The sequence below is a fragment of the Athene cunicularia genome, assembly GCF_003259725.1.
Source record: "Athene cunicularia isolate RWA chromosome 9 unlocalized genomic scaffold, athCun1 chr9_part1, whole genome shotgun sequence".
Taxonomy (NCBI): domain Eukaryota; kingdom Metazoa; phylum Chordata; class Aves; order Strigiformes; family Strigidae; genus Athene; species Athene cunicularia.
In genome coordinates, this window is record NW_020799110.1 from 14,246,144 (window position 1) to 14,316,795 (window position 70,652).

The 70,652-nt window shown below is 45.5% G+C and overlaps 3 protein-coding genes across 4 annotated transcripts in view; all 3 read right to left on the reverse strand.

Moving 5' to 3' along the window:
- Positions 1–3,712: 3,712 nt before the first annotated feature.
- On the reverse strand, positions 3,713–19,981 carry LOC113483451. Its single transcript, XM_026854990.1, has 7 exons — positions 19,872–19,981; positions 16,450–18,182; positions 13,736–13,789; positions 11,211–12,932; positions 10,493–10,560; positions 9,788–9,850; positions 3,713–7,329 (listed from the first exon to the last, which is right to left on the reverse strand). The coding sequence occupies exons 2-7, from the start codon at positions 18,175–18,177 to the stop codon at positions 4,704–4,706; spliced, it is 6,261 nt and encodes a 2,086-aa protein (XP_026710791.1). The 5' UTR covers positions 18,178–18,182; positions 19,872–19,981; the 3' UTR covers positions 3,713–4,703.
- An 8,980-nt stretch (positions 19,982–28,961) lies between these two features.
- GP5 (glycoprotein V platelet) lies at positions 28,962–30,908 on the reverse strand. The gene has a single exon (XM_026854827.1). It carries the CDS (start codon positions 30,891–30,893, stop codon positions 28,962–28,964), a length of 1,932 nt encoding a protein of 643 aa, XP_026710628.1. The 5' UTR covers positions 30,894–30,908.
- A 3,891-nt stretch (positions 30,909–34,799) lies between these two features.
- ATP13A3 (ATPase 13A3) overlaps positions 34,800–70,652 on the reverse strand; it is a 60,622-nt gene continuing 24,769 nt past the window's right edge. Inside the window, exons 4-33 of one of the 2 annotated variants that reach the window (XM_026854824.1) lie at positions 70,489–70,652; positions 70,105–70,175; positions 66,426–66,506; positions 64,663–64,732; positions 63,678–63,812; positions 62,810–62,882; positions 61,919–62,050; positions 60,731–60,910; positions 57,650–57,807; positions 56,802–56,990; positions 55,813–55,874; positions 55,083–55,233; positions 54,536–54,652; positions 53,569–53,586; positions 53,324–53,477; positions 53,117–53,237; positions 51,890–52,014; positions 50,790–50,968; positions 50,207–50,329; positions 50,039–50,118; positions 49,336–49,378; positions 49,129–49,238; positions 48,211–48,307; positions 47,284–47,356; positions 46,285–46,462; positions 45,443–45,630; positions 44,899–44,987; positions 44,608–44,688; positions 40,689–40,778; positions 34,800–39,164 (exon numbers count right to left, since the gene is read on the reverse strand). The exon at positions 70,489–70,652 is cut by the window's right edge and continues 7 nt beyond it. In XM_026854824.1, coding sequence (XP_026710625.1) covers positions 38,967–39,164; positions 40,689–40,778; positions 44,608–44,688; positions 44,899–44,987; positions 45,443–45,630; positions 46,285–46,462; positions 47,284–47,356; positions 48,211–48,307; positions 49,129–49,238; positions 49,336–49,378; positions 50,039–50,118; positions 50,207–50,329; positions 50,790–50,968; positions 51,890–52,014; positions 53,117–53,237; positions 53,324–53,477; positions 53,569–53,586; positions 54,536–54,652; positions 55,083–55,233; positions 55,813–55,874; positions 56,802–56,990; positions 57,650–57,807; positions 60,731–60,910; positions 61,919–62,050; positions 62,810–62,882; positions 63,678–63,812; positions 64,663–64,732; positions 66,426–66,506; positions 70,105–70,175; positions 70,489–70,652 — 3,530 coding nt within the window. In that variant the 3' untranslated portion in view covers positions 34,800–38,966. The remainder of the gene's footprint in view (positions 39,165–40,688; positions 40,779–44,607; positions 44,689–44,898; positions 44,988–45,442; positions 45,631–46,284; positions 46,463–47,283; positions 47,357–48,210; positions 48,308–49,128; positions 49,239–49,335; positions 49,379–50,038; positions 50,119–50,206; positions 50,330–50,789; positions 50,969–51,889; positions 52,015–53,116; positions 53,238–53,323; positions 53,478–53,568; positions 53,587–54,535; positions 54,653–55,082; positions 55,234–55,812; positions 55,875–56,801; positions 56,991–57,649; positions 57,808–60,730; positions 60,911–61,918; positions 62,051–62,809; positions 62,883–63,677; positions 63,813–64,662; positions 64,733–66,425; positions 66,507–70,104; positions 70,176–70,488) is intronic. The other variant, XM_026854825.1, reaches the window with a different exon arrangement.

The following is a 70,652-nucleotide window of genomic DNA, read 5'->3' on the forward strand; positions in this document are numbered from 1 at the left end:
TTCCAGCTGCCCCTCTGTGTTTTCTCACCTCCACTTCCAATAGCTTGACCTTGCCCCTGCACAAAGGGGAGACCCCATCTCCGCTCCCCCCTGCACTCGGGGGCTCTAAAGAAATACAAACAGGCAGCAGATTAACAGCACTTGTTTGCACCTTAAACAAACAGGCGACTTCCGCCCCGCTGGGCTCTCCCGCTGCCCAAGGGAGGATGCGCCCACTGGTTTTCCTTGCCCTTGCTCTCATGCCCTGCCCAAATTTCTGGATAAAAGCATGAGCAGCACAAGGCATGAAGCAGGAGGAACAAGGATGGGAACACCAGGGGTGCCAGCCCTGTACCCCCTTGAGCTCTGTCCCCCATGCCTTGGTGTCCTCTTGCTGCCCCAGCTGCCCTGGGTGGGGGGTCAGGCCCCAGCCTGGTGGCACGTGGCTGCAGCCCTGTTGCAGGAGAGCTGAGAGATGCCAAGGCCAAAGCAGATGAATGAACGTGCCAGTTCAGCTCCTGCCCTGTGCATCTCCCAGGGCTTCTCATCAAGGAGCAGCCTGACACGGCTGGATGGGTGCTGTGAGTGGGCAGGGGGAGGGATGCTGCAGGTGAAGGATGGGGAGGGAGAGACAGACTGTCCAGAGGACACATGGAGGAGTGGTGTTGGTGTTCAAAACCATCACCTGCATCGAGAGGGCACAGCAGCAACACCGAGAAATGACTTCCAGCCCACGATCATCTCTGTTGAGTGCAATAGGGAATGTATGGGTGCCGGACACACCTGTCCAGCTGGTTCTTAGGCGATCCCAGGAGCCGCAGCTGCCTTTGCCAGGGAGCTGCCCCAGCTGGGATCCTCACCCTGCAGGTCCCATGTCACCTGTCCCACCCCTCCAGGTGGCACTGCCAGCGCATCCTTGCTCCTACAGGACCTGGACCCAAACCAGCCCCTTCTCGCCCTGCCCACAGCACGCAGAGCAGCCAGCTCCCAGCCCCCCACCACACTGAGGAAGGCAGCCACAAGATATGTGTGTGGGCTCAAACCACACCAGCAACTGGTGAGATGCTGCTCCTGGCACAGCTACGGCACATGTTTGGGACCGGCACATGAGGTGGATGCCTGCGGAGGAAGCCACGGCAGCACGGCTGCGGGCTGGGGCAGGTTCCCAGCAGCAAGCCAGCAGTGGGACTTGCCCGCTGGAGGCCCAGGTTTGCTCCCCGCCTGCATTATTGCACAACCCCCCCATGCAGGTGTTCTTCCTGCCAGCCACAAGAAAGTGCTGTCACTGGCGAGCCCCCTTCCTGCCCATGGGGTGCCTCAGGGGCAGGAAGGGGACCGGAGGCAGGTGTCAGGGGCAGGCCACTGCACCCGCAGCACGGGGGGCTCCCAGCAGGGCTGACAGGCAGAGGGGTTACAGGTCGGTACTGCAGCATGAGTGACAGGGCTGCGGGGACCACGTCTCGTCTGCACAGGGCAAAAAGAGAGCCAGTGGTGGCTGTGGGACTCCCACGATGTGCTGGAGAGCCCTTGGTCCCAGCAACACTCAAGGACATGCACGCACAGTGTCTCATCTCTGCTTCTAACTGGTTGTCACCTGAGGCTAACTATGAGGACCTCAGGCAGTCGCAGCAACTTGGAAGGGGTTTACAGTATCACAAGCAGCCTGCAGATGCCACACAGAGATGCTCACCCTTTTTTTCCAAAGCAAAAACCAGGGGCATCCCATGCAAGAAGGGGTGAGTGAGGGGAGAGCAGGCAGGGGTGATGCTTCATTCAGTGCATGGCCAGTCCTGGGCACTCCTTGCCACAGGGTTACCTGTGTTCAGAGAAACCAGAGAAATTCAAAGATGAAAAAAAAATTAAGCATTACTCAGTGCAATGGCTGTCCCGCAAAGGGCTGCCCGCAGCAGAGCGGGAGGGTGTGCTGGGGGCTGTGCCACTCCCTGGGCATCTGCCCCAGCCACATCCCTCTCTGCTGGAAGGAAAGCCTCTCATTGGCATCACAGCAAGGTGCAGCTCCAAAGCGGCAAACCTGTACACTGGTCTCCCCAGTGCAGATCCTCCTGTGCTCTGCCCCATTCCCACATGCTCTCTGGCTGCTCTTGCTCAGTGATCAGGAAACCCAAGCGTTTTCCCCCCCAAGGCTGCCCAGGCACATCACCCCCAGGACAACCTGCATCTCACCAGCCTCTCAGCTCCTTCCCTTCTGGGGGACACCAGAGTGAGCAGGGGCAAACAGGAATGGCTGCTAATTCCTCCCAGCCCAGCATACCTGTAGCCCTCCAGGGACTGGCCCCACAGCGATGGAAGGAGCTGGCTCCTGCCTGCGAGCCAGCTGCACCAGCCTGGCCCCGGCAACACAGGCGGCTGTATTTTCACTGCAAATTAGAAATCAACCATAGCAGGAAATTCCCGTGCTGAGAACACCCTGGCTATTATTATTTTACAGCACTCAGAGGTGTTCCGGGCACTTAGAAAGACGTGGCCCTTTTGGGGTATTATGGGGCAAATTAGTTTTAAAGGCTGCTATAGGAATGTCGGCCATTCGGTTTCCGGAGCGGGATGGGCACAGGTGGAGGCTGCAGGGCTTTGTGCTGCTTTCGGATACACCACTGTTCTGCAGAGGGAATCAGCATGCTCCAGAGTGAACACCTCTAGCCTGACCCCAGCTTTATTAATAACAAGTAATTAATATGAGAGCGGACGTGCCTTGTGTCTCTGAAGACCTTTTAAGATGTGATTATGTTGTGCTAATCTCACCCCGAAGTACTTCCCTGTTTAGACTTCGCTGGGCCATTAAATATCTGAAAAGCCAGTGGAGACCCCCCCCTCACCACTTCGGGAAGTGCTTGGGTTCTGTTCCCCAGCAGCCAGGCCCCACTTTCAAACCCTCTAAATCAAGTATTAAGTTGAGCCCATCTGGACTGCCAGGAAAAACACTCCCTCCCCCTCATCTGTGTCTCATTACCTGCCATGCCAGCCCTGGCCCTGGAGCCGCTTGCTCCATCCCGCCCAGATGTGCTGCCTCACGCTCGCCTCCCGTATTTCACAGCCGTCAGCAGGACTTCAAGGAGCAGCCGAAGGGCCTGTAACACTGCACAGGCTCTTAGCAAAGACATATATCCAGGTCCCTAACTCATAGCTTCAGGCACATACCCTGATGTGAAGCCTCTTTCCCCTCCCTTGTTCTTGCACCAGGCAGGGACTGTTCAGGCGTCCTTGGCCAGGAGATCTGAGCCACTTCCCCATGGCTCTCTGCCCAGCACATGTCTGGACTATTGATTTTCAGGGGTTCTTCCCCCAAGACCCCCCAAAGCCAGGCGACCCTGTGCCCCACACCTGGGGAAGTGCACCCAAAGGCAGGGCAGGATGGAGCAGGTGCTGGCAGCAAAGGCGAGGAGTTGAAGAACTCCCGAAGACAGGAATTGCAACCCTGTAGTAATCTGGGAGCAGCTTGCCTGCACAGGACAAAGTCAACAGTGAGCCTAGAGCAAACTAAACTACTCAGAGACTCAAACCAAGGAACAACCCCTGTGTTCATTGGCTCAAAAATCTCCTGGGCTAAAGCTTTCTGGTGAACGTTTCAGCACTTTCTGCAATAGCAGAAATGCCACAGAAACAGCCACTTTTGTTTAAGTGTGGCACTTTCCTGGCCCTGTCAGCATCCCAGGACTGCAGAGGTGAAGGTGCACATCAACCCTTCAGTTATGAGGGGAGTTAGCCCCTTCCTCCCAAGCTTCCAAAGAGCCAGCGCCCAGCCTGCAGATGGGCTCAGCATCAGGTGATGTTATGGTATGAGAACCACATGGCTGGCCATGCTCAGACACGACTTCTGGAGAGGCCAGGGCAGGCAGCATCACAAAGAGGTTTTGGGACATGAGATTTAAGAGGGGAAAGAAAAGCATGTCTGCTGTCTCACTATGCTGCTGCACACTAGGCAGGTGTGCAACCCTGGTCCCATACCAGCCCCTGAGGGCTAGCACTGACTGGGGACCCCACACTCCAGCAAGCAACAGGAATCCCACACACCAGTCACGGTGAGAACAGCCCTAGGATGGAAATAGTCCCCTCGCCAGCCCTTCAGTGCAGAGCAGAGGTGCAGGGGAGACTTTAATATCAGTGAGGAGGAAAGGGGTCAGGGAGAGGGGAAGAGGTCAGAGTCCTGTGATGGACGTATGGGCACTGACACATCCCATAACACGACGTGCCGAAGAAGCCGGGGTGCGGGGTGGGAAGCCTTGGGATGTCATTCCCCAAGGACTCCTTGCACCCTGCAGATAGGTACCTGCCAGGGATGGGGAGGAGATGCGGGCAGGAGCCCCGGCCAGACCCTGCAAGCAAGAGCGGGCCGTGCCCGAGGTCCAGCTTGGTCCCCTGCTGGCCGGGTGCGGGGTCTCCAGCATTTTGTGCGGTGCCTCCAGGGCCACTGGCCGCCCTCGCTGCTCCCGGTGGCCCTGGCCCGGCGGTGGCAGCCACTGCCTGTGTCGGGATGCCATCTAGTGTCGCTTGGCAGAAGGGCCCGTCAGGCAGTGACACCGCGCATCGTTTCCCCAGGCTCACAACACCTCCAGGGGTCAGCTGGGAGGCACCCCAAAACAGCCTGGGTGCTGGGACACCCCCCCCGGGGGCACGGTCCGTACCCCAGGACATACGCACCCCGTGGCCAGCACAGCTTCAGACCCCGAAGGAGGACGATGGGCATTGCCCAGGTCACGCAGCGAAGCTCACAGCGGTGCCCGGGCTTGCTCGGGGGGCCCGGGGGCAGCCAGGGCTTGGAGCGTCAGCAGCCTCACCAGTGGCACAGGGGGGCCCCGGCGGCGGGTGACTCGGTGCAGGAGAAGGGCGAGCCTCCCCCACAGCAACATGCAGCCTGCCTGCAGCGCCAGCGCGGCCAGGCCCAGGGCCAGGGACACCCGGCAGTGCCACGGGCTGGACCGCAGGGCGAAGCCCCAGGCATGATGGCTGCTGCGGGCCAGGGGTGGGGGAACCGGCCAGGGGCTCGTAGGATCTGGCAGCAGGGGGACGGGAGGTGTCGGAAGCATGATGGTGCTTGCAGGGCTGGGAGCAGGCCGGGTGCCAACCGTGGACAAGCCCCATGCGGTGGCATGGTCCTGCTCCCTGTCTGGCACGGGAGCATGGTGGGACGGGGAGTGTGAGGCCAGCAGGACCATGCCCGGCACAGCAGTCCTGGGGGGTGGCCAGAGTGCCTTGGGGGGGGCTGAGACAAGGGAGATGCTGGGTATTCCCCGTGGGATGGTGGCTGGCCTCTCTGTGGGCACCAGAAGAGCAGGAGGTACTTCTCTGGTGGTGGCTGCCAGTGGGCTGGTTGGCACCAGTGTGGTGGCAGAAGCTAGAGTGGACAGTGCAGGCTCTGGACTGGTGGCCCCAGGAGGCTGTAGGCTTATGAAGGCTGGAGATGGACACAGGCTGAAGGCCTCCTGTGGCACAGCTGGCAACGGGGTGTTGATAGAAGCCTTGGGCAGCATGGTTGATGATGGGGTGGCAATGGAGGCCTTTGGCAGCACATTTGGTGGTGTGTTGATGGAAGCCTCAGGCAGCACAGTTGATGGTGGGGTTGTGATGGAGACCTTCAGCAGCACAGCTGATGATGGGGTGGTGATGGAGGCTTTTGTCATCATGGTTGATGGTGGTGTGGCTATGGAGGGCTTGGGCAGCACAGCTGGTGATGGGGTGGTCATGAAGACCTTCGGCAGCACAGCTGATGATGGGGTGGTAATGAAGGCCTTAGATGGCATGGCTGGTGATGGAGTGGTGAAGAAGGCCTCCTTTGGCATGGTTGGCAATGTGACAGAGGTGGCCACAGGTGACAGCATGGTTGGAAGTGCCATGATGGGAAAGGCTGCCAATGACAGTGTGGTTGGTGCTGCAGTGGGCAAGACTCCAGGTGACAGCAAGGTTGACATCCCTTGTGATGATGTGGAGGTAAATGGCAGAGATGGGGTAAAAGAAGCTGAAAGAGGCGGAGTATCTGGGCAAATTAAGTGGTCATCCCTCAGTGATGTCACTGCTTGTCCTGACAGGTGGGGTGGACTCTTGCATGACACTTGGGTGGACAATGTGACCTTCTCCCTGTTGCTCAGGATCCAGCTGTGCAGGTAGCACAGGTTGCAGTCACATCTCCATGGGTTCCCACTCAGATACACTGAACTGAGCTTCTTCAGGGGGTCCAGGAGCCCTCGCGGGACACTCTGCAGCTGGTTCTTCCGAAGGTTGAGGGTTTTCAGATCTGGGAGAGAAGCAAACACCTCATCATCCAGAGCAGAGAGATGATTTGCGTCCAGTTGGAGGTCCAAGAGCTTGCTGAGCCCAGTGAAGGCTCCTCTTGGCAGGGCTGCTAGCTGGTTGTGAGACAAGATGAGTTTGCCAAGAGATGTGAGGTTGGCAAAGATGCCATCTGGAAGTGTGGCCAAACTGTTCCTGCCCAGATCCAGTTCCCACAGGTGTGGCATGATGTCAAAAAGGCAGCAGGAGAGCTCCGTAATGTGGTTTGAACCCAGAGTCATCATCTTCAATTTGTTTAAACCAAAAAAGCCCTGAGGTGGGAGAAGCCTGATGAGGTTGTTGTCCAAAAGGAGTGTCTCCAGGTGAGGCAGGCTCCTCAGGAGCATGGGTGGCAGTTCCCTGAGCCTGTTCCTCTGGAGACTCAGCTCCAGCAGCCCCCACTGACTGTCTAGCAGCCCCTCTGGGAGGTCCTGCAACTCATTCTCATACAGCCGGAGGACTTGCAGCCGGTGGAGTTTGCTAAAGGCATCCCCAGGAAGAGTTGTGATCCTGTTTCTAGACAGGTCCAGAAATGTTAGATTGACAAGAGAATCAAAAATGCCTTCTGGAAGAGAAGGGATTGCATTGATGTGCAGGGAGAGCTCTCCCAAATTTTCCAGCCCATCAAACAGACCTTTGGGGATGTGTCTGAGGTGGCTGTCTCTCAGCTCCAGCCTCTGCAAGCTTGGGAGGTTTTGGAAAGTGCCCACAGCTAGTTCTTCTAACAAGGCACCAGAGATGTCCAAGTCCCTCAGCTTGTCCAAATTATCAAAGGCTCCAGGTTCAACTGTCTTGATCTTGTTGCCAATAAACAAAATCTTGACCAGGTTGGGCATGTACCTGAAGGCACCTTTCCTTATAGCAGTGATGCTGGTTTGCACAAAGATCATCTCAGAAATGAAGGGCTTTACAATCTTTGGGATCTCTTTGACATCATTTCTTGTCCCTCTGTAGACCTCCTGGTAGTATTTGGGCATTTCATACGGATCTTCACCCAGGATTTGATCTTGGCATTTATGGGGATGGAAGGAGAGGAAGAAAAGGAAAAGGAAAAGATGGTACATTGTCCTGAAAAAGAGATTTCAAAAACCAGTTATGAAGAACAAAAAAAATCTCTGTCCATAGCTCATGAACTGTGGTAGCACACTGTCGTTCACCTCTCAGGACTCTTCTATTCACATATCATGACTCATTTTATGAGAAAGAGAGAGACTGTACAAGCCCACGTACGCTGCATTTACAAGAGTTCACTGCCATTGGTACTGAGGGATGGAGACGAACGGGGAGTGAGCCAGCTCATGGCTCGGCACTGGGAGATGCTCCAGGGGGCAAAGGACTGGACAGTCTGTTCTCTGGCTCTTCTTCTCCCACATTTGGGCTGTAGGCTCGGCCTCTGTCTCGGTGAAGAAGGCAAAGTGCTGCTGCCCATTAGCACTGCCCCGGTGGGTCCAGTTACTCAGCAGGGCAACAGCCCATTCATGAAACAACAGAAGCAGTCAGCTCTGCACTTGCTAATGAGGGATCAGCAAAGGTTCCAGGAGCCAGCCAAGACCAGATGACCTTGTTTACTGAGAATTTCCACACTGTGCTGGATGAACTTACTATTTCAGTTCAGGGGAGTGATTTAAGACATTTAAAACATGGCTTCTAAGCATCTCCTTTTCAGGATTCTTGCTAATGGCATCATATTTTGGCCTTGGTTATGCACCTCTGTTAGATAGAAATGGTTAACTTGTGAACAGACACCAAGCTTTAGAGCAAGGTTCATTAAAGGACTATGACATTTCCACAGATAAACTCTTTAATACCTAACATTTAGGGCCCTGACCTGCAGTTAGAAAGTGAAGTCCCTGATGTACACCCACCAGTAGCTATGTAAAGCCCACTACTTCCATTGAGTTATTTGGAAACAGTCAGCTAACACATGAGCTGGGCTTTAACAGCTGTGAGCATTGTACTGGGACCATAGTTTCCAGCTTGTGATTCACAGCCCTGGGTGGGAGCAGGGGAAAGGGCTGTGGGTTGCTTCTTGGGTGTCCATCAAAGCTGACCGTGCAAAAAAACTTATGCTGGGAGGTTAAATTTGCTATGAAAGGTGGTTTTTTTTTTGAAAAATGTTGAGAGGTCAGCAAATACAGGAGGTTGAAAGCCACTGGGTTGAAAGAGAACCGATGGGAGGTATGTGCCAGCTGCCCTGCAGGGTTCACCAGGGCAGAAGCTGCTGCTGATCTCTGCTCATCCTCACCCAGGGAGACTCAGGTGCAGGAGCTGGGGGTGTGGGTGCAAAAGTGCCTGCTTCACTTCAGCTGCAGGGGCAGCTCAATGAGTTAAATGCACAGGTGGGAATGGCTGGGCTGAGGGCATGTGGATGAAAATAAACAGTTCTGAACTGCAAACCTCTTTTAAAAACCTCCCTCACGCTGTCTGGCTGTGGTGGACTTCAGTGTGGTCCCTTGCTTGTCCCACCCTCCAGCAGTGCAGGGACACAGAGGGACAGACCCAGCTCACGGCACTGCAGCCTCTCCTCCTCCTTACTGCAAGGAAACAATCAACAGTCCCCCAGAACCGCCCTTCCCAGCACATTTTAAATAGCAAAAAAAAGCATTTTGCATCACTTACTTGGCCGAGCACTTGGGAACGAGTCCAGCCACTGGAGTGAGCCCTGCCGTGTGAGGAGTGAGGCCACCAGACAGGGGGTTCCATCACCTGGCCAGCTCTTTATCCATGGCCCAGGCACAAGGCTTGGTTTTGCAAGGGGTCAGGGCAGAGGTCTGTGTGGGGAGATAAGGCACGCCCGGGTTGCAGGCAGCAAAGCAGTGCCCCCTGTGTGGGAGGCTGTTGCAGAAACCTCTTGGAGAGGATGCAGGCATGTACTCCCCAAGCGTTATCTGCTCATGCCACTTGACTAGTCACATCCAGGGAAACCTGAAGATCTCCAGGACAGCCTGTTTTGTAGCTGACGGTCTCTGCAATCTCATATCTCCACCAGTGTAAGCCACCAGCTTCACAGACAGCACCCCCGCCAACACAACAGAAAGGAGTTTTCCTGTTTAAAATAGCTGCTGTTTCCTTCCTCGGGAATTGGCTTATGTAGCTAAAGGTGCTGCTCTGAAGCCATTTGTTTGAGCTCATAACAGGGTTAACGTCTGTGGCCAGACACATGCTGACACCTGAGCTCTGGGTTCAGCCCCACAGCTCCACACCTCGCCGGTGGTAGGGCTGGGGCTGAGTGTTGTGCTGCCCTCCACCCTGGCACAAGCCAAAGACCCTCCCGCAATGATACTCAGGGCTCCTGGCTGGTGCAGGGCACCGTGTGGGAAGAAACACCCTGTTTGATGCAAAGACTTAAAAGTGACAAGGCATCCTTCACTTCCCAATGGATAATTGCACTAATTGCATTTACATATTTCTTCTCCAGTTTCCCCCTGCTCTTAGTAAGGCTCAGCTTGTGCTTGACAGGCTTCATTATACCTTTCTTGGCAAATTTAAAAACACTCAAACTACTGCACATTTTCAGCAGCCTTACCCCTTTCCACTGTCAATGTCGGATGCATCCAGGCCCCCGCCTGGTGCCAGGCTGCTCCAGAAGCTGGAGGGTGGCAGGAACCAGCGTGTGTGAGGGGACAGAGCTCGCAGCAGGAGTGACACCCAGGCTGTGGTGTGGGAGCTGTGATGGTGTTTGGGGAGCTGCAGCCAGCCACAGCATCCCTGCTCCAGGCTTAGAGGTGGCCATGCCAGAGTCACCTGGGAGATGGCTGCAGCACAGTGGAAGTCCCTTGTGCAGGGTGTCTGAGTGGAACTATGTCTGGGTGTGCAGCATTGCCCACTTGCCCTCCAGGAGAACGGGGCCAGCAGTCCAGAGCACGGCTGGGATCATCGCCCACTGCCGGGGCAGGTCACCACCACACTAACACCACACGGAGTATGGGCAACAGCAGGAAGGGGCTGGCAGAGATGCACAGCCCCAGGCGAGGAGCCCAGCTCCCCAGTCACTGCGGGAAGGCTGGCTCAGAGGCTGGCCAGGTGCAGGCAGGGCTCCCCCAGCATTGCCCAGCCCAGGAGATCCCAGGTCCCAGCAGCTGGGAGATGGTGTGGGAGGACCACACCACAGCTCCTGGCATCAGCAGCCTGCTGGGCGTGCACCTTGCACACACACACATATACACATACCCACAAAAACACACATGTGCATGCACACACACGTGCTCTCTTAGGGGACCACCCACCTTACCTGCCAACCCCTGAGTGGACAGTGCTGCTGGGACTTTGCGCCCCATCTCCATGGGTCCCTGAGCCTCTCTGGAGCAGATTGAGGGGCTGCAGGCCAAGCCCTGCCAGGGTGGGTTGGGGACCTGCTGGTGCGCAGCCCTGGACTGGAGCCCACCCTGCAGCCCCACAGGCCGTGCCCCTCACCGGGCAGTCGGCAGCACTCGCCCACCCTTGGACACCCCACAGCAAACCCGTGCCCTGGGGTTAGGGCCAGGCTGCAGCTGGGTTTCTGCGCTGCTGAGGGAAGCGGGGCAGGAGGTGGGGCTGGAGAGCTGCAGCAGGCAGAGCTGAGCGCCCCAGAGTGCGGCATCTTCCCACCGCCAGGCACCTGCAACCCTGCCACAGCGGCACAGCCCCAGCCCAGTCCCCACCGGACCACAGTGACCTTCACCGCTGCCCCCAGATACACGGGCAGAGGCGGGGGAACAGTTTCCCCTCTCTGCCATGGGAACTGGTTGCACAGAAATAATACAGACAGTTTAATTATCTTTGAAATACACAGGAAACGCATAGCTGGAAGGATAAATACCACCAGGCCAGCTCTTGTGGAGAGGTTGGTGTTGGCTGATGACCGTGGTACGGGTAGTGAAGTGAGACGGGGTGCTGTTTCCCAGGCAGGTCCAGAGGGTGCCAATGCAAGAGCAGCGTAGAAGCAGGTGCCTGCCCGAGCCCTAGGGCACAGCAGGGGGACCTGGTGACGTGGCCTCATCCCCGTTCTGTGCTCTGACAAGGACGCTGACCTGCAGTGTGCCACAGCGGGAGTGCAGCACCCAGGCATCCTGGTACACCAGCCCTGGCTCCGATGTCTGCCTGGGAGGAGTAGGAGGCAGGAGGCGAAGGCTGAGCTGCTGGCAGCTCGTGGCATCACAGGCCACTCTTACAGTGCCCTCAGCGTTGCTGTAGGTGCACTGCCCCGGAGCATTCTTCCCCAGCTCCCCATCCCAGCCCTCCTCTGGGGGAATACCAGGAGCTCCCGGGCACTCCAGCTGCCCCTGGGGGACCTCCATCAGGGACCGTCCCTGGAGAGCGGCCGGGCTGGCACAAGAGGCTTGTGCATGGATGAGGGGCTCAGCAAAGGTCTGGAGCCAGCCCAGGAGATAGGCGAGGCTGCAGTCACAGGCCCAGGGGTTGTTGGCCAGCAACACGTGTGCCAGCTCCTCGTTGGCATCAAAGAGCCCCGGGGGCAGGTGGGACAGGTGGTTGTGGACCAGCGCCAGGGTGGTGAGGAGGGGCAGCCCGGCCAGCAGCCCAGCCGGCAGGCTGGAGAAGTTGTTGTGGCTCAGCTGCAGTGTCACCAGCCCCGCTAGCCCCTGGAAAACCCCAGCGGGGAGGTGGCCCAGGGCGTTGTGCGAGAGCACCAGGGTCTGCAGTGCCGACAGATTGGAGAAGAGCTGCTGGGGCAGCGTCTCCAGCTGGTTGCGAGCCAGAGAGAGGTAGAGCAGGTGAGGGGTGCTGGTGAAGAGGGCAGCAGGCAGGGCGGCCAGGCGGTTACCCTCCAGGCTGAGAACTGTGAGGTTGGGAAGACTGGCAAAGATGTCAGGAGCCAGGCTGGCCAGGGCATTGTGCTGCAGCTGCAGCCGCCGCAGCCCCCCCAGTCCAGCAAAGGCGCCGGCTGGCAGCTCCTCCAGATGGTTACCATCCAGGTGGAGCTCAGCCAGCCGGCCCAGAGCCCTGAAAGCACCAGGGCACACCTGTGCCAGCAGATTGTCACTGAGCTTGAGGAGGTGAAGGGCAGCAAGGGGAGACAGCAGTCCGGCTGGCAACTCAGTCAGGAGGTTCTGTGAGAGGTCCAGGGTCTGGAGGTGCTGGAGTGGGTGGAAGAGGTTGGGAGGCAGCACCTCGATCTTGTTCCCTGCCAAGCGCAGCTCCTGTAGATGGTAGGTGGTGGTGAAGAGCCCTGGCTGCAGGGAGTGGATGGCATTGGCACCCAGGGAGAGCTTGCTGAGTCTGGGCAGCCCCACCAGCACCTCTGGGATGACTGCTGCCAAGGGGTTGCCTGACACTTCCAGCTCAGTGAGGCTGGGCAGCTCCTGAAAGGCGCCAGCCTCCAGCTCTTGGATGTTGTTGTTGAGGAAGACCAGCTTGGTGAGGGTGGTGCTAGAGCCCAGGGCTCCTCTGCGGATGCGGCTCAGGGCCGTCTCCACGAAGAAGAGATGGGTGACATTCCCCGGCAGGCCTGCAGGGATCTCCCGCATCTTCTCCTCCGAGCAGAAGACTTTGGAGGTGTCGTAGCACTGGCAGGTGGGAGGGCAGGGCAGGGGCAGCCCCCTCACCAGCAGGGACCCCAGCCCCAGCAGTGCATAGACCACCAGCCTGCACTGGAAAAGGAGCCAAGGCTCAGCCCCTGCCTCGGCGAGGCAGAAGTCTGCACCCACAGGTGGGTGCTGCTGGGGGTGCAGCTCCTGCAGCCAGAAGTGCAATGGGAGCAACCTCTGGCGTGCTGCATGAGCATCCCTCCAGCCCCAGTTGCCCACACCACCCCTTGCAAGAATGGGGAGCGCTTCCCTCTCAGACGTCTCCCTGCCTGGCTTGTGTGGCACATCAGGGTTCTTCCTCTGCACCCCAGCCCACCCTGTGACAACCAAAGGTCCCCATGTCCTGCAGAGCAGCAGCCAAGGTAGGACCCATGTGGTCCCACGGGGGTCTTGGGGGAACTTGTGGCCTCGCAGGATGTCTCCATGGGCACAAAGCTGGGCTCTGGGGTGGGGAAGCATGTGAAGCATGGGGATGGGCTGCACACACTGGGTGATGGGGACAATGCTGCAGGGATGCTCTGTGCTCAGTGACAAAAGAAGTGGGCTCCAACTGTTGCATTTCTAATTGCCCATCAAGTACTTCTTTCTCTTCAAGCAACTGAAGCAGCATCAGACCTGCGCAAGAGGTATTCAGCTTGACCAAATGCCTGTTCTCAGCCCACAGGAGGCACTTCTTGAGGAGGTGGCCTCTAAACCTCTGCCAGTCCCTCCCTACTTGGGATACATGCCAGTGCTGCCCCGAGATGGGGGATGCTGCCCACCCCACAGCAACGCGCATCTGACGAAACCCCTGTGCAATTGGGGCTGTCCTGGACTTACACCGACACTCAAGTACAGTGTTGGGCTTGGCTTTCCCTTCCCACCATCTCACTTGTTTTCACCAGAGCCAACAGTATCTCCCACCCATCCCTGGCCCCCCAGACTACCCGAGGAGCATGGCCACCACTTACCGAGTGTGGCATCGTGGAGACTGCCACCAAACCTGCGGCAGGTTTGCAGGGACGCTGCTCACCAAGATGGGACAATATTTTCTGGGGCGGATGGGAAGCTGGATGACGAGCTGTTCCTGCTGGGGCGGAGCTGCCCCTTGCTGCTTATCGGCAACAACAACCCGTGTCCTTGGAGTGCTTCAAAAAATAACCCGGCCCCAGAGGGACTGGAGGTGAGGCCAGAGGCAGCCGCCAGCAAGGATCCTGTCAGGGAAGTGAGGTCCCAGCCCCGGATGTCCACTGGCCTGGGGACGGTGGCAGGGTGCTGCTGTCACAGCTCCTACACCAAGCTCAGCACATTTGTTTCCAGCCACCTCCCAAGAGACCCCCTGGATTTTATTAAATCTCACTGAGAAATGGTGCTAGCAGACATCTCCTGCACAGGAGAGGGGACAAGGCACAGCTTCGCAAGGCAAAGCAATGCCACGGGGGAGGGACCACTCTGGGACCATCTTGTTGAAATGCACCAGATGTTTTGCAGCCTGTGACGTGCACCCAGCCAGTGGTGGGCTGGCCAGAGGGACCTAAGGACCACCAGGACTCCCTGGGAGCTTGCAGCCTGCCTGGGGGAGCAGCATACACCACCTTAAGGGCTGCCTTGCCTGTGTTGGAACGGGCTGTGGTGGTGGCAGCCAGGGGCAGGAGGGACACTTAGGTGCACTCAGCCAGACTGATGGAGCAGACCGCGGTGCACAAACTCAGCTGGCACAAGCCAGAGGCAGCTCTGAAGGGAGTCGAGAGAGCTCCCCACCACCCTGGGTGGTGCTGGGTCAACCCTGGGGGCTCTGCTCCAGGGAGCGGACTGCGCAAGAGGCAGTCAGTGTCTCCATCGAGGAGCTTGCTGAGGTCTCAGCTCACTCTCCCAAAGTCATCTCACTGCTGTTGGATGGCTGAGCCTTCCTTACTCCTTCACCCCGGGCTGGAGCCCAGCGACCAGCACAGGTTCTGTGACCACAGCCCACTAACCCTCTCCCAGCCTCACCAGCCTGGATGGGCTTTTCCTCAACACAAATAAAATCTCTCCAGAGTGGAAATCAATTGCAGCTCCTGTCCCTGCTGGGTCATTCCCTGGCTCCGCACCGCTGAGGAGAGAATAAACAGCTCTTGGCACTGGGGGCGGTCAACTGCATTTTAATGGAGAGGTCACAGAGCAGCACCCAACAGCCCCGCGGCACAGTTTCACGTCTCCCACCACCGTGTGGGTCTCATCCCAGAGAAGCATCCCATCATGTGCATGAATGTAGGACTGCTTGTGCCAGCACTGGTTCCTGGGGTGCTGTGAGCAGCCAGCACTATGGGGTGCACACCAGGTGTGACCCTCATCCCATGGCAGTGATCTCCAGGCAGCCTGGCACCGCTGCACCACACGCAGAGGTGAGCTGGACCTCTCTGGCCGTGCCACAGCTGGAGGAGGCAGGGTGGCCACTGGATGCAGGGGCTGCGGGGGGGTGTTACAGCACCCACCTGCAAATTGCAGAGCAGCCAGTGCTTGCTGACACCCCCCCACACTGTGCGCTGCCAGCGTCCCCACTGCCTGAGGACTGTGAGCAGGCAGCAGGACTGGGCTCGTACAGGAGGACACTGGAGGGAGGAGGAGGAAGAGGAAGAAGCTTTGCCAGGCAGAGCAGGCCGCTCACTAGCTGGTGAAGTGTGCACGAGGGTATTGAGGCAGCGAGGACCAGGGATGGGGTGTAGCAGGAGCAGCCCAAGCACAGGAACCTCTCCCAGCCCTGGCAGACACTTCACACCCATCGTCCCACCCCTATAATTCCCCCACAGTGGGGGCCGGTACAAGCCCCCCAGCCCCTCGCGGGGCTGGGACAGGGTACTGCCGGCACAGCCACAGGAGGGTTAGCACCAGTGTGCAGCGAGGGCGCAGAGGCTGCCGCTGCACCCAGACGCCAGCACGCTGCCCCGCGGCTGTCCTGGCAGGAGACGCACAAGGGCGTGGGGAGCAGGAGGCTGGCTGTGGGAGCAGAGGAAGATGCTGGCTGTGCTCTGGCCTGCCCTGCCTGTAGGCAGGGAGGGCAGCTTGGACGCAGCCAAGTCACTCAGGGTGTGCCACCCTAGCAGCCCTGGCAGCCCAGTCCCACGGGGATCCCTGCCCGGACACAGGAGAGCTACAAAGCAGCACAAGGACCTGCAGCTCTGCCGGGGGCGAAGGCGTTTGCTCAGCTCCTGGCCCTGCGTGACGGCCAGCGCCTGCCTGTCCAGGCAGGGCCAGAGGCTGACGGCAGGGCGGTGGCGGGGGAAAGATGGCGAGGAGAGGCAGCCCTGGAGGGGACGATGCAAGGTGAAGGATGGGGAAGTCCTGTTGTTTGGGGTAAGCACCATCATGGCCAGGCTGTGGCTCCCTGCTCAAAGGGCCCTGCCCAGCACCCTGCACCCCAGCTGCTGGCCCCTGGACAGGGAATGAGCAGAGGCTGCACTTGGAGGCAGGAGGGGCTGGGGACAGGGGGTAGACATGGGAGGTCACCCAGAGGGGATGCCCTGCTGCAGAGCAGGGACAGGACAAAGCAGAGCAGCACAGGGGGACTCGCAGCACACAGGGTGGTGCTGGCTCATACCAGTCAGCAAGGGCAGCTGATGAAGAGCCGCTGTCATGCCCCTTGGCCCCATGGGGAGGGGATGCCCCATCAGCACTGCTCCTCCCAGGGTCTGCAGGGTGCTCAGGCTTCATTGGGTGCCTTCATCCTCATGAGCACAACATGGCTCTTCTTCCTACAGCCATAGACCACCAGCGCCACAAGAGCAGCGAGCAGGGCCACACAGACCAGCACGATGACCGCCACCACCACCCCGCTCTGCATGCGCGTCAGCCCCCACCACCCCCTCTCCTCTTCCTCCTCCTCCTTCACCTCCTCCTCTTCCCGTGGGGAGACTGGCAACCCCATGGGGGGCTCCGTCCAGGCACCCTCCGGCAAAGCCACCTCAGAGGGGCGAGCGGGGAGCAGGGTGCTGGGATGGGGGGAGGCAGTGGGGAGCTGGGGGTCAAGGAGCTGGTCCCGTGGCAGCCCAGTAATGGGGGTGCCCCGCAGGGCAGGGGGCTGGGCACACAGGGGGGGAGTGTCGCCCACCTTGTGGGGGTTTTCCTCCAGCCAGCCCCGCAAGGGCAGGATACCCTCATCACAGCGCCAGGAATTGTTGTGCAGCTTCACCTCTCGCAGGGTGGCCAGGGGGGAGAAGATGCCAGCTGGCAGGTACTCCAGGGCGTTGGAGTGCAGCTGCAGGTGCCGCAGCCCTGGAGTGGACCCGAAGAGGCCCCGTGGCAGTGCCTGAAGCTGGTTGTGGTGAAGAGAGATGTTCTGCAGCTTGGGCAGCCCCTCCAGTGCCCGGGCATCCAGGCGGCGCAGGGCATTGGAGTGCAGGGACAGCTCCAGCAGCTCCCCCAAGCCCCGGAAAGCCCCCGGAGCCACCGAGCGCAGCCGGTTCTTGCTGAGGACCAGGAGCTGCAGCTGGGTGAGGTTGCTGAAAACAGCAGCGGGAAGGGTGGAAAGCTCATTCTCATAGAGCCACAGCTCCCGCAGGTTGGGCATGGGCCCAAAGGCGCTGGGGGAGATGTCCCGCAGGCGGTTGACGTGCAGAGTGATCTTGGCAAGGGCTTGCAGGGGCAAGAAGACGCCACTCGGCAGGGCGGTGAGGAGGTTGTTGGACAGGTAGAGCTTCTGCAGGTTCCCATTGTGCACGAAGAGCTCCGGGGACAGTATCTCCAGCTGGTTCTGGTGCAGCCCCAGCTCCTGCAGCTCCGGCAGCCCATCAAAGGCGCCTGCTGGGATCTGCCGCAGCCGGTTCTCATAGAGCCGCAGCACCTGCAGCCGCGCCAGCCGCTCGAAGGCCCTGGGCGGCAGGCGGTCGATATTGTTCCTGGCCAGGTTGAGCTTGGTGAGGCTGGTAAGCTGGTTGAACACCCCCTCGTTCAGCTCCTGCAGGTTGTTTCCGTGCAGCTGCAGCTCCTTCAGGTTGCTCAGGTGGGCGAAGTGGGAAGGCTCAACCTGGAGGATCTGGTTGCTGGAAAGGAGCAGAGACTCCAGCTTGCCCAGGGGTTCAAAGACCTGCACAGGGAGCTCCTGCAGCTTGTTGCTGGCCAGACTGAGGTAGCGCAGGTCAGGCAGGTGCTGGAAGGCCCCAGGGCTGATGCGCGACAGGTTGTTCTTCTCGATGCGCAGCCCAATCAGCAGGGAGGCGTTGCCAAAGGACGAGTCACCCAGCTCAGTGATGCGCGTGTTGATGATCTGGAGGGTCATGGCGTTTGCAGGGATGGGGCTGGGGACCGTGGTGATGCCGGTGCCCGAGCACTCCACTTGGGCAGTGCGGACACACTGGCACTGCTCCGGGCACTGGCCACTGGCCAGCTGGATGCCCAGCAGCAGCAGCAGACACCACTGCCAGCCTCTCTGCTCCATTGGGCCTGCAGCAAAAACAAAGGAGGGCAGCTCAGTCCGTGCAATTTCCCAGCTCCCAGGGCCACAGCCAGGGATGGGTGCTGCTTTTGCCCAGGAAAAGGCCACAGAGGCCATGCCATCCTGCCCTCAGCATGGCAGTGAGGCAGAGGAGGACAGGTGAGGAAGGCTAGGAGCAGGCAGGGCTGGGCACAGCCCAGGCAGGAGTACAGAGTGGGACAGAGCCGGGGCCACAGTGCCTGGCTGCCATACTGCAGCTGTTAGTGGCATCCCTGGCGTCCCCCTTGCTTGGCTCTTCCAGCAGCCAGGAGTGTGGTTTCCTGTTTTGCAGCAAGCGCGGTGAGCTGCTACCAGTGGCACTGGCCTCCTGGCACCAGCAGGCAGCCGAGACCTTCAGCAGAGCCAGTCTGTGACACTCGCAGCCAAGAGGGTCCCAGGGATGCTTGTGGGGGCAGGAAGAAAGGTGCTGCCCCCAGCACCCCCAAGCACCCTCCTGGCTCTGCCTGGCAGCAAGCAGAGCTGAGCATCTGTGGCAGAGCCAAGAGCAGGACAGGCTCTCGCTGCCCAGGTATGCTTTCACTCCAACCCTGCGGGAGCCTGGGTCAATGGGGCCCTCTGCCAGGTCCCCAGCCCAGGCTGGGTACAGGGGTGGCCCTGCCTGCAGCCCATCCCCGGCAGAATGTCTCAGCCCTGACTGATCTGGGCTGTGAGAGCAGGGTGCCCAGTGTTGGCACCTGTATGCAGGCTGGTCCCAGGAGTAGTGCCCGGGGGACCGAGGGGTTTACAGCAGGGTCCTCCATCACCCCACAAGCATGGCCACCGTGGACACCCTCACCCCTCCTCTGGCCTGGGAGCTTCCTCCCTCCCTAGATTAAAACAGCAGTCTGGTGCCAAGCTGGCATGGAGCAGCCCCGCACTAACAGCTTTGAGCAGCACAAGGGACGGAGAAAATCCATGGCTCCCCTGGCCCTGAGCATGGCTCAGACAGACAGACAAGTTCAGCAGCGCATGGGTATGGGCACAGTGTCCCGGCTGGCACAGCACCCCGGGGTGCTGGGACACAGCCCCTGCCCCCCGCCCCAGGCTCCCTCCAGGGAACATGCTTACACGCTGGCTCTCCGGCAGGGAGGGAGGAACCATCCACAAGCCAGCACAGTTTATGTTTCCCATATGGAAACAATTTGCATCCAAGAACAGCTTCGTTTATAGCGAGCCATTTATAAACTTCCCCAAACACTCTGCACATCAAAAGCCCAGCTCATGTCACTCCCTCGTAAGGCAGCTCAGAGAGCATCCATGCTGGAGCGTCCTTCAGGAAAGACAGCTGAAAACAATTTATCTCCTCTTTTCTTCTAGGGACAAAAAGCTTACAGACCAAACAGCTGAATATTCCCTACTGCTCAGCCCCGCAACATCCCACTGATCCTAACCTCAGCCCCCCTAAAGGTTACTTTTCCCCCCTTAATTTTCTCTGTTGGTTATTTCAGATAGGTTGCCTGTGCAGCTATTTCAGCTCCCACAGTGCCTGAGTGGTGTCGCTTTTTTGGACAGCCCTTGCAAGACAAACATCTCCATTAAATCAAAAGATGCTGAACATACAGATCCCACCACCACACCGCCACCACCCCTCAGAGCTGCCCAGGGAGTCCCCTGGGCCCGGGGCCACTCACAGGGCTGGTAGAGGAGAAGAGACTCACCCGAGTGTCCTGCAGCCACAAGCGCCGAGCAAGCACAGCTCTGTGCTGGCAAGAGAGCCGAGTGTGGTTCATGCTTCCCCTCCCAGTATATAACCCGTCCAAATCAATGAATCAGCACAGGGGCAGCGTCGGGGTTAGGGAAAGCACTGGAGCAGAGCTGCTTCCAACTCCTGTTTCCTCGGCAAACACAGCAATAGTCTCAAGGATGAAGTTTTGGGTTTCCCTCTCCTGAACCCCAGTGCTCTTGTTTGAAGACAAGCAGATGGCCCCATGAACGCACTGCTCATGTCAGCCAGCACCCAAGTGGCAGATCAGTCCCCTGGTTCCTGGTGCGACATGACTGGGTGACCTAGCCCATGGGGGCAGGCGAGGCAAAGCCAGGTCCCTGGGCACAGTCCTTCCCTTCACTGGCTCACATTCACACCCGGGCTGCTCCACGGCATCGCCTCAGCACACGCACAGTGCTTGCCTCCCTGGCTACAGCTTCTGCAAGTGCCAGGACCTCCGGCTGTGCCGCAGGCCAGGGCCAGCAGCGCAGGCAGCCCCCAGCACCCCGACCCTGCCCAGGGCCACAGCTCTGGTTCACTGCCCCCAGCCACGGATGCAAATGGGCCAGGAACCAACAAGCTCTGCCCCACAGGCACCTCACTCAGCCCAGCCTGGGAGTGGGCACCAAGCAGGGGTCAGAGGCATGACTAATGCCAGCCAGAGGCCAGGCTGCTTCAGGGAGCCCTCGGCAAGCCAGAGCGCTTCCCACCAGCACTGCCATGCCTGCCAGTGCTGAGAAACCCCCTCAACTCCAGTCGCAGGCAGCCTTACAACCCCAAAACAGCACATGCTGCCATCTCCCAGGGGCTGCCCTGGCTGTGCCACAGCCCGCACGCTGCCCATCCTCAGCAGCCCTGACCCACGGGTGATGGAGCCCAGCACCCAGCAGTGTCTGGCAGGCTGGGTACAAGCCCATCCCATCCACTTGTTCAGGGCACCTGCTACCACCCTTCCCGTACCTCCTCCAGTCCATGTGGGTGCACAGGGTTTCCCCTGGTCCCCACGGCCCAGCCCATGTCCTCCCCCCCACACTTTTCCTGGGCAGCCCCAGTCCAGCAGCTGCCGGGAACGGATATTTGGGAGGAAGCAGCTAAGGTGAGCCAGCACGCGTGGCCCGTTTGGGCTTCCCAGAGCTGGAACAGCCCTGTGCTAACCACGGGGCAGCTGGTATTTTCCTGACCATGTCTAATTCCATCTTAGCCCACCCATGTTTCCACCAGCCGCAGCAGCCCCTGCTCAGGTCCCAGCCAGCGCTAACAAGCTGCTCAAGATGGGAATAGCACGGGACTGCTGCCGGAGAGGCGGGAGGAAGGCTGCTCCATCCCCATGCTGCAGTGTGTCCTGCCGTGCCACGAGGGGTGGGAGAGCACAGGGTAGTGCTGGGGACAGGGACACTCTTCAAAGAGGGGACCAGAGATCAAACTGCAGGGATGGAGAGGGGAATTTCCAGCCAGACTCAGAGGAAGGTGACAGGGATCGTGGGAGGAGGGTAAGGAGTGGGACCTCAGCCGGAGGCAACCACTCCTGGTATGTCAGATTGTATGGGGGCCCTGGCTGCCATGGGACATGCTGGATGGCCATGGACCCCTCCCCGGCCGGGGAGCGAGCACTGAGGCTGGGGCTACCCCCAGCCACGCTCCCTGCCCAGGCATTTGGGCATGAAGAAGGGGCATTCTGAAACCACCACCCACAAGTGCTTTAGCTCACGCTCTATTGACACAGCAGATTTTCCCAGCACTGTGGTTCCCAAAATAACCTCCTCGCTTCCTTGACAGCAGTGCAGCTGGAGGTCAGGCAGTGGGCTTGGATGCTGCCTGCTGCCTGCAGCCCTTGCAGGAAAGCAGGGCTCTCATGGCCTTATCTCACTCTTATCGCCGGCTCTGTCTGCCTGACGCCAGCGCCAGCACTGCTGGGTTCCTGCCTGCTCTGACTCATCCCAGAAGCACACAGCTTTTCAGCAAGGCAACACAGAAATTAAACCCCAGCACTTCCGAAAAACCACCACCCGAAGCCCAGTCCACAGAGGAATGTCAGACTCAGCTGCTTCCAAGCAGTGGTGCCCCAGGGGGGAACAAGGATGAAGTGGTTGGTACCCTCAAACACTCTGCCCCCAGGAAGGGGGGTGGACAGGTTACGGCCCTTACAGCCATGCAGAGTGCCCAAAGTTTCAGAGGAGCTCAGACAACAGCCCTGTCAAAAACCCAGCTGCCTCTGCCCAGGCCTAGGGAACTTGGCTCCTGCTCCTGGCTCAGAAGAATGAATCTGTTTTCAAGACATGCCTAAAAATAAAGTAAGGCTGAGTAACAACTCAAGCCTGTGCACCGCACCCGCAGCAGAGAGGGAGCCGCTCCCGGAGGTGAGCGAACAGGAGCTTGCCCCAGGCTATGCACAAGGAGAGAAGCAGCGGGTGTGAGAGCTTGAGACAGCAGTATGGACACGCTCTGCACATCTGGAGGGGAGAAGCAGTTCCCCGAGACAGCATGTGGATGTGAGTGAGGGTGAGGTAAGTGTTTTGCAGAGGGAGGATGCTCTGCATAACTGGGAGCTCACATGGTGCTGGATGGCGTGGAGCAAGCCTCGCACTGCAGGAAAGCCCCAGGGTCCGGCAGTGCTCTGCGAACCTTCCCCGCCTCCAGCTGCACTGGCCAGAGAAAGGCTGAACCTCCCAGTCCAAGCTTGGGATGGCATGGAGTCACTGCCATGTCCCTATGCCTCTAAGGGGATGATAGACCCCAAGGGCGGGCATCTGCCAGACCCCGTGTCCCCATGAGATAGGGCTGGCAGCAAAATCTGTGGTCAGGGCTGGACTGGCTGGCAGCTCCTTCCCCCAGAGCCCCCAGCCCTCCTCCTCTGCACAAGCACAGTTTTCTCATCCCTCACCAAAGGCAGTGGCTAAATGAAGGAAAAGCCAGAGTGCATGGTGCTGCCTCACAACCCAGCTGCTGCCAGCAGCCACAGCCCGGGCCAGAGGTGCCCTTACACCCAAGAGCCCCCAGCACTTTCTTGCAGGCATTTCTCCACCTGCTGCCAAGCCCACAGGAAGGCTGAAGGTCCTGGGGCAAGTGGTCCCAGCTAGCACTACCCCTTGCATTTTGACATAACCCTGCCTAGGGCTTCTGGAGGTGGGCAGGGCCAGAAGCAGGCATCCCTTGGCCACACTCTCTGAGCCACTAGCATTTAACGCAGTCTGGGTTCCCAGTGCCACCACAGCTCCTGTCTGTCCTGTGACCTCTTACACAAGCCCCAGTGCTCCCCCACACTAAGCTCTGCCCCAAAACACAACCAGCCAGAGAGGATCCAGAAGCCTCAGAACAGGAGTGTCACCGATTTTTGGGGAGGTCTGCCTCGCTCCCGGGCAGCGGGACTGTCCTGGGTCTGTCAGTGCTGGCACACCTCCAGCACATCCTCGCAGCAGGGGTGGCGGACCCAGCAAAGCAGAGCAGCTCTGAATCACCAAGGGACTTGAGACTGCTTGGAAAAAAATCATGTAATTGCTAAAATTAGCAGTTTGTGGGCTTGGCTGGGAGAGTGCATTGCTCATCTGCCAAACAGCTGAGCACACTCACCCACACCGTGCTGCTGCACAGCCCAGCAGCCCCAGTTCCCCCCAGCGCTCGCCTCAGCCCCTGCTCCCCTCACACCTCCAGCTCTAGCTGAAATGGCCTCCCTGGGAAGGATGGGACATCGGCAGACCCCACTGTTGCCCTCAGCACAGGGCTGGGACCCCCCTCAGTTATTTTACACTGCTGCAAAGTGCTCACCACACAGAGAAACCCCCACGGTGGCCCCCAGTGCTCGCTGAGACTGGCTGTCCCAGGGCATCGGGCCAAACTCTGCTGAAGCAGAGGAGGGGGGTGGAGGGTTGGGCCAGGGGCCAGAGGAAGGGGTTCCCTCAGTGCTTTAGCACAGACACCTCCAGGCCTGAGTCCTGCAGCAGGACACACAGACTCAAGCCAGAGCTGATGGGTGAAGGAGGGTACATTCATCCCTCAGGCACCAGTGCTGGGGCCCCCCATCCATTAGAGAGGCACCAGCAGCCCCTTCCCCACCACACGCCCACTCTAAGCCTTGAGGAGCCCAGAGAGCTCCTCCATCGGGCCAGTGAGCCAGCTCCTTGTGGCATTTTCAGCTCCCTGCTTGAGGAATGCAGGGCCAGGGCTGCCTTGCTGCTCACAGCCACAGGATGCCTCCTCTGCATCTGCCCCAAGGGATGGGGACGTGTCCTGCCTTCCCTGGGAAAGTGCATGTGCAGGGTGGGAGTTTTGGGAAGAAGCGGAGGCCCTGGTCTCTCCAGAATGGGGTGCAGGGCTGGCCATCAGACTAACCTCCATCCAAGCACCAGCACACGACCCATCACAACCCCCCTGGAGCTTGAGAAAAATGGCATTTAGAATCTCCAGCACAATCAGGACTTGCTCAGGCAGCAGAACCATCTTCTTCAGGCTCGGCCCTGGCCCAAGCTCCGAGCGATAGCAGCAGCACACAGGGCTTGGCGCAGGCTCAGGGCAGCGCTAGGCTGGAAGGAATGCAGGGCTTGCAGCCAAGTCCGCCTGGAGAGATAATCCAAAGCGGAAAGAGCTTGTCCGATGGGCGCTGAGAGGTGGGGGGAAAGGATCAGCTGGAGCAGGAGGCAATGGCAGGGGACTATCTCTGCTCATGCATTGAGAGGTGGTTGCTGGATCAGCTTCACCCTGTTCTCCATCTCTGTAAAGCCATCCCTGGCACCAGGGAGTGCCCCAGGGACCCCTTTGCAACATCCCAAGGGGGAAGGGGCCCCATGTCTCCCCAGTGCCCAGGGGAAGGCAGCAGAGGAGGACACAGCAGGCAGAGGAGCCGCTGCCAGCCTCCCTGGCTCCCTGCCCTGGGCTTTTTTCACCTAGAGAGACGCAAAAGGCACAGCTGGAAGCCTGGCACATGGGGAGAAACACAATAGTCCTACAGCAGCAATTGCACAAGAGCAGCCCCCAACACTGCAGTGAAGTGGGACTCACCCCATGGCCCAAGCAAGAGGCCTTATCGACCCACAAACACCCAGGTGGGAAGGGGATGCAAGGCCAGACTTTGGCTACAAAAATGAAGGCATTAACACCTCCAGAGCGTGCCCATCTGGATGAAGCAGTGGCAAAGCAGGAGCTTCAGGCCTCCCAATCACTGTAAGAGTTTGTAAACACTTGCAACCCCAGCCTTGTCCCACTGGTACGTGCCTTTGGCTGCATCTCCTCCCAGCTATTCCGTCATCCCTAGGAAATGCCGTGCTCTGATATCGTGGCTGCTGAATCAGCATCCCCAGGCGAGATGTGCAGGTTGGAGGCCTGGAGGAGACACGGCCAACGCTCCATAACGTCAGGCAGGGGCTCCCAGAGCTGCTGCCTTGCAGCCAGCCGTTGCACGCACTCCTGAGCCACGGAGCACTGCCGGGTGCCTTCTCAGAGCACATCTGCTGTCACTCAGCTTCTCTTTGCCACTGGGAGAGGGAAGATCTGAGGTACAGGCTCCGATCTCACTGCTGTGCACTGGAGGGCTGAGTTGCATTTAGTAGGCACCTACCTGAGCTCACTCCCCTCTGTGAGCAGCAACAAGGGCCCTCCAGCAGCTACTGGCCTCACATGGCAGAGGTGAGACAAAGGACGGAGACACCAGGGACACAAGCACAGGACACAGGTGTGGGTGGCTTGGAAGGGTCCTGCAGCAGCTGGGAAACAGGCAGAGAGCTGCCAGCACTTAGGGCAGCAGTTAATTCCCTCTTCACCACCCGGCTCTTCGGGATTCTCTGCACTCAAGTCCTGACAAGCAAAGGAGAATGGTGCCTGCTGTGACATCAGGCTGGAAACACACGGCGTACTTCCATGGGCCAGCATGGAGGATTAGAGCTCCTACTGCCCTCCAGGATGTCCTAAAGCAGAGAGAGCAGGAGCAACTGCCACAGAAACAAGCGGAGTGAGTTAGGGAAGATGCCTGGCTAGGCTTCGTTTTTGATGTATCCTAAGCACTCCCAATGAGGATGGGTCCCCTGAGGCAGCTCCTGGACTCAAGGACTCGTTAACATGCAGGGCTGTTAACCCATGACTCTGCATCCCATACAGGAGCCAAGAGTATGAAGTTGATCCCCTCAGCCACTGAGTGCAGACGTGCTTCGCATCCACCCTTTCCCCCGGAGCAGGGACCCCCCAGACCAGGGACTAGACACCTCCAACCTTTTCCAGCCCACCCTACCCCATGCCCAGCCTGGTGCCAAAGGCTGGGCAGTAGATCACGAAGGTGTGGGATGCAGAGACCAGGAAAAAGCTTGCCAATACACTGGGGATGGCAAGCCATCGGTGTCTGGAGGCAGCAGCAAGGCAGTGCTGCCCAGACAGAGGGCCTGAGGTGCAGCTGCACTTTTCCCCGAAGAGACCTTCCTGCTGCCTCCCCACATGCCATAACCACCATCACCTGACCTCCGGGCTAAACGGAGATGGGATTTAAACATGCATATCCTTGGATTTCCCAGGCCAGGGAGTTTTGCAGGAAGGACTGAGCTCAGCTGGGCAACAAGCTATGAATCAGAGGCTGCTCAAAACAGGACAGCTCAGAGGAAGAGTTAGTAAAACACCCCAGGCCCTTATTGCTCCAGCCTTTTGTTGTCTGCTGACTTCACTTCCCCGTCTGGCTCAAGAGTGGGGAAAGCCCGATGACAGCATGTAAAGACGAATCATCCTCCTCTTAGCACTTGACTGTACACAGCCATGTGCCAAAGCCCCCACGTGCCAGAGCTCAGCGACTGTGGACCGGGAGCCAAAGGAGCCGTGCAGAGACCCAGCTGGCCTCACTGCAGGGCTGGGGTGGCCAAAGGAGGGTGCAGAAAGATGGCAGCTGCTGCTAAGCCCCTGCTCTGCCAGAGGTCAGACATCAGGGTGTTGTATGCCCATATGGCAACCAAACTGTTGCTTTTTCTTAGAAATCAGTGTGCATCCGAGTGCCCAGAGCCATGGGTGCACTGCTTCAGTGCCTCACCAAGGCAAACAATAACCAGTATCATTTGTAGAACAATTTCCTTGTTAGTCCAGATTATACTTATCTCCTCCCTGCTGCAAGCAGATGCTTGCGTGGCATCAGTAGGACATGCTGGAGCTGGCACAACACTAACTGGTCATTACAGTTGTCCAACCAAGAACCTAAATTTGTAACAACTGTCTTCTTTTAAGCACTAGCATGCAACCACCCAGAACCACCACCAAGAAAGCTTTCTGTTGCTTTTGTGTTTGACATACAGCAATAAATACTCTGGAGTTTCTGTTTACGAATCAGTCCCAGTTTGCTTTGCATCCACTGTAGCAACTCGTATTTCTCCTTTAGAAACCAGGCTCACTAAATTTTGTTAAACCTCACCACCAAGACAATAGTTATTTAACACCATAGAAGTACATAACCTTTTCACAGCCTAGAAGAAGAATTCAAGTCCAGCAGCAGAGCACCCTGAAACAAAGCAGGCTTTAGTTTATTTTCATTGCCTGAAGTAACACACAGCAGGGATCAAGCAACAAACCTGCAGCAAATGCAAGCTCTCTTCACCTCAGGCTTGCACTGTGCCATTTCAAGGCTATCCAGGAAAGACCTCAACAGTCAGAAAGTCAGTAAGGCTACAAAAGGACTCCTAGAGTATAGGGCCTCCTGCCCAAGGAGCCAGGAAACCACACCCAGAGGCCTTTGAGCAGGACATTAGAGTTTTTGAGAACAAGCTAAGTCACGTAATTAAGAAAAAAGCTAATAATTAAATCCAAGAGCTACCAAAGCACATGCAGTCCAACAGCTACCAGTCTACTTACAAACTAAAATATTCACGTAATTCAAAATATTAATAAACATTTCAGCATGAAGACCAAAACTCACACCATTGCCTTGTAGTTGCCTTTGTATATCAACACTTGAAAGGGCTGGAAGTCAGAGCGTAATACGGTAAATAATACATGACTATGTATATGCTACTGCATAGTGCAGTTTGATGGAGGTGTGTCTGTTCCCCAGCCAACTTCAAAAAATGTGGTGACACTTCAGGGCCCTCAGTTCAGACAGGCTCCCTGCCACTTTGCTGCACCCCCATGTTTTGCCAGACAAGCCCAGGAGAGAGCATCCCTTTTCTCTCCCAGCTCAGTGGGGACCAGCTCTCAAACCAGCCATGCTCCTGGGGAGCCAAGCCTCAGTCCCAGGCATCTGCCCAGGTGCTCTGCTTTCACGACTCAATGCATCATGCAGTGAGTAGGACCTTGCTTTTCAGACCACTGGTCAAAGTTTAAGGATGAAAGTGTTTACTTAAAGTTCAGAGTTGTAGTAATGTTACAAGGTTTCCAGAAAAACAATCAAACAACAAAATACATCACGATTATACTTCCTAGCCTAGCGTATCTTCCTCTGGTTAAGCTAGAGGAAAGCACTGTTAGCCTAAAACTGTTCCCCTCCCTCCTGCCATGTCCTGGAAAGGGGCTGAGGACAGAAAGCAAAACCCAAGACACTTGGGTCATACCATTCTGCCCCCACCCCAATTTTTTAAAGTTATTTTCCAGCATCTCCTCCCCAAAATACCATTTGTTTTCTCCATAAGGAGACAAAACATTGCAGGCAGTATAAGGCATAGGAGAGTCTGGAGTACTACAGGCAACCTCTAAAGCCTGGTTAAAGCCGTGTGTTCCTGTGTTGATGTTCCCTACGTTGATGCCACTTCCATCGGAGCAGCGTGAGCACGACAGCATGCAGTGGTGTCCGGCAGGGACAGGGCTGCAGTCCAGAGCAGGCAACTACTAGTACGCACATAAAGGTGACCACAGATTTTCTTTCAGCTCTCCCTCTGGGTTCATGCACCAAGTGCTGTAGCAATATACAGCGATTACAACCACTTTTGGCAAACACTAAGATACATAAAAGTGCATTTTCATTATGCTGTAAAGACAAGGTCTTTATGGTTCTTGCTATGAAGATTCTTAATCCATATCCAAATCAAGTGTCAACTGCCCAATTGCTCAAAATGCATCCAAAACAATGTTTCTAATCCTCTCTGGCTGATATTCTCTATCTTCTTAAAAATGCTACCAGAACTACAGGCTGAGCAGGAGTATTTTTGCAGTGCAAGAGCTGCCTGGTTTTACCCATCACATATAGACTGAGCACAATGGTTACAGTCTGGAGTGCTAAAATCAAACTGTGAAGGCACAAGAATAGCTGACAATAAGCAACTCCAGTATTAAAATAGGGTTTAGCACTCCTGCGGGCTGGCAACTCCTCCCACCAGGCAAGAGTCATTAAACCTGTTCCTCTGACACTGTTGGTTTGTACTGTGATGCTGGGAGCAGTTTGGGTTGGAACAGCTGAGAAATGAAACTTAGGCTGTCTGACATCTTCACCATGTGAGTGGGTAAAATCTGGAGTTGCAAGAGGAATTGATGTGGGTGTGCTGGTGTCCATGTCGGGCGCCACTGTTACAGCAGTCTCCCAAGATGATGTTAAATGTGTCGTCACAAGAGAAGGTGAAGTCTGGGAGTAAGTTGAGCTGGATGTCCAGGATGCAATGGCTGTGCTTGGCACGCACTTCAGGTGATCTACTGTTAGAGCTACAAGAGAAATATTCTGTAGAGCCAGCGGGCTGTGACACACTAAAGATTGCACATTTTTAACTGTCTTCATGCTCTTTTGGAGCCACTCTTGGAAGCCAAGAATTTGGCAATCACATTTCCAAGGGTTGTCATCAAGGAAGACTTCTTGCAGCTCAGGTAAAGCAGTAAAGAAGTCTCCAGGAAGAGACTGCAGCTTAGTACTATTCAGGTAAACTTTCTGAAGGTGCTTGAGATTATGAAAGAGGTTTCTAGGAAGAACCTCAAGCCTCTTATCAAAAAGGGAAATGTTGTGCAGTTTCTGAAGGCTCAGGAAGATGCCCTCCGGCAAACTGGAAATATTATTTGTATGCAGAGAAAGGCCCCGCAGTTCATTCAGACCACTGAATACATTCTTAGGAAGAACACTAAGCTCTGGATTAAAACTCAGCACAAGAAGCTCTAAATTTGTCAAGTTACTGAACACAAAATCTGGTATGGTTGAGAGCTTTGTGTGATACAGCCACAGGCTACCAAGATGCCTCATTTCTCCAAACAATACTTCTGGAAGAGACTTCAGTGGGTTCTTGTACAAGGTCAATTTAGAGAGGTCATGCAAGTGCAGAAAGAGCCCAGGAGGCAAAACCTCAAGCTTGTTTCTGGAGAGCGTTAGGCTTTTCAGCTTATGAAGACAATGAAATGCATCAGGGGCGATGGACTGGATGTTATTGGAATGCAGGAAGAGTTCCAGCAGCTCCTTCAGGCTATCAAACATACCAGACTCTATTGAAGACAGCCTGTTAAAATACAGCATCAGCTTCTCAAGCCTGCTTAACGCACTAAATATATTTTTAGGCAGTACTGCCAGATAATTTCTTGACAAGTTCAGTACTTTGAGTTTGGTGAGTTTCTTCAGAATGCCACTAGGAAGTGCTGTTAGTTGGTTTTTATTCAAGAAAAGCTCCTTCAAAGTAGCTAGTTTGTCAAACAGGTTTTCTTCAATGGATTTCAACCTGTTATTTTCAATGATCAATTGCTGAAGCTGTACCATGTCATCAAACACTTCTGGGGGCAGTTCAACCAGCTTATTATCTAGCAGTTTGAGGGCTTTTAGCCTTCTTAAGCCTTTAAAAGCCATTGGTGAAATCAGAGAGATGTTGTTTGAAGACAAGATGAGATGCTGCAGTTCCACCATCCCAGAAAAAACATCCCCCAAGTATGTTACATTAGTGTCTGTTATGTGAATTTCTGTCATGTTGCAAGGCAGATTTAACAATTCCAGGTCTTTTATGTGAGTACCAGAGCAATGAATTGCATTTTCTGAAGAGCAGTCACACTTCTCAGGACAAATAGATGCATCCAACTGGAAGAAAAGCTTGATCATCACTGACAAATGCAACACCAACATCCTCATTGAAGTGCCAGAAACATTAGCTGTTACAAGAGATAAGAGAGAGTCAGGATTTGATCACAGGTAGTTAATAACTTAGCAGCCAAAGTTGTGCGAATATATCATAAAACCTGCAAATGTGTGCAAGATTTCTCTTGGCTTGAAAGCAAACTTCAAAATCTGTTACTATTGACCGCAAATATTTTTAAGGTGGCCAGCTTAGACTGAGAAGTACAGATAAAGCTCTTTTGTAAATCAAGTATTCCTTGTTTATATTTGTACTAGTCAAGCATAATAAAATCATGATGGAACTAAGTAGTCACAAGGCATGTATTTATTTGAACAGAAAAGCATTGTACTAAGTTACACACAGAAAGTCTTTAAAAAAAAATTATCAAAAGGTCCTGCACCCACGTTTTCTTACTGTAGGTTACTGGAGATTTAAAACTCCAGTTCAGCCTGCAGAAATAGATAATGGAAGTACAAAGGGTGTTCTACATTTTAAGTGGCCAAAAGCAAAACAGCACACACAGTTCTGTTAAATCATCTCTCAGCATTAGCAAGTGATCACTTCTTGTAACAGCCCAAGAACACACAAGAAGCAGCAGGCTATTTTTGACATAGCCTGAAATAACACACAAGAACTTAGGTAGCACAGGACAGCGGTGAGCCTCTGATAACCAACGAGACTCATCTCAACAGATTAATGCAATACTAAGTTATCAGTGGTATTAAAAATCTGACAAAATGAGAGAAAAGAAGGGCATGAAGGTAGCTAGAAAGCGGTAGCAATAGAGGTATATCTGCATGAAACAAGTCAAAGTTGGAAAGTTGTAGACATTTCCAAACAAAAAAAGGAACAGGAAAGCAATCATTGTAGCTGTAACGATAATATTTAAGAGAGCAAGTCAAACAGAGATCCACAGTTTAGAAATACTTCCTTAGTGAAATCAGCAAGTCCAAGTGTATCAGAAACCTGGAAGTCAAGCACCTGGCTCATCAGCAGGAGAAGCACCAGCTGGGACTGCTGGAATAGCTGGGTAAATTCTGCAGATGTAACTGGAATAGCTAACACCATCATGTCAGTCTTCAGCACCAAGAATACTGGGGGAAGAGAGCAGCTCCATCTCAACATACCCTTTTCCAGGGGCAAGGATGAAGCTCTCCCGTATCAACCCCACAGACATCAGTACAAACCCCATCACTTAAAAAGAAAGGTGGGGTAGCAGAACTTCTCACATGCCTGAACTGCTGACAAGAACATACCATGGATCAAAAACAGCTGCTGCACCAAAAAAAAAAAGCAAGAATAAGTACTTTCAAAAAAGCCAAAACAAAACAGTAAAAAAATTTTTGGTTAGGTTCAGAGTGCTGAAGACTGGTACAATCTGCATCCCTTCCTTGGGAAGGAAAGGACACGCTATCCAGTGGTATCAACTACCACCAATGTGGTGCTGCAAAGCAAGCTCTTACTGGGCCTTCTACAACTCTTTCAATGAGGCTAACTCACCAGAAAAAGATTGTGAGATTTTACCCTTCCAAAGGACTTTTCCATGTTGAAGAATTTTTTTGAGAATCTTGCCCTCCTAGTAATTCCCCCCAAGCCAAAACCAACCATCTCTCATAAGCCAGCGATGCCTTCAACTCAGTGAACTTGTAAGGCAGCCTGTCCCTGATCCTACCCATCCCCACCTCAGCACACTGACAGTGAGCACACCCGGGGCAGCTGCTGAGCCGCTCCTGGGCGGTGCCTAAGCACAACCTTCCACACAGGGCAGAAATGCACCAAGAAGTGTTGGTTTCAAGCCCGGACTGGCATCTCAACCTGCACCAACTCAACCCAAGACCACAGGAGTACAGGATTCACTGAGACAAGAGAAAAAGGGTTCTAAAAACCAAATTGGGGGAAAAAAACCCAAACAAATCCCCCCAAACTGTTATGCTACAGCCTGCAAATGCACATCCCTCAGAGGGCATGACTGCAGGCCAGAGTCTGTAAAATAAGAAACAGGCTAATGCTAGACTATATAGACTGGGGATGTCTGTTTTCCTGGTCACGTAACAAAAGGTGAGAGTATTCAAACAAACAAGCTTAGACACTCAGCAGTGCTGGAAGACATACATTTCTGCAATGCAATGGTAGAAATTCTTTGCAAGAGATTAAGGCCACAAGCACATGACTGGCACAGGAACTGGATAATCCTATGGATCTCAAACATCCAGAGCTGCTAATGGTGTTTTGTTTTGGTGGGGTTTTTCTGAGGAGTATTTAAACTTCTATAACTGAAGATTTTAACAGTAGAGAACAGTAAGGACCACATAAGGGTCATAATTATACATTCCTGTGCATTAAAGTTCTCAAACTCTCACATGAGACACCTGGCATTCCAGAAAGGACACCAGCCTGGCTGGTCATTTACCATGTTCTGGTTTACAGCCTCTTTCCCTTTCTACCACCCCCTCAGCATTTCTCTAGACTATGAAAGGATGGCAGAAGTGAGACATTAATACCGTTACTATAGTAAAAGTCAGAGTCAGCTTTGAACTTAGTTTCATTGAATACTGAGCACATGTATCATCTACTATGGGGCTTAACTTTTTAACCTTCTTGCATGAAAAAGGAGTTTTGAACTGTACCTTAGAAACTTAACTGCTTTTTAGAGCAACTTACTAGGAGAATAGCAGGCAATCAGGCTTCACCATGATTCTGCACTTTAAATGGGAAGTAAACCAGCAAAACGCATCCTCTAGATAACACTTTCACCCATATTTGGTTAACTACTGTGAATGTTTAAAGAATATTTTAAGCTTCAGAGCAGATTTTGCCTACATTCACAGTTGTGTAAGCAATAAGCTTCCATAGGTTGTGTGTAACTCCAAAAGTAGAATTTGAGACAACTCACAGAACAGGAGAAAGTTTGAAGTCACATGTGCAACAGCACAAAACACACTTGTAGCTTCTCTGACAGTGTTCAAACTGGAGCACGTGTTCCAACCAACCCAGTGCAAACCTTGGTAAAGTCAGAAATCTACATTTCAACATGAATTATGATCAGAAATCTCCAATTTGTTAGTCTCACCACAGTCTGCTACACAGGTGCACTGGGTTTTTGAGTGGACACATCTGCTTTGAACAACCAAGTGACTGACATGTACCTTCAAAAGGCTGCTCTGACTTTTACTTTCTTGCAGGATTGGCGTCAAAGCAATCTGAGTAAGGAATGAAGATTTTACTTAACGTTTTGATTAAACAATCCAGGATTGACCCATGTGGTTTCTGTTTTTCCTCCAGGTCTTCTGGAGTCACAGGCTAACAAAACCTAAAGCCTTGAAAGATTCTGAAGAGAGAAAAGCTTTAAGACAGCAAAATATTAGCTTCAAAATTGAAAGATTAAGTTTTTAAGTTTTTGTAATTAAGTAACCAGGTGTATCAGACACCATCAGTTTCTTGTCTTCAAGTTTAAAATAACGTGCTTTGCCAATGAATATTTAAATGGAAGGCAAGTCGCAGGATGGAGAAGATATCTTTCATTTCTGTGTGATTTTTCTGAAGATGACTGCAACAACAGTGACAGCTCACAACCAGGAACATTTGCCCAGGAGTTTTTTTCAAGATAATGCCTCCCACATGTTAAGGAACAGAAGGAACATCTGGATAACAGAAGGTAGAAACAAGCTGCTATCACTTGTACAAGGTCTGACTTTAAAATGGCTTTCATAAGCCACCAGGTGAAAGCACAGTCAGCATGATCCCACTGCGGACCTGCTGGCACGCAGCATGCACACTCCTCCAGCCCCATCCTCCAACATGCAGAGGCACTGAACAAGATATTCCTGACATCAGTGGGAGTAAACCTGTATTCTGCAACAAGCTTTGGATGTAATTGTATAAAGAACAATTTCACGAAACTAATGAAAAGAGTTAAAATATCTGTTCATTTTAATTTTATTTTTCAAAGAGCTTCAGTCACAAAAATGATTTACAAGTCTATTTACAACTCTATTGTACAGTTATTTATGTATGCCTCTTGACAACAGGGTACCATTCTAGAGCAGCAATACATATTTTAAATACAAAGATGTAGTATCATTTCAGATTTAAAAATAAAGAGGAAGCTGAGCTTCTAGAGCGCGCTGTAATGGTGAACCTTTTAATCTGTGTTAGGCTTGAGGAATTCATGACAAACTGAGTAGTTTCTGGTTTACATAATTATCAAACAAGCTGCAGTTTGTTGAAAATAGCTTTAAAAACCTGAAGCTTTACTGTATAAAATCAACATATTCAAGACTCTAAAAATTGTCAAAAACCCACAGCTTTCCCTTAGATGTACAAAAACCTAAGTTTACAATTCAGAATTTCATGGGAGAAATCCTACAGAACTTTAGCTCTCTCATTTTGTGATGACCAACATAAGCATTAAAAATTTGCAGCATAAAAGGACTCCACATCTGCTTAGCATTATACTGTATATACATATACAGTACAGGATTATTTACGCAATTTGGGATGACTGTTCAGCACAACCTTCATGAAGAAAGAAAAAATAAATAGAATTAAAAATCCAACAACTTTTTAAAAGTGCAACAGTAAGAGTTTCCAATTTAAAGTTACATGAATATGGACAGTCAGTTCTGTGGGTGTTTTAGCCGCTTCTACTCACGCATTATTTGCAGCATTTTCTTTTTACAGTAGTTTTAGTTCTATAATAAACAAAGCTAGAGTTACTGCTAATTGAATCTGAAGGGAAGAGAAAAGAAATTTTAAAAATAACCCTGAGGGATATACAATTTAAAGATCTTGCAATTTATTTCTAAAAAGTAACATTTATTATTTAGCAATTGCTTTTCTGGATAGACCAGTCCTTTAAGTATGTGCATAAATAATATTTAAAAATCAGTAATATTTACAAATCCTAATACATCAAAGTAAAATACGTACAGATTAAAGTCTGCATACACAAATAATTTAATAATAAATCAAACTCCTCAATGTAAGGCCAAAATATACAGCAGGAAGAAAATGTCTACCAAGTATCTAGTGGAGCTCACTACATTGGTCAGTTCACCCGAATTCAGACTTCCAAGATGAACATTAGAAGAGATTCTTTCCACTACAAACTGAATTTCATCTTACTTCAAAGCAGGAACTGAATACACTAGTGCAGATCTAGTTTGCTGCATTTCTGAAAACCAGAAAAAGTAAACTGCTCAAAATGAGAAAAATTATAGGTGGCCAAACTCAGCTCTTGGGCAGGAAGGCATAAATCCCAATAATTGCAGAAGATGCAAAAGCTTATTTTGTGGCTGAACTTGCAACAACAAGAAGGATTCTCAGAAAAGCTGATTTATTATTCTTGACTAAGCGTCAGAAGCAAATAGGTCAGAGCTCAAGCATGCAACCTCAAGAACATTTACTAACACTGAATGCATACCTTGAGGAAACTAGCTCCCATTTGCAAAATATTCAAGTTTAATAGGCTCATGACCCATTAGTCAATCAAGTGAAGACATTTGGCAATTTCAGTTTTAGTAAGGTTTCCCTCTAAAATGTTCTCTGAAGACAAGCCCACCTTAACAAGCTGTTTCCTCTCCACTGTCTAGGTAAGTTTAATAGAGTGAAGACTGAAATACTAGCTTCAGAAACCAAGCAAGCTGAGAGAAATTATCAGTTTAGAGAAAGTATTAAGCAAAAGCATATAAAAGGGAAAGATACAAATATTTTCTTTCATTTCTGATGGAACAACTGAGTTAAACCAGTCAGCGAAATGGAAAGGAAAAGCTTATGTGTTTAAGGATAAGTCACAGCTCCCAGGTCCAAGATGCATAGCTTCACAACATTTCTCAACTTAAATATTATTTTTCTTTAAATTTGAATACTACTTACGCAGCTGAGAATTACTCTTCATCAATTATTCCATGGTACACAAGATTTTGTAAAATCAACATTGACAGAAAGTAGCCAACTGACTCAAGTTCATGATTAATAAATTGATCCAAATCCACAATTGCAGACCCCTTAAAAGCTACCAATGTTGTTCGACGCTTATGACCATAAGAAGCCAGGATAATAAGACTTTTACATTGCTCTATTGAATGAATGCTAAGCAAACCACTTCCCCCTTCCTCCTGCTCCACCCCTCAAAAGCAAACAACAACAACAAAAAAATAATCAGGAAGAGTTGACAGCTGGACTGGAGGATAGTACACCATAGGCATACCATTTATGAGGAGCAAGTGCTAATAACTTAAACCCCCAAGTTCTAGGAAGAAGACTTCCAAACCATTTAGCACCACTTTAAAATTCCCCATTGGCACAGTATGTTCAACACTGCAGAAACCATAACACGAACAGCGAGAGACACTGTCCATACTGCCTTACAGAACAGCACAAGGGAATTAGGTCCGACTTGAAAAAATTCCCCTTATTAATGGTGGAATGGAATTGTCTCCACAGGAATTTAAAACGAAACAAAACCACCCCCCCTCAAATTCCATCATCAGAATATGCTCACTTCAGAATGATCGCAGGTGGCCAGGGAGTTTGGGGCCCTCCTTCCTCAACTACTCTAAAGGACCCGACTCCCTTCTCTAAAGGATCTCTACAGAATCGTGACTTCTCCAGATCTCCTCCCAAAGCTTGGAGGTGTCTGAACCAGTCATTTGCATCTGGCCAAATCAGACTGATCATGAGGCAATACTTTATCATCTTCACAAAAACATCAAAGACGACTCTTCTGAAAGTTAGGAAGTTGAAGATGATTTGGAGATAAGTAATTTGTGGTTTTAAAAGAAAAAGAAAAGTTTTAAGCTTTGTATGTGAAGACAATGCCTACCCCTACATCTTTGCAGACCTAGTTTTCTAGTGGTCTTGTGTTTTGACACCGCCTAATGGCAAAATGATGTATCGCTACCCCAGGTGCTTAAGCAGCATTATTGGTGATGCAAGCTTTTATTTATTTTTTTTTTAAATAAATAAAATCCATACAAGCCTTATAGTTCTGCAGCAAGACAGATTTTAGCTCATCTATTTTTTCTTAATTTTGTTTCATACAGCTACATATAGTGCTTAAGACATTAGCAGACTCTTTGAAATGCGTATGTTTTCAACATGCACAAATCCCAAGTGTGGGCATGTGAAAATATTCCTCCCTCCCACCCTCATTTCCCTTGCAGCAGTAACTCTGGTCTTACTACTTCAAGGTATATAGGAAAACTATTAAGATTTACAAATAAATCATGGTCCACAAATGGATAATCTAACCTTTCTGCTGGAAAAAGAAAGGTCTGTGGAGAAATGCATAGCTAAATGTAATAAAACATGAGACAGAAGAAAGTGTTAAGATTCTCCAGCCTTCCTTCTCCAAAAACTTTAGAGTGTAGCCAAATGTCTCCTCCTCTGGAGGCTACCTAAGCCCTTCCTTGGGGTTAGCTAGAAAGGCAGCTAAGAACCCACTTGAAAAGCAATGTGCTTTCCTCTTAAGGACAGAGCATATTGCTTCTATAGCATTCCCAATTCCTGCTGTGGCAGACTAAAGAATTAAACTTATTACCCAAACATTACACCTGGAGACAGTCCTTACTCATAGGGACAAACTTAGAGGTACACACACCAAAACTTTAGAACCATTCTGAGGCACAAAGCTTTTCAACAGTGAATATTAAAAAAAACAAACCAAAACAAAAACATGACAAGGTTATGTGCCTCTACTACTACCGTGAAACCATTACATCATACGGTTTACATGAACATGTGCCCGGGTAAGCAGGTTAGAACAATGATCAAGATATTTCAGGCAAATAAAGTGAACCTGTTTTTAACTGCCCTGCAGTTTAAACCTTCAAATACATCTCATTTAGGAATAATGAAATTTAAAAGAAGGTGAAAGGAACACAATCATTTCTGTTCTGCCTAAGGGAACCTACATTTTTAAAATGTATAGCTATAAGATGTCTGACTCTGAACTTCGTATTCAGAGAGACAAAACAGCTGGAAACATCTGTATTAGAATGACATTTAGTGTACTGTAATTTCAAATAAAGCCTTAAAATTACATTCTTCTGAATACTACTAAAGACACATGTCACCAAGATCCACTGTTATGTTACAGTGATGATTTGATATGAACCATTTTCTTGGGATGGTACTTTTGCTTCTGTTGTTGTTCTGGGTTTTGGTGGCCATTCTGGATCAACCAGCAGTTCCTGAGCTAGATGCATATACTTGGCTTTTGGTGTCTTCTCTCTACAGCCAAACAGGGAAGAAAGGAAACAGACTCCACAGCGATCCACAGCCTCCTGCAGAAGTAAACAGATTTGAAAATTGGATTACCATGAGAAAAAAATTAATCTAACAGTACAGTAAATAGCTAGAAGAAAAACTATTATTTTACTTTCTAATTTACTATTTCATTATCACATTGGACCTAGAAAGAGTAGTACAGAAATTCTTTCGTGGTGTCATCTTTTCTATACTATGATAGCAATGACATTTAAAAACTTTAAGAAAAAAAGTATTCTGCATTATTGTAATATCTAAGGTCACCAACAGCTTTTATACATAAAATATGGTAGTTTCAGTAAACACAGGTATAATAGGCACCATCAAATGATGTTACTACTGAAGAATAAAAGCCTGGTCTAGAAAAAGCAGTCAAATTCCCAGAATCTCAAAATGCTTCTTAAGGACTGAATTGTTTATCTGAAGGCAGCCAGCCAGCCAAAAGTGGCAGAATTTAACTTGCTGCCACTGTGAAACCTAAGTCCTACAGGTATTAGTAGTTTTTAAAACACACACAAATTATATCTTAAGTCTTCCTTCCTATTTTTCCTCTCCCAGTCCTAAATGCACATAACTATCTGGAGAAGAGAAACACCATTCCTCATGCTCAAGACTGGATCCCTCTCACGTCCAGACAGAGAACCTATCACCTGCAGGGCTGACACTGTAACGGAGATATATTATAATTCTGTGGTTTTCTTCATGCTCTGTTTTTCTATCAGTTGGTGAACTGAACCAAACATGATCCTTAAGCCCAACTTCCATTCTTCAGTGAACACCGAGCAATTCATTCTTGAATAGTCTCAAAAGGGTAAATGTAAATCTGAAATGAATACATCTATAAAATTTAGTGCTGAGAAATAAACCCTTGTAATTCTAGCAAGAACAAATGTACAACCAGCTAAAAGCAATAAGCCAACAGGCCTAAAGAAAAAGCTATTTTTTGAGATTCCCATAGATTTCCTTCATGTATTAATGACAGAAGGGCCAGACCAGACCAAGATTCACAATCACCTGAAAAGCAGAAGCTAAATCCTTCAGTCTCCTAAACATCTGATGTAGCAATAATGTACTTTCATTTGCATTTCTGTTTGTTTCATTTGTACGTGCTATAAATTACTGTTCTCAGACAATGATCTAAAACTCTAAACCATATTAATTTAACAAAGTACTGGATTAGACCCAGCATCAGCAATTCTGTTTCCAAGCAAATCAAGGCATTCCCAGTCCTGGCATGCTAACTTGTGACAACACAAAAAAGATTTGCTAATGTGCAAACTGAAGATAAGGTGAGAAAAGACTTAAAAGCAATCCTCTGGGTTTGCTTCAAAGTTCTTGTATACAGAGCTAAATTCTTAAGTGTCAACAAGGAGAAAAATATAAAACCAAAAGCCTTTCCTTTTAATATCCTAGTTACAGAAACCTAATTTAAGCACTCTTAAGCTTAAGATAAGGTAACAGACACTTATAGATCATTAAAAGACAAAACTGAATTAATCTGCATGCACTCAAATGATGACAGCAAAATACTAGTCTCCAACCTGAGGCGGCTGGGGTATGGTGAGGCGATATTCTCCTTGTTTTTCTCGATTGAACACAACCTTCCAAAGGATCATATCAAGGAGGACATTCTGTGAGACATTGCAGTGAGCGGGAAGAATTAAAGAAACTAATGATCATTTGTTAGTGTGCACATTACAAATAAAACCTGAAATAGTGTGTTAGGCATAACTAAATCAGTGCCAGGCAAAATGGAGAGTTTACATTACTTGTCAGTACTTAAGTGATAAACATTTTCATTCTTAAAGTGCTCACATGGGATTTAAGAATATGAACATGTACTTTAAATCAACAGCAACAATGACCAAAACTGCATCCATCAATATAGGTAAAAAACATAAATAAACATTCCTCATGTGTTTCAATACTCAAAAAACCCTGTGAAGCACCACAGACATGGGTGCTTAAAGCCACTTCCCCTCAAACCATCTTTAACGTTATGGTGTACTTCATGCTGGAGCTATGCTTTGTTCATAGTTTGTTTTAAACCAGTGACATTCCCAGAAAAGCTTCAGTGGGGTGGCGAAGCAGCCATCAGCGGGAGGTCTGAAGGAATCCTGTAGGAGCAGTTCCAGATTTAGGAAAAGAGGGCAGAAGTTGAACAGTATGTTCAGTACATCTGGTTATTCTCATACGGCTGTGTGGGCGGACTGGAAAGCCCTGAACAAATCCGGCAACACAGGTGTGAACCTGCATCTTCCATGGCCTTGAGCCTACAGCTCTGCTCTTTGGACAGGTTCCATTTCTAACATCTAACTTCTGCTATGGAGAAAGGGGAACTGACTAGCCAGACTTTTGTAACTGATTTTATAATGCTTATGATTTTATGACATACCAAACTTTTATATTGCTTTTATAAAGCATTTGCCAACAAATCTTCAGCTTGTTAGACATTCATTTCTTGTAGCCAGTCTGGTTTAAGTATGTCTATACCAGGCAACAGGGGTAAGGAGGAACATCTGCTAGGATCTGCCTTTGTTATGCAATATTTTCTATCATCTGGTAGAAAGAATATGCATGCTTTGTTAACCTAGTCTGGCACCCACATGGAAGAAGCAGCTTTACACAGTATTTCAGAAAAGATGTTTGGGACAACCAGAGTCAGAAACAATTCCTGCTGCAAAAGCAATGAAGAAACTACATATGATTGTAGTGTGGCACAAAAGTGTCAAACTGGGGAGTGTGACAAAAGAAGATAGATCCAATCCGTTAAGTATCTCATCATGATGAGACACTTAAGAGGCAATTACTGAGGGATTATTCTCAGCAGAACAAATTCTAGGTGATATACATACAGAGTACCTTGCTAAAAGAAATAAGGAGATCCCACCAGCAGCTCTAACTAGATACTCAGAATATGACCTGTGCTACTCAGTAACTGTGTAGTGAGGAGAAAATCCAGCCAGGTACAGGAGGACAGAAAGGCAACGAGCTATACTGGAAGTGAAGTAATAAGATAGCCTGTGACTGGGCATAATGAGATGGCACCACATGAAAAAACTTCAGGAAGTCTAAAGTAATACTGCTGGAGTTGGACAAATACAGTTCAAAAGATGGAACAAAAAAAGGTTGAAGTTACAGAAGGTGAAGCGTGATCATAAAACAAAGTTTGGGATTTGAGGATCACTAGACAATCCTTCTGTTGGACATCTGCTGTACAGGAAGACAACTCTCTGTCTAAACAAAGCATTCAACTAACAGTGAAAGTGGAAGAAACGGATTTTTAAGCCAAGTAGAACATCCCAAACAATGTCAAGGAAACTAAATTGTATAGGTACTTATATTCCACTACTAAAGTATGGGCAACAAGATAAAATAGGAAAGTCTGTTTAAAAGGAATGTGACACATCATCCTACCAGTTTTGGTAATGACAGTTAATTGACTAAAGTGTTGGAAGATGCTAACTCAAACCTGCATAGAAAAAAGAGTGGGTGGGGGTTGAAATACTGGGTGAAAGCAAACACTCTACAGTAATAACGTTGCATAGGTTATGCTTAGTGGAAATTCAGAGTTTACAGATTGATGTGGCAACCAACAACACCCAGGAGTGAAATGTTATGAACATTTAAGCCAGAGGAAAACCATCTGTCCTTGAGAGGCACTTGCCGATACATGGATTGACACACTGTACAGACTTTCTACGGGAGCCCTTACACTTCCAGAACAGAAACATGACCAGACTGTATAAGAGAAAGATCACCTGCAGAACAAAGTAATTTTTCAGCAGAAGGTAAGTTTATTTCTCTCAGTAACGTTTACCACTGGACTGAAAAATTGTAACCACCACCTATTTACACTCCATGTATCAACACAAAGCTCAATTCCAAGGCATAATTTTAGTGCTTAAAAAAAGCTGAATTAGAGACATTAATAAAATCAGCAAAACTGACTAGAGAAAGTAAACAGGAAAAAATTTTTCTATCTAGATTTGTTTTATATTTATCAGAAGTCAAAAAAGTCACGATTCTGCATCATCAGAACGTTTTGTTTCAGTAGCAAAGACAGCAATATACATAAAATTTATCCTTTAATAAAAGTAGGCAAAAAAGAAAGCTATTAAGAGTTTAGTAGTACAAAAAAATTAAAGAATTAAAGGGCATCAAAGAAAACATCACAAGCAGGGTTAGAGTAAATATAGGACAATGTAAAAAAGGCTCAGGATCTTTAGGAGAGAATAAACTTGTTAAAAACAAGGCAAAGGCCACAAAATTAGTATCTACTGCTATGTTTTGGAAAAGTCAAGTTATTGCCTATCATATGAAAACACTGAAAAACACGTTCCAATACGCAGCAACGTAATAGCATATATTGCAAATTCTATTTGGAACATTTCGAATGCAAAGCCTTGATAATTTTGATTAAAGTATCCAAAAAAACCCAAAGCTTTGGTTGATTATTTTTACTAAGTCACTTTTTACTAAGGGAAAAAAACTCGTCAACTGGAAAGAGTATTAATGCTGTAGTAATCTTCAAAGGCCAAAACAGTATGATCCAAGCAAACATTATTCTGGTTACTTTGATAGCAATCCCTTACATAGTAATGGAAATGCTGACTAGAAGCTGCAGAAAATGTTATACACTAAAAACAGATAATTGTAGTGTGCAAGTGCCACATAATGTTGAAAGGCTTTTTCATCTTGCAGAAAAAGAAGAGTGACTAATGGCTGCAACCAAAACACAAATGTATTCAGGTTGGAAATAAGGCATCAATTTAACAGGGAGAAGAACTAACCACAGGAATAAATGACTGACTTCGAATCCAGACTCCTTCTGGAAGATGTGTCTGTCAAACTTCGATTCTTGGAAACAACATAGGGGTACCTGGATGAAAGGTAGGGCATGTTTCTGCCTGCATTAACTCTGGAATTACAGCAGAAGAGGTCAATATCCAGAGTGACTGACTTTGGACAAGCTCAGGGCTGGAAAAAAAAGATCTGCATGAACATCTCTACTTCTGGACTTGGATCAGATTAGATGAACAAGTTATATAGACCTGAATTATTCTGAACAATAAGCTAGGTGTATGATCCAGCTGAATGAAGATGGGCTCCTCCAAGGATTTTTTATAGTTCTTTACTATGTTATTCTGAACTAATGCAGCAAATAAATATAGAGTATTGTCTCATGAAACATTTGAAATAATTTGTAAGTCTTTCAACTTCCCCCCCTCTTCTCAATTAATAAAAAAAGGCTTTAAATTAGGCTTTTAAACATAGAAAACCTTGACACCTTAAATCTAGCCTACAAGGACATTTTTAGGAATACAGACTTAACAAGGAAACAGTGGCCACTTACACTGGCATGCCGTGAAGAGACCTTCTAAACAAAAGATAAACGTGTACCCTGAAAAAAAAACCACCACTGAACAGACAAGTATTTTTTCCATTTGAATGTCTTACCTCTGTCAGCACAGATACAATTGCATTGAGAATAACAATGATGAGAATTCTTAGGCGCCACTCATATGGCACACACACGAGCTGTGAGAAAAAGTTGCCAGAGGTTAGCAACACACATATGAAGTAAACACATATTCAAAACCAGTTCAGTTACAAATTCTGCCCCGTCCCGTCCCCCTGTCCCCCCACCAAGATGCAAAAGTAAAGCTCTAAAGGGCTCAATCTTGCCCAAAAAGCAGCCAATCAGTTATCCTAGGAAGTACAGATGCCTGCACATCCGTTGAATCTTACCTCAAGAAATGTGTCAATAGATTCAACAGGATGCAACATGATGAAAAATATGAAGATATAAAGAACTATCACAGATATAACAAATAGAACTGTAAAAGAAGAAAACCACATTTTAATTGGACCATCTCACAACCAGAATTTTAGACAGTTTTTTCCATGTATCGTGGGTTCGTTACTCCCTGGAAATAACCTCTTTTCTCCCTCTAAACCCCTTCCAGGCAGATTTTGGCAATATAAGTTGTGCCGATAGCCATAAAGACACAGAAGGCCAGACTCAGTTTCTCCCTGGCTCACTTGTGGAGCTGAAACATATATAACACACATACTTCTACAAATAAAGCAACTATTGACACAGATTTCTCCATACAGTTTAATACTTCCCTATTTCTATCTGTGATTATCAGAGGATAATTGTGCTATGTTCTTCTAGCAACACTTTTACTGCTGAAGTGGCACAAGAGAACTGTCAAGCAAGCCACGGACAAACAAGTGCAGAGTCACTTGGAGTTTTACTTGGAACCAGACATAGTAAGAAAGGACTTACAATTCTTGTAGCATGGTTGTCTGAAAGGCTTTCCTTTAGAAAAGACAATTGCCACTATGAGGTACTGAAAACTGGATATAAAAAACAAAGTTGTGTTTTCATAATTTTTAATGTAATGTTCATCATGAAGAGTCTCATTCCCATGATGTGCAGAGCTGGTGTTTGTGGCATCCAATAAATTACATGCACTACAACATAAAAAACATTTAGCACTGAGTTTAGGAGATAACGCAAACAAGTACTACTTATTAACAAAAGTAATGACAGAATAAACTGCTACAGTATTAAAAAAAGCCTATTCTTGAAAAACTATTACAGGTAGTAAGAAATAACTCAAAACTGCAGCAAGGAAATAGCAATTTTTGTGAATTCTGAGCTTCGAGCTCTTTTATGTTTCCAGCTTGTAAGTTCACTGCATGAACTGTTTAGAAACTATCACTGTAGATACACTTTGAAGACAGGTAAGAAAATACTGCAATAAAGATTAAAACACCTGTTCATTTTCAGAAATATTAATTTGATTTACTGGAACTCTAACAGTTTTACTTTATAATATAGAAAAGTTAAAATAGGTCTGAACCATTAATTTCACATTTTGATCCCAACTGTCTCCAACCTGAGGAGTCTTCAAGACCCTGCAGTTTGGCTCTGACCCAGTTTTGCCTTTCAGCCATTGGGTAACTCCTATGTATCAGTATGCTTTTCACAAAATAATTCAGCAGACTAACAAGCTGCCATACAGAAGCTTTATTTACAAAGTTCCCAAAGGGGGTCAATAAACAAGAGAGCAATTATTGCCTATAGCTTTCCAGTCATTACTGTAACCTGCATGAAACACTTACTCAGATTCCATTGTCCAAGGCTCATACCAGGACTGCTGTTTGACCCAAAAAAACCCAAAGGTTTGGAAAGCAAGGCAGATGATGATCTGAGACAAAACGGAACACAAAAGTGGACCTGAGATAAGACCCGATGGAGGCCTTCGCGCAACAAGTTCCTTCCAAGCAGGGTTCAGACTCACTGCAGTGAGAAAGAAAAACAAATTATACATTACATCATATGGTTTTCAAGAGTTACCCTGTTCACATTCTGTGGAATTGGAACGGCTTGCTGATGACACCACTTTAAAAATTAGTCTAGAACTGCAAGTGTTGAACTACCCTGAAAAGATTATACTGCACTAGAATAATGCCACAGTGCCTTCTACAGGCTGGTTACCCCCAGCAGCACAGGACAGCAGGGGACAATAATAGAAGCCATGAGACCCAAGGAATTCATAGTGTCTGGCCAAATTCCCTTTGTCTGGCACAAGGACGTACAGCTCATCTCCTCAGTTTTCGTCTGCCATTGCTCCAAAGAAGCAGTTTTATTAAACTTGAAAATGGAATTCTACTGTTAGCCAGTAAACTGAGTGCTAGGTTCACAGGTGGAATCAAACACTTCATGAGGTAACAGGCTTCAAATATAACGTTTTCTGGACACAAATTCAACTAAAAATGCAAGAACTCAAAACATTTGAGAAAGATAATATTGGAACACTCCCATTTTGAGTCCAAAACCAGTGTCATCACATCAGTAGAGATTTAGGAGTTTCTGTACTGTGAAGAACTAAAATCATGCCCACAGCCTGCTTGCTTTCTGTATGAGAACATTTCACAAACTTCAGATGAATCTAACTCTGTATACAGTGGCATGGGTTTTTTTAATGCATATACTGTAGCAGACATAACATCTTAACTGTATGTCACAGTGTTTACTCCAAACAGCATGCAACTAAAGAAAATCTAACCAAGCAAAAACTACTTGAGAGGCCAGCAGCACTAATCCAGCACAATACTTACTAGTGAAGACAACCACCAAAATGATTGCCAAATCAATGAAGAGAAACTGGAAGTCTCCCAAATTGCTCAGGATCTAGACAGAAATCACAACTGAAACATTGGTAATTTCTTCACACCAAGAAACGTCTTACAGTAACACTCCTATGGCATTAATTCTTTATTTTCACTCTAAACAAGACAGTCTCGGGTCAAACTGGCTTTCTTTATCTGCAGGAGTCTTGAGTACTCTACAATTCACAGATCAATTCATGAAGTATCAAGGTATGAAACAATTTCAGTTTCAAGATTTGTTTGTAATCAAGAGTATATTACTGAATCTTACAAACTAATGAAATAATAGCTTCGGCCCACAGTTCTTTAAACACTATATCAAGTCATACAGCTGTCAAAGCTTCTATCTCAAAGGTCCTTTAGTACTCTGCATGTTTAACTTAATCAGAATACAAATTAAAATACAGAATTTCTAACACATGCCATATTATGAATCTGATCATATTAGCAGGAAATAATCTGCTTCGCATTTTTCACCCTCCTAACTCAATACTTGCGAGTTGCTCTCTTTCAATCCTTACATAAAAGGAATGCATTGCCCTTTATTTAAAGTTAGGCTATTTTGAGATGCTGACCATTTTTAAGTAATCGGAAATTGTATTTTTGTTCAATTTATATGCTTATTTGGACTAAGAAAAGTCTCCCACTGTAGAGACCTTCTATTCACAGGCTTTAGTGACTGCCTTTTTAAAATAGGTGTGTTTTTTATATAGTTAAAAAAAGAGCAAAAAGTATAAGACTTCTATAGTCCAAAGACAGTTTTCAGAATGCAGGTGTTGTGTACTCAAGGACTTGCAGCAATTTATATTAAATATATACCAATTTTCAAATCTCTGAATTATGTTGACACTGCTTAAGCACTTACAGAATACTTACAGAATACAGTAGAGTAACACTGATGTACTGAATAATGCTGTATAATGCCATGAACTTAAATACACAGAAGGAAGTTATTAAAGCAGCACGGCCTTCCCTGTCAAAACAAATGCAATCATGTAACTAGAAAGCTTTCCATGCAAGCAGTTAAATCCTGCTTAGCAAAATGTTAGCTGCAATTAAACACATCAGCAAACCCTTTGAGGGACATTAGGCTGAAGACATACAGAGAAAAAGGGGTCAGAATGGTACACTTTCAAGTACACTGAAGTTGTGAGCATGCCTCCTGAACTGAGCCACCACCTTACTTTGTTGTTCTTTGGACTTTATGTGGTTTTCCAGCAGAGGTTTTAAAATGAAGGTCTGCTTGCAAAAGCACTAGTTAACTACATGGATTGAATGAACAAGCAGTCAGCCACCAGAGTTGCTGACTTCAGAAATTTTTCTGATTATGCATTACTTCAGTAGTTCCACGCAGACTTAACTAGATTTTCTCTGGCTGACCTTTATCCAAAATTATTACCTAGCTTCCAACTCCAGAAATTGGTCAAACCCTATTTAGAAAATTTGTTTTCTACTTTGTATAGTGCTGAGCAATTATATGATGAATTTTACTGTTTGCAGTTACACACCACTTTTATGGAAACTAGCATAATCACTAAGACACCAAATTAAATACTGTGTAAAAGCTCACTCACCCTCTGAAAAATTAACTTCACATGGACAAAAGGGTTTTTAACAAAATATTAAATCATGCTATGCAAGCCTTTGCTCAGAGTATACCTTCAGTAAAGAAACCAAACTACTAAAAATGTATGGCTTGTTCTTTAATTCAAACTGGCCTCCTACAGCATATACTAATATGGGGTATGCAAAGAGTTACACAGATGAATTTAAGTTCACAGTAAGTGGCATTACCTGATCAGCTTTGGCACGCAGGAAATACTAGGTGTCCTGGAAGTGAATGGTGATGCCACAGAAGCCTCAAGTTCAGACAAAGATATACCACCATGTGCCCTCTTTAGCGCCTGTCAGTTGACATTGAAACAGAAAACATTTTAAAACTTGCTTTCAGATGTAAAATTTAACTGAACAGTTCTGTATAAAAAATTAAAATACACTTACGCCACAGTCATTTGCTCCATCTCCACACATGCCCACATAGTAACTATAAAAACCAAACAGATGTCAGCATTCTGGACCATTCCCTAATCACAGTTCATTTAGCTTATTTCATTAAATACTTCTGTATTACTTGACTTATTCAGGGTTTGCAAAATAACGAGTGATCGTTAATGCTGAAAGCAATTACTGCTGCCATTACACATATAAGGAGGTAGACAGAGAAGTAACATGACTTAGCCAGGTCAATCAAACCAATAATGGTTATCAGTCCTCTATCATTCCAAGATGGTGTAAAGCATTTTTGTTCTAGACAGAGACTTGTGTAGTATTTTGTATAGCTGTAACACCAACAGACAGTAGTATACTGACCGTAAGTGAACAGAGTGTATCCTGTTAATACTTCTTTAATACACAGAAAACATTTGATGATTTAAGCCAAGCAACTAGATTTATAAAATACATTAGTCAGTTTAGTTATTGGTAATTTATAACTTCATTAAAGTCTGAAACTTTCACAACTAGCCAGCAGATGGTACTACTCTCATTCCTGCTCAGCTAATAGGCTGATTAGCCAACTTAAGGAAATTATATTAGCCCAGCCTTTTTCACCTGGCAAAACAGCTAGCACCATACACAATTTCTTCCTCCTATCACACCAAACACTGTTGACCCTCCCACTTTCTGTGCTTAAGCAAATACTTACTCTACATTTTGTAAAGCTTCCACCAACTGAGTTTTCTGATCAGGCGCCATGCGAGCAAACACAGTGCCATGTAACACAAGCTGGAAGACAGGACAGAAGATTTCTTAACGCTCACGGGGAAAAGTCTGTTCACCATTAAAAGTGTTCATACTCAAGTAAAACGCTCACCTTGGGTACCAGATCCTGAAAATGCTCCAAAATCACCGCAAATGACTTTCCATTCATTGCAAAATGGTATTTGGTCATCTGGAGATCCTCAAGGCTTTCATGGACCAATTTAACTGGAATATCCTATCAAAAATAGTTTAATGCTCTAGCTATAGTGTATTTACACAGATGCCTTGTAATTTCAAGCTAATGCCCACAGGGCTATTCCTAGAGATTCCCCAGCAGAAGAGGTTTCTGAGAATGTTACTTAAAAAACCCCTTCATACAATGAAAATACTTACTAGTAAGAAAATGTGGTTTAATGTTTCAACTACAAACAGCTAGAGCTGTCTAAATATAATGAAATGTGAAAAAACCCATCCTGCACAACTACCATGTCAAATGTTGTATCAGCTGAAAAACTAGCTTCCCCAGCTGTTTTATTGTTGTTTGATATTTTAAGATCTGAAAGTTAACTAGCACATCAATTTTGATTTGATACTTAATAGCAGATTTGCTTTTTAACAGAGTAAGACAAAAATAAAGAAACCCAACAGTAAAATTAACTGCTTACACTCTAAGGGCATAATAATGTCCATATTACCTCTGAGTTTATGGCTGGTGATGAACTAGTGCATTTTGCGAGGGTATCTGCATAATGCCAGTTGATCCTGGCAGCCTGCCCATCCTTTGGAGGTAGTGCTTCAGCAATAATGACCTTATCCTGAGGTAGAATCATTCCACAATCTCTGGCCACAGAGATAGCAGTTAACATGTTATCCCCTGTTAAACAATTGCATTTAAAAAGGTTTCAGTTAGAAAAGTATCAATAGCATATACTGATATTCCACGTAAGAGAAAAAGCTAAGAAAGCCAGTTTTAAACTAGGAGGAGGACTGCCTAATGTACCAGTGATAACCTTAGGGCAAATCAATCCTAAAGACAAAATTCAAAGCCTAGCCTGTTAAGTCCCTCCCCTGCACTAACATCACCAAGAACTTTGTATGCTTCTTTCAGCTGTAAAGATCCCTTATGGACCAAATCTTATTGAAAGTCAAGCAGAAAACATGCAGCCATTTAAAATAACACTTTTTAAATTCGGTCACAGAACATGCACTGAGTTGCACTGAGTTGCATTGCTAGCCTATCCATGTTATTCCAAAGTTGCATTTGGAATCACCAAATACCTGTGATTTAAAAAGCATACACATATTGCAAGGAAAACACCGAGCACAGATACCTAGCCTGCTTAAGGGGACATAAGTCATTCTTACAAAAATTCAACCTCCAAAGTGACTTCTCATAATATAAATCAAAATTGTAGGGACCCTCAGGAGGTTATCCTGCTCAAAGCAGGGTCAGCCGTAAGATTAGACGAGGACTTTCAACCTAGGCTGATCTGGAAGACCTCTAAGGTTTTTCATCCTTTGATTCAGTATAAATTAACTTGTGCATGGAGCCAAGAAGAGGAAGCTATGAAGTAGAAATAATCCCTATACTAGCTTCTGATCTCTGACTTACCAAAGCAACTTTCACTCAAAAAGAAAGACCAGTGTCTGAATATTCTCACAACAGTTTCCAAACTTCCTTCTTGCTATAATTACAGTGTAATGCCAGCCTACTGACATTAAAATTTGACTTCATACACTATAAGACCAAAGAGACAGATTTTTCTCTTTTGAGTATGAATGTTTATATGCTAACCTGTAACCATGACAGTGCGAATGTTGGCTTTATGCAAATCTTCAAGTACAGCAGGGGTTTCTTGCTTTAGCTTGTTTTGCATTATAATTAACCCCATAAAATCCATGTTGCTTTCAATAGCATCTCTGTAGAAAAGGAGGCAAGGAAGAGAACATTACAATAATTACAATTATTAGATGTAGCTTAAAGAGCCTGGTTTTCTGTTTATCAAAGAGAAATGTTTATTTTTAACCATGAAAATCTGCTTTATAAAGTGACCTGATAATCATTCACATTTATATTTATTTCCCTTGATTTAATTGAAAAACAGTATGAGAAACCTTGTTTCCTCAAGCACAATTTTTAGTTTGTTCCAGAAGAAGTCTTTCTAAAATAAATTACATTCTCAAAAAGGTTATTGCTAGAAAAAGTGCTCCAAAGCTAAATGCATTCACAGTCAGAATTTAAGATTTCTTTAGAATGCACATCTATCTCTAATTTCCAAATCAGATGAACCTTAACATACAAGCTACCAAATTATGTTATCAAGGCTAGTAAGATTAATAGACATTAGCTAATTAAGTGAAGCAACTAATTAACTTTGGTTAACATGCAAGTCAGTTATGTTTACAGGTCTTGGGGTGTTTTACTGCTACTGCAGATTTTCACACCTTAAATTGGAAGACCCATTTTATTGCTTTGTACTACTTTTACAAAAAGTTCATCTCATACACAGAACTGACAGAACAGAGTCAAAGTTGTCATTTTCATAGTGATACTACACTTCCAAACACTACGGAAAAGGTAGAATTATCCACAAAACTAGAACCACTTAAAAAATAATTAACAGGAAATACTACTCTTTGAAGGAAGAAACCTTTCAACCTTCCAAATCTTTCTGATAAGCCTTGCAATGAAAAAATGGACTCACTACCTACAGCAGATCAAGAAACTAAATCAAACATGCACAGGAGGGTTTCCACTACATGCCATCATCTTTAATAGACACAGATAATAAGTATGTTCAGGTAACAGGAACCAGATGAAGTTTTTCTGCCACGTTAGCACCACAAAAAATTAGTATTACAGTTCATCTCAAGCTTAGAAATGCACAGAACTACATATGACAAGACAGAAGAAAGCTAAAGAGTGGCAATCAGTTTAAACAAAAGTAAACATTATATAATTAATCCAAAGCATGCAGCTTCTAAAGCCTGTTACTCATTAAAAAAGTGAAGTCACTCTTACCTATTAATAGTCTGGACTTTGTGCCATGTAAGCTTAGACTCCAATTTTCTGTGAGCAAGAGCAATAACTCGGAAGCCCTGCTTAGTATATTCTTCCAAGACACACTCAAAGTCAACAGGAACTTTAAAAAAGTCAAGTTTAGAGTTATTAATATTATCCATATTACCGCTGAGCTACACAAGAAATAAAAATAGTTTGTTCCTTTACCTGTTTCCTGCTTACACAAGCTGGCAATCACTTCAGGAGCACCTTTCATATAAGCATCCATTCTCTTCTCCCCTAGAACTCTTGCTATTACACACATACGCTGCAAAACTGAAGAAAATGGAAACTGGCGCACAATTCCAATCTCATAACTGGTCTGTGTCATAGAGGGGGGAAGGAAGGAAACAGTTACATCCACATACATTATAGAAAAAATGGACATGATTAATTGAAAAAAACATACTTACCGAAAGCTCAAACAATTCCTAAAAAAGAAAAAATACATTTACTGTAAATATTAAATTTTAAGGTTTTTTCAGCTACAGCACTCTCAATATAAAGTTACATTGTATTTGCAATGGATTTCATAAAAGTTGAATATGAATATACTGTGTCTCTTTAGTATCCTTTACTTTAAGTGAGGCAGAACTTTAGAGCTTGAATTCTTGATTAGGGTTTGCAAGACTTTTACCTTTCACAGTCCAACCTGTGTCTGTTTAGCCTACGTAAATGATGAAAGTACTATGGTATTTTAGAATGAGGTCATGATTAAGTATATCCCCCCAAAAATAATGTAATAATTTTCAAAAATGCTCACGTCAACAAGCGCACAGTAATTACTGTTATGCATGTACACCGAGTTCTGAACAAAAAAAGATGCTTCCATCTGCTAAGACTCATACAGAGGAATCAACCTGCTATACCCTCCCACTACCCTGCTCTGCGATAATCTGAATATAGTCACATGCTTAAATTTCCCCTCTGAAGTATTAAAAAATACTTCAAAATACAGGTAGAAGAAAATTTTAAATCTGCAAAGTACATTTTATTTTTAACTCAGCACTTAAAGCATACAACTCTAAGGTACAATGGTGGCAAAAATACTGTGCCCTGCTGTGACATTAACAAATAATTGTTTTAACTGAAACTGCAAGGTGAGCACACCTAACCACTTCATTAGCACAGTAAGAATTTGGTAATGATATCAATAGCATCACAGCACTTTATAACCAGTAATAAAGCTGACAACCAGTCCGCTCACCCTGAAAGTGGCATATACTGAACCACTATCTTCAACAACAGTATAAACATGTCTTCTCTACCTTTGCCATCAAAAACCACACAGTTTTGATCCAGTTTCAATTATACCAGCCAGAACCACACTGCAATTTGTAAAATGCATTTGTTTAACACAATTGATTTGAATTTTTATACCATTTCTTGATTTGTTGCTTGCTTGGATTCTGGGAAAAGTTGTTTTGAAGGTCGAACCACTGTTGGCATGATTCGATTATGAAGGGCTGTTTCCTCTTCAGTTGCTTCTTCTAAAATCTGTATTAAAAATAATCAACTAATTTATACATTCATTAACTTTGATTTTCTCATAATGTAATTTTCAGAAAAAAAACGGGCTTGGAAGTCAGCCCAAGGTGAAATGATCTTTCTAAACAAGATTTCCGGTGAGAACTAAGTGTCTTAATTTAGCAGTTAAGATCCACTTAGCTATTTCACATGTTTATTGTATGCATCGAAACTTGGCCACACACACCAGAAAGGAGTAAATTAGCTCTTCAGATTCTCTCAGTTCTATGAATTGTCGCGCAGGTATTAAAACTTCCTTTGACACACAAGCATTGTCAAAAGCCCACTGCTTCAGTTACAGCTTGAAACAGCATATAATGGCTTATCTTGTAACAGCATCGGAAATTTCAGATTACTAATGTTAAAAATGTTGCTTCTCTTGAAACAAGCAGACACTTACCCATCCTATTGCTTCAAACATCTTCAAGTCAAGCGGATCCCCAGAAAGTACCCCCTCAATTTTTGTAAGGGAATGACAAGTTGCCATGCAAGCAACAAACTCAGACTTCAGCAAGTTCTCACTGCAAGCCCTCTCTTCCGGCAAAAGGAAACTAAAACAATGAAGTAATAATATACTTAGCACTATAATTATTTATTATGAGCCAATTCAAAAGGTTTGTTTAGATTAACAGAAGAAAATTGACTGCATAAGTCTCTTCACTTCTATTTTTGCACACCACAGAAAACAGATTAAAGCTCTGGGCTGGAATCTTCAGAAACAGCCACAAATTCTGTCTCCTTCAAAAGCTTTGTTAATTCACCATCTAGTTTGATTCCTCATACAGAGGTGTGTTACCACTGTCATTAGCTAACCTAATTCATTTTAGCAGCCCAAAAAGTCATCACTTAGGAGGACAGGATTAAGGAAACATGCTACATTTTAACTGCATCTTTTCTGCAGTATGAACCTAAAAAGGTCTTACAATTCAACACATTAAATTCCACCTCAGCCTCCTAAATCAGCTATACCATTCCTTATACCTAAACCATATTTTGAGTTGCATTCTTACAGCTCATTACAGAAATGCAAACACATATGAGCTCACATTGAATTTTCTATTCTATTCTGCTGGAGCTGTTAAGGCACAACTAAGTATCATATTTGCTATCAGTTCTGAGCTTATCCTTACCACGCATTTTCCACCCGTTGAATTCCCCACAGATCCAAGCCATCCTCAGTAAGTGTGCCAGTCTGAAAAAAAGCAACAAGGGAAATGGCAAGAAAAAGCCTTCAGAAGCAAGTTATCCTCAGGTAAAGTAAAAATTAACAGCTAATTAACCAAATCACCCCTGAACAATACATTTTATCTTGTTTTCACTTAAAAATCTATACTTCAGCACAGGAAATACAATATCTCCATTGCTTTTTGCTAGTAACTAAGTTTCAGCTCTGTTAAATAACTTAAAAAAACATCCAAAGCAATCACGTCCCTCCTTGGAGACAGAGCAAATGAAACAGACCCTTAAAATTCAAATATGATAGCTCAACATCTCTATATTCAGGGGTTGGAGGCAACAGAAAATAGGTACTAAATCCTTAGTACTACTCTCTTACATGCTAAAACAGTAACTGGAATACATTTACAAAGGAAAGAATAAATTTCGTGTGGATACTTAAGATCTTAAATAAAAATCTAAGGAAGAATATAAATTTTAGCTAAGAATTAGCTAAAAGAAAAGGATTCTGGCCACCAGCATTACTGTCTTCCACTCAAGTTTCTGTTAAGAAATAAAAACAGAATATGCTGGTTTGGCTTTTCATTGAAATATATGGAAGTGAGAAACAAGTCTGACTACACACCTCAATTTTCCAGAAGCCTGTGTACTAAATAAAACTCTTAATAGACCCCAACTCTCACATTTCTGAGGTGCCAGTAGTAAGTTAGGACTTGGGAATCTCAAGATAAGAAAGCAGCTCTGCATTATAACAGCTTTTTAGAACCGACTAAATCAAGTGAGTTAACAGGTGATAAACACTGAATACCTGGAAGCTAACAGGACAAAAATTATCTAACAAACTAGAGTAATGAAATTTTCCTATAGTTGCTATTCTATACAAATTCCCACATATAACAGTGCCTCTCCAGGTGGCAACATAAAGTTTCAAAATTCACCTAACCTTATCAAAACACACAAGATTCAGCTGGCCACAAATATTTATCCTTTGTGGGCTGATGCAGAAAATGCCAATTTTTTTCAACCTTCTTTGTGCATAAACAATGCCAGCAGTCATGGCAGCAGGGAGCGCTGGAGGCACGGTGATAGTGATAATGTCAAGAGACTCTATGATGATGGTATGAGCTGGAACCTGCAATAAAGGTCAGAGTTAATGATCAAGAACTCACCACTTAAAGATTCACTACCCCACTGAAATGTTACATCATTGTTACCAAAGGCAAATCCACACATTGCTTTCCCCAGTAGAGCATGTTCTGGATTGCCCAGAAACCTAGCACAATCTTCACCCACCATCAGCAACCATGATAATCCAGTCTTAAATCATCCACAACCTGTAACTTCAAGTTTTCACTTCTTCCCTTGCAAATATATTACTTTAGAACAGTAACTGAATAATGCAAAATTTTGGGAAAAAAAATTAGTTATCAGTGACCAATTTCCTGCTAAGGATTTTTTTTTGCCTGCAGCATACTTTAGATGTGCTATATTCTGTTTCTTCCAAATGTTTATCAGTTAGATGGTAATCTTACATATAATAGAAATAAAATTCCAGTAATTGGGTCAATAGAAATTGAGGTAAACTCAAACTTCACTGTAATATATCCAAATTCTGCTTCTCTGCTGAATTTTGTTCTCAGCTTGTCTCTCTCATTCCATTGATACAAAATAAAGCAAACCAATTTTCACTTAAAAAAAATCAAATTACTTCTCACCATCTGAAGTATGTCAGAAATCATGATCAACTCTTTTCTAAAATAAGATGTTTCTGGACCAGAAATTAAATCATACCTCATTTAAGATGCTATTGACAACCGTGTAAAGAAATCCAATGCCTGCCACCACCACCAGAGACAGAAGAAACAAATAGGCATCTCTGTAGAGTTTAAAATCAGTTGGCTTTGGATAGAGTATGGAACGAACAAGCTGTCCTTTAGCAGTACTAAAGCCTAGAAAATAGTAGTAAGTTATTATTAAAAGTACAAACAAGAGCAAAGCTATTCAAATATATTAAAAACCTCAATGAAACCCTTAAGCTACTCATTTCATTAAGAGTGTTTCTCAATATACAGTAACAGATGTTTTGCAATACTATAATTAAGGTGCTTCAAAATTGTACATGCACATTATACTAAGTACTTTTATGGCAAGGACATGCAGCTGATGCAAATGAACCCCTCTTCCACAGCAGCAGTAAACCCTCAAATGGTTTGGATTGGAAAAGAGTTTGTTGTACTGCATTTTGTCCCTCAGAGTGCAGAGCTAGTGGGTATATTTATTAGTTCTCTAATTAAGCCAGGCCTTGCAAAAAGAAAATAACTTATTCATAGAGTCCCAAGTGTAAGCACTTAAATGGAAAGTCTCTGTAAGCTTGACAGCCAGAAAGAAAGATTCAGAAACAACTGCAGTACAGAATCATCTACCTTTTGGTGAAACCCATCCCTTGATCTCATTTTGCCACCTAAACTAGGACACTAGACTTCTAAGGGTCTCAAGTCAGCCAATAGATAACTTGAGATCTGCCTTGAAACTTCGCTTCAACATGTGAAGAGGCCAACACCAGTGCTCAATTTTGTATGTCCAAAACATTTTTTACCTGCTTAGACTTCAAATTCTGCTACTACAACCTCATTATCAATGTTAGGTCTGCTGGTATTAGGGACAGCTGCTTGGCAGCTTTCTCGGTCTGCAAGCCATCACAGCAAAGACTAAGCCCTCCACACTGGTATCTGGCATACATGGTTCTGTCAGAACAAAGCAGCTATTGCATCAGTCTTGAAGAGGAGTAGTTCATCGAAGAATGAGGCGTGAAGCCTCCAGGCTTTGAATGTGCTACTGCAAAATACAAACCATGGGCCTGTTTAGAGAAGTTCAGCATGTCAGTATGTACTCGAGTATTTAGTCATGAATGCGCTGTAATTTGCAACAGCAGTCAAAAAGAAAAAAAAAAATCAGAACTACTTTTGATTTTTTTAATGGTTTTGCAGAATGTTCTGTAGCTGCACAGGCTAGAACACACTAGGGTAAAACAATAAATGAAAACCTCATGTGATGTCTTAAGAACACACTGGACACACAGGTAGCTTCAGTGAACCTTTCTATTCTCTAAAAAAATTACCAGTTTTGAATTCTTTACAATTACAATAGGAACCACGACATACACACTAACATATCCATAAACTGAATTTCAGCAGGAAAAAAAATATATTTAGTTCATCAGTATTTTATGCATATTTCAGCTGTAACCTCAAATATTTCATATTAAAGATTTAACTCTGAGGAGTATTGTGAGTACAGTCCCAGCAGACCAACCATACCCTGATTTATGACAAGATGAAGACTACATGTCTTTGCACACAACCATATGGAGTTCTGCTCTCCTAGAATTATTTTAAGGACTAAATTTGCTAGTATCTTCAATTTTGTGGCACCCCCTCCCTCAGATAAAGGGGTTTTTACTTTTATCTCACTAGATGAGAATTACTTTAGTTCTTACTATCAGACATCTTCGGAGCAAGAAGCTACAAGTGCTGTGACATCTATCCAGTTCTCTGGAGTGGGACATTACCTACTTGCCTAAAAGCCATCCCTGTAAACCAGACAGAACAGAGAGGATTTTATATTCCTTTACTCCTCTCTACATGTATTACAGTCATAGCAGGAAAAGTGTACTTGTCCATATGTAAAATCTGAACAAGGTCCACAGAGCTAAATTCATCTTGTTTACAACTTAGGAGCTAACTCTGACCTGTCATGTGCAAAGAGTAGGTAAAAAAATTACTTCAGATGTCAGGGCAGTAGGACTCTGTGTTGGAAGCAATTGCAATTCTCCTTGCAAGAGTTCCAAACCCTGGTTTCAGACTTCGGCAAAAAAAAGCATTACCCTTCTTGCAGAGTAGAAGAAATAAGTCTTCAGCAGTTCTTTTCTATTGCTGTTTTGGAACTCATATGTGTATATACACCTCAGGCTGGGCACATAAAACCTCTTATTTAAGAAACAACAGAATTGGAGATGGATATTGAAGGGGAGGTGTGTTCAAGAAAAGGAAAATATTCTTTGAAAAAATACTAATAAAAGCCTCTAGAAAGACATTAATGAATTTAATCAAAACCAGAACATTTACTGCGAAAACAGACTAAAAGAAGGTGAAGAGAAGAAACCAGAGAAGGAAGAGGTTTATTAGGATGAAGTTACTTGTAGGAAGACTTGCTTTAAGTAGTATTCTAGTCAATGTAGTCAAATTTATTCTATCCAATTCTACTGGAGCTTGGATTATAGCTTACATTCATCTATTTGTGGTGATTTTCTTAAGACCATCCTTACAAAGCAGAATCCTGCAACTACTTTACTCTGTGCAATTGTTTTTAATAGAACATCTGTATTATCTAAAACCAAACTTAACATACTAGTATAAATAAGCACTTCCATAGAAAGAGCTAGATTGAACACATTTTTTAAGCAAATGTTATGTGCTCTGAGAAAACTATGGACAAAGAAAAACATTTGACATCGCCAGTGCCTCCACTAAAATAAGCCATTTCCCACTGCCCACGCAATCCAATAGTATGACAAACCTTTTCAAAGAGGCATATGTAGTTCAACCAAACCAACCATAAAAGACATCTAAAGGACTTGAAAATGCATTCCAGTAAGTTTTAAAATGATGATAAAGACTAATTCACTTTCTTTTTTGCCAACTGATACTCTCCAGGCCATCATCTGGTTCTATTACTGTAGTAAGACATTTATCAAATGAGTATGCCCCAAATAATTTATTCAAGCTTAGCAACATTCAACACAATACTCCAAAGTATCAGTTGACATACACCTACAAAAGCAAGTAGTCATTAACAAGTGATAACAATCAATACCTGTTCTCACTACTAGAGCTTTGACCAATTCTCCAGTATAAAAACGGGTTTGAATGACATTGGTTCCACAGAACAAAGTATGCCGTTTATGCACTTCTGGACTGTATATTTCATCTCCCATTGCTTTTGGATATTCTGAAGGATTTGGTAGATTTATCTTTGTGACAGGAACACTTTCACCTTAAAAGCAAAAAGGGTCTCTAAGCAAGATCAAGTAAGAACAGGCATTTTTCCTTCAAAACTTCAAGTAGAACAACATAATCTCACTTCATCAGCACAGAAGCAGACATGGAAGAAGTCACCTTCCTTTCACCATGTTATAAGGCAGTCTCTCACCTATTAGCCACAGTTCACCAGATTCCTTATCCAAATCTATTTAATTCTGTTTGTTATTCATCAATACAGACTTTATGCCTCTTACTTCAAATCAGATAGGTGTAAAACACAGTTCATTGAAAGAAAACAGAACAAGCTTCCTTCTCCTGCTTTAAGGCATCATCTACCTTTACTCAGAAAAACTAGAAGATGAAGAAAACTATCTTCAGTTCCTTTGGTGACTGAGTACACTGCAATCAATTTTTATCATTTACTAGCAACAGCAGAAAGCTTAAGTATATTCAAAGAATTGAACATGATAAAACACACAATTGTTGAACTACTATTTTCTAAATGCTGCCAGTTTAGACAGATTATCCTAGGAATAACAAAAAGTCCATCCTATTCACTGAAGCTATCCTTCAAATACATCAGGTCTCCAGTTTCAGAGTATACAGGCACAACGTGAAATAGTAATTTATGTTCTTAAATAAAGCAGCACATTCTACTCACTACCTTCATTCTTGGAAGCAGCTAAAAAGTTTGGGCAAAAAATTTCTGGAGAAACATACTGCAGAACTCAGTCTGCCCTGAGAACACCAAGTCAAGAGGCAGGAAGACAAACTATCAAGAAAACTTTTCAGCAAGAAACCATCACTCATTTTTAGAGTTGCCAAGCAGTACCAGTTAGCTGTTGCAGATACGTACTTGTGTTCCGCTTAAGTACTTAGGAGCATGTGTCATCGCAAAAACATACACATTTCAAGGAAAATAAACATATCCATTTCTGCTAGAACATACTGCAAGTTAAGCATGCACACAGGTATAAACTAATACGCTTAGCCACGCAAAACTGTGTCAAGTTTACTTTACCTGTTAACATACTTTCATTTACAATGCAAGTACCACTGAGAAGTACCGCATCACAGGGCATAATTGTCCCATTAGATGGAATCAACATGATATCTCCAGGCACAAGGTCGGTGGAAAGGATTTCTTCTATTTCTGAGTAGTAAAACACAAAATAGTTTACCTGAAAATAGCCATCATCTACAAAACCTGACAGAGATCCTCATGGCCAAGATTCAGGTGGTGACAATTCAGATATACTCTATTTCATTAATGGCATTATGAAGAGTTTTTGAAAAGATAAGGAAAAAGCCACTGATAAACCCAATTCCATCATAGATTAAACTCTAGACCATGTGGATATAGTTTATCATAATAAATGAAAGGAATAAAGCTTGTACAGAAGATATTAACAATTAACTACAGTATAGCTTCAGTACAAAGACACAAGTCCAACACAAATGTATGTCTCACAAAAGAGTATCTCACACCACAACCTAACCATCTTCAACTATTATGGTATCCAAATGACCAAAAGTCCAGAAATCAACTTGCAGCCCCTGCTGGGTAATAAACTGTAATGGAAATCCCATGCATGCATGTCTTTAAGCCAAGAAAGAAACTACAATGACAGTTATATATCTGGAGTTGTAGATAATGAGAAACAGGAATAGGACAAGCACCTCATCTAGAGCAAACCTGATACTCACTAAAAATATCATCTAGAAAGATAATCCTGAACAGATGATTATTCTGTCTAAATTCCACTTTGCAACTTCTCCTCTTCCCATGCTATTTCGCTAAGAAATGCAAGCATTTCAAGCTGATCAAAGAAAGAACAGATGAACACGACCTTTGCACTTCTACTTAATGAACAGTTTAAACTCAGCCTTCCAAACCACCTGTGAAATTTACCTTGGTTTCCTCTGCAGACAGAAACCCTGACAATGCTGTGAGCTGCTACCATGTCATGTAACATAACATATTGCTGCAAAGGGGAGAAAACAGTTTATTATTTAAAAGCACAGGTTGTTTTCTTCTAAACGTACATTCTATCTCTACAAGTAGAAGTGATGAGATTCTTTATTAACATTCTTTTACAACAGATGTTACTCGAAACATTCTCTTGAACATAGTTTAGGAAATCAACAGGAAAATAAAGTTTTAGTGCATCAGCCTCTACAGGTTCCTACTTCTAACAGCATTCTGGAAGCAAATTCACATTGCCATGCAAAATTTTTAAAAAACATGTAGTCATTAATACACATAAGTAAAAACTGCAGTAGTTGTGTGAATTTGGATTAATGTAAAATATTTTTTTTGTCTCTGGTCTGAATTCAGAGAATGCAGTTTAAGGATAATTACTACTTTAATTTCCATCAGCTATTATGAAGTCTCCAAAGAAAAATGCATCACCAATTTAACAATCCACACGTTTGGCTGGTGCTCAATTTTGTTAAACTTTGTTTCAAACAGTGCAAGATGAAATCACTAATGTCAACACAACTCGATACATAAACTTGTGCTCAGGTTTTATTTACGTGAGGTAGTGTTTCTTTTATCTGAGGTCAACCTACTGATTTCAACAGCATGGAAAATCTGCAGAGACGGGTCTCAAAGAGAACTGTAAATCCAAATTCTTGCAGCTCAAAAAGGGAAGACCCATAACAATATTCTACATGCATACCTCTGAAAAATTTTTGAAGATTTGTAGGCAATTTCACATCAAAATAAACTAATAAGTAAAAAGCTGAAAAGATGCATCTGTTTTCTTTGCACTTACCTTTCTAATGGTGTAGAGTGAGCTAACAATGGATATTACAGACATGATCACAATTGCTAATGCATAGTAGTGATACTCATCAGTGATCCACAATATCACACTGAACAACTGAAAAATGTAAAAAGGGTTGAGAACCTAGAAGAGTGACAGAACATTGAAGTTACACCAAAAGGTCACAAGCATTCTCCATCAGAAGAGAGTCAGAATCATCCTTCTCCTCCATGGAGGAGAAAACCCCTCAGTTCATTACATACAATGTTTTTGTCTCTTTTGACAATTTCACTACATACTCAGCCCATCAAAAACACAGTTCTCACTAATACAAGAATACATACTTTTAAGACTGCATTTTTCCCTACACCTCAAAGCAAAATGATAGGAACATCTGTTGCACCTTGTTACATTCTTGAATTAATATGGATGTTATTATCTATTGCTAATTAATAAATACACTGACACCTCAAGCTCTTACTCCATTAGTTTAGGTTGGAGAGTTCCTTTGTTCAAAAGTTTCTACCATGCATTATTATAGCACATGGATAAACAAGTCAATTATTCAAACCCACCTGATAAAAGGAAAATGGAACAAATCCAACAAAAAATGTATGCAAAATCACATTTGATGCATTGTGTATGCTGTAATATATAATCCCTGGGCTGATAATGGAGAACACTACTGGTCATTTTATGTTCGAAATTAACAATAAAAAATAAGATACATATCGCTTCAAAGAATTCTGACACATTTTCTAACATCCTTTTAAGGCACCAGGTTGTGAACTCTGAAGAGCTCATAGTTAAGGTCTCTTTAGATTGGAGAGCTCAAAAAATAAATGTCCATATCATTTTGCTTTATATTGCTGGGCTCTGGGGGAAGGTTTCTGTTTTACATGATTACTCACAGACCAATCCAACAGTCATTGTTCTTTAATTAGCTTTTAATTATATACTTTTTTAAAAAAATTTGCTGAAGAAAAGATCTTACCTCCTTAATCAGAAGCTTAAAAATGGAAGGCACTTTCACAGCAATTTCATTTACTCCATAGAATGCTTTTCTGCATTAAAAAAAAAATTAAGACAGTTAATTTTATTAGAAATCTTATTCACTTCAAAGTAATTCCATTAATATGAGAAAGTATAAAATATTACTTCATCTGTAGCTCCTTTTATTTATCATACTGATTCAAAAGGTGTTTATCAGGAAACATTTACCCAGTGAAGTGTTCCAATGCAAAGATAATAATTTTATATTTCAATTTAAACTGTAATTTAATTTTTGGGTTCTTTCAAAATTAGATTTTCCTGTAAACTGTGTAAAGGTCCAATGTTATTAAACATGTAATTCTGAAAGGCAATATGGGGTTGTCATTAAATTAAGCTCAAACAAGTGTTAACTCTTACTCTGCAGTAAGAGACTGTTTTTATGGTTCTGTATCTTAGCTTTATCCTTAGGATGGAGAAAGGCAAATTATGAAGGGGGAACAAGAAACTAACCTCTGATTGGATGTGAGCTGGTTAAATGACACTGACATGAAGAAGCCTTTAAAGGATGTTCTTCAAGAAAAAGCTTTTATTGTAGGAAAAGATACAAACTGACAGAAAGTGGGATGATGAGCAAGCAAATGCTTCCATATTTTACAACTCTAAGAAGGTCTCATTTGCAAAAAACAGCCAGGAATGCCACAGAAGCCAAACTATAATAAATAGGCACATCAATAATTAAGTACATATTGCAGCTTGCTGTTCACATTTGAGCACTAAGAAATCCCTGAACTACACACCATTAAAGTTACATTTTAAATGTTTTTTTCTAAACTAAGTTCTTCCTGTGCACTTGTGTCCCTTGACAGTTATATTTACACTAAAATGGCATGTTAGAGAACTAACTTTTTACCCCCCAGTTATTTTTTGCCAAATGGAATTAAAAGAAAAAGCAGGGAATGCCTTTGGCCCCAGCAAGCTATGGGACACACCTGTGACACTAACTAAGCTTTTAAAATTAAAGCCAAAGTCCTGAGACCTGGGAGGTTTCAGCCCGATCTTCCTAAAATAAGAAATGAGTTACAGTGCAGGCTAAGTTTGCTGCTTCCTGGTATCCAATATTCCTTCTCAGCCATCTAGCACACTATCCCCTCTCTCACAATGACCAAGGATGGGAAAGAAACCAAGAAGCAACAGAGTGATCTCCCTCAGCGTTTCCTTCAGCAATCTGCATCTTGAGACTAATAAGAATCTAAAGAACTCCTCATGGACTTTTCCACTCAGATTCAGTCTATTTGTCTCTGAACTGATACATACCCTTCAACAATGACAATAAGTTAACGGTGACATTTATGTCACTTAAAGGTGAGTTATGTGGAAAAAAACCCCTACTTTGTTTTACATCAACTGTCAAATTTCACTGTATACCTGCCAACATGGTTGAAAACATAACTGCTTGCTATTCAGTTCGTACACTTATTTCAAAATGATAAGTAGTAAATATGATTTCAGAAATATATTCTGAATTACTTTAAGCAACACTTCTAATTCCCACAGTCAGTGTAGCTTGAGAAAAGTCAACACTATCAGAGTCTAGTTCCTACTCAATGCATAGGTAAGAAAAACAAGAATTTCATACATCTAACAGCCTTCTTTGAAGAAGCCTGTCTGTAAACACTAGTCACTCAACTGTCTTCTAACTTTGCTGACATTGTGAGCACAGGTAATGGAACAAAACCACTCTTCCCTCAATTACTATAATATTACCTGTAATCATGCATTCCCTTTGTCAGTCCTGTGCTGTGTTCATTATGAATTGAAGAACAGAACGTAGATTCATCTAGACCTCTAAAGGAAAAAGTCAGTAAGTTATTTAAGAAACTTTGTATTTAAGTATTCAGTAACACAAAAGAGCTAGGTCTTTGTTATACTGTATTATAAAAGAACAAAGTCTACAGATTAATGTCTGTCTAGCTATTTTTGTCACAGCTGCAGATACCAGAGATGTTAAAAGAAGTCCTCTTGTTGACATGTCTTACTCCATAGGACAGTCATATCTACTTCAACCAAAATTAAGGTACACTTAAAACTGAAGTAAAAGACTAGCTTAACTAGTATTCAAAGGCCTCTAAAAAGAAAAAGTAAGCACGTTTTTTAAAACATTATATGAAATCAATATGGATTAGTATTTCTTCAGATTATCTTTTGTCTCTAGTAATGGAAGCATTTTAGAAGCTACTGAATCGATTTTACTGAAGCTATTTTGCAGCATTTCGCTATCAAAATTTTATCCATGACTAGGTAAAGTACAGCCTACATTAAGTATTTCCTTATCATTCATCTTCACAGGACTTTTCTACATGCTGTGAAAGCATATGCTATAATTTAGAAGATCTACAGATAGCAGGCACACCTGAAACATCATTATGTTTACTGCTGTGGGATCATTTCAACTACTAAACTCAGTAAATGAGATATATCATGCACAATATCCAGGCATTTTCTAGCAGACATACTTTGAATGCACCAGGCATACTTTGAATGCACCAGAAAATATCATTACCTTCCAAAAGGCTTTCACAGTTGCCATTACAAAACTAGCACTATTCAACACAATTCTTATTAATATTGGATATCTATTAAGTTATCTACTGAAAAGGATTCAGAGTTGTCCCAGCTAAGAAAAAACCTCTTTATTGTGCATATACAGTAACAATTATTTCCATTCTCTAGAACACAGGGAAAATTTTAAACATCGTCACTATTGCAAAGGTCAGGACCACGTGTCTGCCAACTTTTTGTAAAAGAACAGAAGGTGAAAATGTTAATGTGTTCACCTGGCCATAGGCCTACGAGGTTTCCCTAAAATTTTTCAAGTTCAAGGATTTCAAAATTACAATTTTTAGATTAATAAAAATATAATTCTCTGAATAACTGTGCCTTTCTCCCCATTCTATCCCAAATGATTCAATTTTTCTTTTCCTGAACAAAAAGGAACATAACAGTGTGTTTAAGAAGGGTCCTAAAACTAAGTATGGTATGCAACTATGAATACCTATCTGTGTAATGTCCATGCAAAGACAAAGCTTCTAGCAGGATATCATTTGCTTTTTACAGTACTGTTACAGTACTGAATTCCCAGGCCATTTAAAAAAAAAAAAAAAAATCCCTGCGTGCACACAGTTTATTACATAAAGCACTCATCAACTCCAAGATTCCGTTGACACCAGCTAAAACAAAACAGACATACAAGGTCAAAGTTGCATCCTATTTGGCTATGTGACCAAGTCTGATTTAGTTTAAGAACAATTACACTTGCATTTCCTGTGTTTGAAACTGTAATCTTAATATTACATTATTATAAAAAGAACAATGGTACAAAAGCAAGCTCTCGTAAGTGAATTAGTTGCCCAAGAAATCTTAATTTGCCTCCCTTCTGTACTGTGCTAAGTCTTTAATTATGTGACCAAACTGTTCTGTCTCTGGATACTTGCACAATTAACTGCATAGAGTGAATCTATCTTCACGATGCATTACTGCACTTAGATCACAACTACAACTATTATGTTGCTTGCCTTATGGACTTTAAGGCCCTCATCTCATATACCCTCTATTTACAAGCATTAGCTTGATTCTCTGCCATGTTATGAGCTAATACCAATTCCTGGGTTGTACATAAACTCAAGAGGAGATTAAGAAAATGAAGGACAAGTTTTTAAGACTTCTTTCCAGAATATTATCATTCATAAATTCAGCTATTATTTCACAGGTGATATCTAGTACTTCACTACATGATCATACCTACTTCACTTTGAAGTTACAGCAAACTCTCATTCTTATTTGACCTTGTGCAAAAGTGACTGAGTACTCTGCCTGTATTGGGCATGTCTCGGATCCAGCTGTTTCTCCTCTTCATCATCCAATTGCTAAATAATAGTGTCCAGCTCAGCTACAGTACCTGACTAAACAAGTGGTCAGGCTCAGTTGTCGTTAATACATCAAACAAATGAAAGTTTGGCATATCAGCAAGAATGTGATTGAATAAATGCTCACATAACTTCACAGGCATATTTGAGATTTTTCCAGGGCTTATAAATTGGCTGAGTTATCACAAGAACATCAAAAGGCACAGTCAAACAGCCAACAAAAGCCAAGTTTCAAGTCACTGCTTTAATGCTAAGGAATATTTTTTTTCTTAACATGTGGAGTCGTATGATTTTTTCCCATATCTGTTCTTAGAGTAAAAGTATAGTTTTTCAGGTTTTTTTAATCTCATCTGTGGGAAATATTCCCTTTGAACAGTTTAAATTAGCAACACTATATGCACGAAAACAAGACCCTGTAATGCAAAATGACAAGCATCACTACCTGAACCACTAATTCTTGAGAGGCTTAACATAAAAAATGCATACAAAGCTTTTAATTATTTACACATGAACAGAGACATTTCCACCCTCTCAGAGGAGTGGCTCAGTTTTGTAACTGCTTGTATATCACTTTAAATTGTTGCCATTGCTGATAACTTTCCATACTATTTGCACACACTTTTTTCAAAAAAGTAAGAAACATTTGCAGACTATGTTTCTTATTACAGAAATTTTGGCTGTTTTATTTTCCTTCAGTCACCGGCCATTAATTTTTCTATGTGTAGTGCTTGGACTTTTCCACATGATAGTTCGATGCAGTGAACATTGATTTAAGTTAAAAAGAGGTTATATTTCTGATCTGAACTTCTTATTTTAACAAGCAATTTTCAAAAACAGAGAAGCCTGTTTTCATTTAACTTGATAAGGCCTATAAGAAGGCCTTATCAGTAGCACCAGAAAAAAGAACTTTCTTCTTTAACCATCATGCGACAGTGCTGCTGGATAAAAGAAAATACAGTGCATCAAATTTAGTGAGCACGGCTAATACTGCCCACTGAAAGACATTTTCTTATCAATGAAAGACTTGGTTTTGTTACTGAAGAGTAACAAAAGAAGGATCAAATTCAGCTCAACTGGACTAAAATGTGGCAGCAGACCTACACAAAGGTGAGCAACAAGGACACTCCTTTTGGGTCTAGTTCAGCAGCAACACAAAACATGTAATTTATTCCATCAGAAATAAATTTTTTAAGAGTTTATAGAAGGAGAACTACTGTCTATAAACAGGTGCTCTAATTCTCAAATGACACTTCAAGAACAGGCAAAAATCCTGCAGAGGCATGCAGCCTGTCACTCTATACGAATCATGCTTGATAAAGGTAGATTAAACAAATACCTTCCTTCCAAAGGGGCACCAAGTTAAAATCTCCCTGCTCTCACTATGGTTTAAACAAAGACTCAATGAGCTAAAACAGCTGGTCAGAATATGATACTGATTTTCACCACATTCTTAGGCATGCTATTGTACTTTTTTTAAAATGAATTTTGAAGCACGACACAAAAGAAAAAAGTATTCTTACCGTACAACATCAAAATTTTGAACTGAATCATTCCAGAAATACTTCACACTGTGGTGTGTGAAATAACGAATCTATAATGGTAACAGACATAGATATTATATTAGCACCACTTAAAACCTCTTCCGACTTTATCCTGGAGTGACGGAAAGTGAATTTAGAAACACTCCATTGAAAAATGAAGTTTTCTTTCAAAATAATCTTTCTAGAATTCCATAATTTCCAGTTACAGGTTATTGAGGAAAAGATTTGTGCTCCACCCCAAGAACAAGTGAGCCTTTTAGTCAAAAGTAGCAGCTTATGTGTACTGTATTGTGGCATGTTTATTCTAGATACTACTTGAGATACTTTGAAAATTAGCAGCTGTAGTATTGCAGGTTTACTTACCGGCAAATATTTTTTCAAATCATTTTTATTCTCTTCTGCAGCAGATTCACAGAAATGAACAGCATGGCCATTTGAAACCTTGTGTACAATAGGGTTAGGATTCTGTAAAGGATTGGCTCCCAAAGAAGGCATAATGCGAACCTTTGCACAAAACCATATCTTGA

Bases quoted from the DNA above. Each gene is read 5' to 3' on its own strand.
- LOC113483451 (XM_026854990.1), bottom strand. From the start codon at position 18,177: ATGGAGCAGAGAGGCTGGCAGTGGTGTCTGCTGCTGCTGCTGGGCATC. The intron at 12,933-13,735 runs GTAAGTGGTGGC...TTCTGGCTGCAG, and splicing joins TCTCCACGATGCCACACTCG to GAGCTGCACCCCCAGCAGCA. The intron at 9,851-10,492 runs GTAAGGTGGGTG...GCCACCCTCCAG, and splicing joins GTCCACTCAGGGGTTGGCAG to CTTCTGGAGCAGCCTGGCAC.
- GP5 (XM_026854827.1), bottom strand. From the start codon at position 30,893: ATGAGGATGTTGGTGTTGCATTTGTCAGTGATGATCAAGCTTTTCTTC.